Below are 72,089 nucleotides of genomic sequence, written 5' to 3'. Positions count from 1 at the left end.
AAGTGCTTTGAAAAACTTAAAGCAGTATAAAATACATTATTATTCTTAATATCCCACTTTGGAAACATATTAGATTCCTGGTTCATGGACAAGTTACTTAATCCTCAGTACTCCAAATGACTCTCTGAGATTCTAAATTATAAAGGAATAGCTATCTACATCAGTGGAGGGAATTTCCAAAGCAGGAGACCCCTTATACTAGTGAAATTAGGGGTCTAGTACAAAACAAAATCAGGTTTTTGAATTACTTTACTTACAACAACCCTAAGAGGCAGATTTCCGTTTTTGAAATGAAGAAATTGAGGCTCAGAAAGGTCACATGACTTTCCCAGAGTTTCATACCCAGATACAAAGATCCACATTCAGAATTCAACAAGGTACCTATTACTTTCTTATCAATGCCTACAAAATTCTGCACAGCTCCACACTAGAGTGAGACGAATCTACCCACAATCAAAGTGTGGTTTGATAAGATAAGGGAGGTTATGATATAAAGCTAACTGTCATCTCAGATTAAAACATCTCTGGCTGTCCCCTCTCCCTGGCCCCTGCAAACTCACCACGGCTGACTTGAGTATAGTAGCAGTTTTTTTGAATGTTGAATACGGTTTTAAAATTGCATTGACAAGAAGTTAAAACAAAAACTATCAGAGATAGAAACTATGACCTCCATATTTCCCCCTCAAGCACACTATATCACTATATCTGAGCTAAAGGAACATAGCTGCTGTTTCCCATATATGAGATCTCATCTCCTACCTTTGTACCTTTGCATAGGCTGGAATGCTCTCCCTCTTCACTTTTGCCTCTGAGAATCCCTATCTCCCTACAAGGCTAAGCTCAGGTGCCTTTGTCTATTTCCTCCAGATCCTCTAAGTTGTTAGGACTATATGCCCCCACCCCCTCAATTGCATCCTGGTTTATCTCCAGTTGTTCCACTGGATCCAGATGGCTCTGGAGGAGAAAGTGAGGCTGGTAACCTTGCATAGCCCTCCCTCCCTCAAATCAAAGTCAACTATAAGTCCTGTCATCGTCTCCCTGATGCCATGGTTCTCTTTGAGAATGAAGGACAAACACAATTACACACACACACACACACACACACACACACACACACACACACACACAGAGTATTGATTTGCATGAATACATGATTCCCCCCCGCCCTTCTACTTTCCTATTCTACCCATTCCCATTTTACCTAGAACCTAAGCTTCCTGAGGGTGGGGATGGTGTCATTTTTGTCTTTGTATCCCCAGTACCTACTGCAATACCTGGAACACTTTAGATACTTAATGAGTGCTTGCTGATTGATTGGTTGATTGGTATTTGCAGTCTTATAAGAGACGTTGTGGTTTAGTGGAGAAAGTCTAGTGCCAAGAGACACTTGGGCTTGAATCTGAACTCTAACGTCTGAGTCTACCAGCTACGTGGCATTAGGTGAGTGGCTTAACTTTTGAGCTTTAGTTTCCTCATGTATAAGATATTTTGTGCCTTCTCTGCCTCCAAGGGTAGCCGTGAGAAAAGTGCTATGATGTCATCAAGGTGCTGTAGAAGGTATTTTCTCTGAGAAACGCTCTATTAACCAAAATAATATTGCAAGCAGGATACAGGGGAGACGTTTAGCCAACCATTTTCAAGGACGTTTACAAAGACCTTACATTCATTTTCGTACAAACAATGCATGTACTTATTAGAAATATTCAAATTAGAAATGCATGCAAATCATAGTCTGCAAAGTATGAACTTTTGCAACCATATCATAGATACATTTTTAATTTTTCACTTATATATGTTTTTGTTTTTACACCTCTTTACATTTCGCCAATGTCCTTCCCTGCCTTTCTCCACAGAGCCATCCAGGAATGAACTAGAGCTCACCAGATGGAAAGAGTCGATTATTATGATTATTTTTTTGGAAAGACAATCAGGATGAAGTCATTTGTCCAGCGTCACACAGCCAGTAAGTGTCAAGTTTCTGAGACCAGATTTGAACTCCTGACTCCAGGGCCAGTGCTCTATCTGCTATGCCACCTCATTGCCCCCAATTGTTAAGTTTCCACCATGAGCCTTTACATCTCAGAAATTGGCAAACGCTACAAATCAGGGCTTGATATTTTGTTTTTTCAGTTGTCTAGATTTTAAAAAGTTATGGAGAAAATGTTAATGAGGCAAATTAAATTTAAAAGAGTGGTTGAACTCTTTGGAGAGTCAGATATTAAACATCCACAGTTCATCCCTTATAACAATTTTTTCTTCAAAGAAAAACAAATTCAGCCAAACCAAGGAACATATCCAAAAAGCTGGGGATTATATGCAATGACCCACACCCATGGAGCTCTATGTCTGCAAAGGAGTTAGGGTAGGAGGTCTCTGTCTTTTCAAAATTCCTCTTTGGGGCCAAGCTTATTCTCTATATAATGCTACAACTTTTTTTTTCCTTTTAAATATCTTATTTCTTTTTTTTAATTTTATTTTTCATTTTTAACACAGTTTATAACAGATAAAACAATTCAAACTTTTGGTCAGGTGGTACTTCTTTATAAAGCATTTACAATGTGGACCACAAAAGAATTTTTTTAAAAATATTAACCAAGATACAAATAATATTTATAATAAATATTATTGTGCTAACTTCACAGTCTCTTCATCTAACTGTTTACACAGTATTACTAAGAATTGAAGGACCCTAACTTATTGTTGTTGGTCTAAAGTCCTATGCCTAATAGCTTAATTTTAGACTTAACCTCGGATGTTCCTCTACCGATAATCCATAATTGAATAGATCTGGTATTAAGCTTACAAACCTTTTGACTATAGGAAATTGCCACCAGAGTAGGGACATTGCAGGGAAACAATATCTCCCCAACTTCATGTCAACTCCAGGCAGGATTAGATTGTCCACTTGCATTCAGTCAGGCTTAAAGTCTGCCAGGTGTCCATGGGGAAATTGAGTCAGGAGAATCCTACCTCAACCCAGGCTGAACAACTGCTCTCCCACCCTTCCCATGAGATCACCTTTTGCAGTTCATACCAGCATCTCACCAGCTTACTGGCATCATGGATTGGAAGCTCAGATCACCTTTCTTGCTGCCCATACCTGGAGTTAGACTCAGAAGAACAGTCACTTAATAGTCCCGTAGCATCTAAAAATGGCAAGTTCCAATAACCAGGTTTCAAATATGATTATAATTTCACTTTGGCTAAGGAACATCTTTTGAGGCAAGTCTTAAGTGGCTTACAGGCCTCTCTATACATGTTCTAGTTCCTGATTAAATGGCAATCATAAGATCAAATTTATCATTAAAACCTTGACTTTTCCATCAATGCCAAATTTTACCCAAGGTTACCTTCCTCTGGGAAATTTAGACTGAAATTCTTTCCCCCAAACTAAAGATGTCATTGATTTATTCTCAGTAATTAATTCAGTCAATTGTTTTAATACTAATTGCTTTTACCTCACTTTGTAACATGTCCAATTTTTCTCCCTATCTCTCCCCTCCCCCGCTTCCTAATACCTTGCATTCTGATTACTCCTTCCCTCAATGTACCCTCCCTTCTGTCATACCCCACCCTTCCCTTAACCCCATCTTCTCTCTTTTCTTGTAGGGCAAGATAAATTTCCATACCCCATTCCCTGTAGTTCTTATTTCCCGATTATATGCAATAAAAATTCTCAACATTCGTTGCTAATACTTTGAATTCCGACTTCTCTCCCTCCCCTGCTACAACTTTTGATTTAGGTTGTTTTGAGGTTGTTGCTTTTTCCATTTATATTGCTACTATCCTTGTGTATATTATTTTCCTGATTCTTCTCACTTCACTTTCCATCAGTCCATAGAAATCTTTCTGTGCTTCTCTGCGTTCATCATGTTCATTGTGTCTTATAGCATAGTCAATATTCTCTTACATTCATATAGTACAATTTGGTTAGCTGTTTCCTATCATTGGGCATGGGCTTTGTTTCTAGTTCTTTGCTACTAGAAAAGAAATGCTGCCCTAAATAGTTCGGTGTATCTGGATCTTTCTTTTTGTCAATAACCTCCTTGGCTTGTAATAGTGGAGTCTCTTGGTCAAAGGGTATGGACATTTTTGTCACTTTATTTGTAATTCAATTTACAGATTTCTTTCCAGATGGCCTGCTCATAAATCAGTAGTGTATCTGCCTTTTTACAATCACTCCAACATGGACTATTCCCATTTTTAGACATGTGAGTTATTAACATTGTTGTAATTCAATTCAGTAAACGTTTATTAAATCTCTACTATGTGTTAGTCATTATACTGCTAGGGATATGAAAAGAGATCAAAAACACTCCCTGCCCTCAAGGGGTTTATAAGCTAATGGGGAAGACAACATACAAAGAAATATATACAAAGCAAGGTATAGACAAAATAAATAGGAAATGATTAAAAGAGGGAAAGCATAGAGTTAAGATGTGTTGGGAAAGGCTTCCTGTAGTGGGAACAGTGGGCAGGACTTAAAGTACAATGGGAGTGAGACCACAGTATAGGGAACACACATGGCCGTGGTGACTCATAGCTCCAGAACTGCCAGTGTTGGATGCCCTTACTCTTTTCAGTGGGTTGCCATGACATTGACTGGGGGGTGTGGCATTGGTAACAGTCAAGTTGGTCCACTGTTCAGCTGGGTAGGCCCCTCACAGGATAAAAGATCTCTACTAGAAGGATAGCTTAGCCCGAGTAGATCCTCCCATGATGTGGTGTCTTGGCTGGATGAGTCAATCCATTGCTGAGATGGGTCAATTAGGTTGCTCCTCTGGTTTGATTCTACTGGATTCTGCTACTGTAGTAACTGGCAGACTCTGCTAAAATCTCCAGGTGCTGGATCCCTGGTGGTTCTTCTCACCTTTTGAAGCACACAAGGTCATAACTTAGTCTCTTCATTCACCTAAGAACAAGAGAGACTATATACAACAGAGACAGAAATAGAGGTGTTATCATGTGTTCACAACCACATGGTGGCCAGATGGGAGTGAGAAGGCAGCTGGTAGAAGGGAACAGACTGCTACCACTTTTGCCTCTACTGTCTTCTCACCTCCACTGAACTGCTCTCCCACTTCTCGCTTAAAATTGCCAGAGAAGAGAGAGAAATTTCATCTGCTTAAGCCTTTTGTATGCACACTCATCAGTTAAAAAGTCTTTTTGTCACAATGTAGTAAACTAACAGGAAACACTTTAAGATACCTGCGAATTCAGAGCAGCAGGGAAAGTACCCTTTCATCAAGAATTTCCATAAACAGGCTCACCAAGCCTCCAAAGGGGGAGGTACCACCTACAGCACAGTGTACCTGCTCTGAGGTCTGGACCTTCATTGGCCATACCCCCTCCCCTTTATTATAGCATCAGAGATTGGTTTATGTTCTGGATTTGTATCTTTAGCCCCCAGCACAGTGCCTAGCATATCATAGACACTAAATAAATACTTGTTAATTCTCTACTTAGAGAGTACTTCAAAATGATTGCAGTGCTCTAAATCCCACTAACTAAGCAGTCTCCTGTGGTGGATAGAACTCTGGATCTGGAGAGAAAAAGATGAGCTTGAACCCTTTAATGTTTATTAGCTTTGTGCTGGAAAATGATAGGACAGCATGATCCAGTGAAAAGTGCATTCTGCTGGAGTCAGAGGCCCTGTTTTCTTTCTTTTTGAGAGGCAATTGGGATTAAGTAATTTGCCCAGGGTCATACAGTTAGTATCTGAGGTGGGATTTGAACTTAGGTTCACTACTCCAGGGTGGTGATCTCTCCACTGTACCATGTAGCTGCCCCCTGAAGGATTTGTTTCCAAATCTCACCTTTCACGGTTATTGCATGTTTGTCCTTGGGAAAATCACCTTCCCAGGATCTCAGTTGTGAGCAAGCCATCAAATGTGTGTGTTCATCCTTCATTGTCAAAGAGGACCATGCCATCAGAGAAATGATGACATGACTTGCACTTGACTTTGTTTTGAGTGAGAGAGGGCTGTGCAGGTCACCAGCCTCACTTCTCCCAGAGCCATCTGAATCCAGTGACCAGATATTCATCAGGATGACTGGAGATGACCCAGGATGAGGCAATTGGGGATAAGTGACTTGCCCAAGGTCACACAGCTAGTGTCAAGGGTCTGAGGTGAGATTTGAACTCAGGTCTTCCTGACTCCTGCACTGGTGCTCTATTCACTGTACCACCTAGCTGCCCCTAAACCATCAAATACTGTAAAAGTGGAAGAGATAATTCCTATAAAATATTTTGGAATTCAGATTTTTACCAACTCAAATCACCTTCTCTAGCACAGTGGTCTCCAAATTTTTAAAAATTGTTCACCCCTCTCATTAAAATAATTCCAAGCATACCCCCAATATATGCCTATTTGCTTATTGAGAAATGATATACAGATAAGAATGTACATTATAGAACTTATACAAAATAAAAATGAAAAAAGAATGAGATAAAGATGAATTAACATTTGACCCTAGAGTCACCAGTGGACCACTGGAGTTTATTGTGTCGGGGCAGGAGGTAACATGGTTAGATTTGCTTTTTCTTTTTTTTTTTTTCATTTTAAGTTTCATTTATTTTATTTTTCCAATTACATGGAAAGACAATTTTTTACCACTCAAATGTCGCCTTCCTTAGAACATCTCATTTGTTACTTGGCCATACAACTTTGGGACATCTCTGACTTCCCCAGCATGCCCCAGGAAGCTTATTATTGGGATAATCTCATCATGCAACAAGATCCAATCAGCCTTGTTAATCTACCACTATCCCTACTCCCTGCCCTTTGATAGAGTCATGAACTCCAAGTCCTCCATTTAAGGGGGGAGCTCAGGCCAGAACATCTTGTTTCTCTCCTGGCTACACTACTGTGGGGCATCTCAGATGTTTTCATCATGCTTCTGGTACTTTCCTTCCCCCTCTTCCCACTTTTCTTCTTCTTTTTGTGAGTTGTCTTTCCCTACTAGTTTGTAAGGTCCTTGAGGGCAAAGACTATCTTTGTTTTTTGGGTGTTTGTATCCCGAACACTTAGCACAGTGCTTGGCACATAGTAGGCACTTTGTTGTCGCTGTTCAGTCATTTTTCAGTCATGTCTGACTCTTCATGTCCCCATTTGGGATTTTCTTGGCAAAGTTACTGAAATGTTTTGACATTTCTTACTCCGGTTCATTTTACAGATGAGGAAACTGAAGTAAACAGGGTTAAGTGCCCAGGATCACACAGCTAGCAAGTGTCTGAGGCCAGATTTGAACTCACAAAGACGTGAGTGCCTAATAAATGTTTATTAACTGAACTATACTTAGCTATAGCTAAGTATGATATATCATGCGAGCTTCTTTCCGTGGAAATCCCTTCTTCTCTGAATGTGTTGATGCTCCTGACACTCTGAACATGCCCCTGAATCAAAGGGGAACAGACACACCACAGAATGATCTGAAACAAATGGGAGAATCCGGAGAGGGGGGAGGAGCAAATGTGAACAAAGCTGACATTCCTCTTGTCCGATGACAACATTCCTGGGGCTGAGTCAGGCCTGCAGGCTTGCCCCCAGCCTCCCATGCCTTTCAGATGAGATGACTAGACAATTAGGCAACTACATCTCAACTACCCACCCGAGAGTAGAAACTGGGTTAAAGGGGCAGTTGGGGGTAGCCCTGGTATCTATCAGAATAGGCTTTCTTTAACCATACCCATGAGTTAGCAGAATATGCTCTCTTAAAGACTGGATAATGACTTACCAGAGGTGCTAATGGGTCATAAATTTATAGCTGAAAATAAGCACAAAGGCCAGTGTCCAGCTGCCTCATTCAACACTGAAAGTGTTTGCCACCCATGTAGGTTACCTATGTCCCCATGACTTATCTAAATGTGGCCCCTGAGAGACATAGAGATATCTCTGGAATCTCGCTCATGCATCTCTGAGGGAGACTGTGATTCCTGTCTTGGAGAGGAACAAAAGGTACAGCTCTGTTCACCAGTCTTTGAGGGAATCGCTTACCAAAATGCTACCTGATGTTCTAGGAACACCATTAGTTAAGAACAAAGTTTCTCTCTTAGCTATTATCTTTTAAAGGTAGGAGGGTAGACCTCAGTCCATACTCTCCTTCCTACCAAATGCTTTTTGCATTTCAGTTGTTTTTCAACTGTCTCTGACTCTTCTGTGATCTCATTTGGAGTTTTCTTGGCAGAGATAGTGAAGCAGTTGGCCATTTCCTTCTGCAGCTCATTTGACAAATGAGGAAATTGAGGCAAACAGTGTTAAGTAACTTGCTCAGGGTCATATAGCTAGTAAGTGTCCTAGACCAAATTTGAACTCAGGAAGATCAGTCTTTCTGACTCCAGGCCTGGCACTCTATCCACTATACCACCTAGCTGCCTAAAGCCAAATGCTCCTTACACACAAACCACACAAAAAATCATCACAGATATTGACCATCTATAGACCACTTTATCTGAGCAGATAGCAATCCTAAGTTAGAGGAGTTCTACGGGTTAGACTATGCCAGAGAATACCCAATGATGAATGAGCTCCTAAAGTGGGAATGAGATGAGATCTCTGCTCAAGAGAGAGACTCCAATCTCACCAAAGGGGAAATTCCCCCAGATTTCTAAGGAGACAAACTGGAAACCAGGGGCATGTCAAGGATCCAACTTCTCCTATGTATGTCTGCAAGAGATGTTCTCCCCTCCTCATCCTAGGAGGCAATCCAGACAAGAGTCTTATTACCATAAATTTCTTTCTCATAAGAAGAATGAAGAATTTCTCTCCTTTCCAAAATTCTCATACCACTGTGCCCCTCTCGCAGGTGCACATCAGCATTCTTTCCACCAATCAGAAGAGTCTCACAAAAAATTGTTCCAGGCTTGGCTGAAAATTAGGTTACATACAGATGAAGAAACTGAGGCCAGAGAGGGGAGGTAACAGCTAATGAAATTCTAAGTGAGGATTTGACCTTAGATCTCCTTGACTCCAAACATTCAGGTATTGGTCAGACTAGCTGACATCTTAGATCCTCTCTACGTAGGAGGTTTTGTTATTCTAGGATCGCCTTCCATTCTAAATCTACCATTTCTCCAAAATTTCCCATTTCCATTTAACTGAACTGAAAGAGAGATGAATTGGTAGGCAGGGAAAGCTTGAATGGATTTTATTTGTATAATGTAATCTCCTTGAGGGCAGGGAGTATTTAATTTTTGTCTTGGTATCTTTAGTACCTAGAACATTGCAGGCAGTTACTAAATACTTCTTGAATGATTGACCTGGATTTAAATCCCAGCTCTGCCAACTACTACAGGTATGGCACTGGGGAAAGTTATTTAACCCTTTTGGGGCCTCAGTTTCCTAAGTTGTAAAATGAGGGGCTTGCACTCGTGGGTCCCTTCTAGCTCTGAGTGTAGGATCTGATGAGTGCTTGAACTGAAAATGCACCTGTGTTGTTTCCATTTTCCTTTCCTTTCTTTGTAGAAGGCATGGCTTGTCCATTAGCAGACGGGGAGGATTATATTCAGAAATGAAGGTCATGTCAAAACAAAAGATATTAATAAAAAAATTGTAACTGACAAAATAAAAAAATAAATCACAGTTGTAAATAACAAGGGTAAATGATTTCCATTCCCAATAAAGTAGAGAAGTACGCATTTGAGAGACAGCCAGACCTACTCAATAAAATTCTGCATTCTTCCCTGTGCTCCTTTGGCATTGGCTCTCTATTATTTTTGGAGGCATAAAGGGAGCATGGCACTGACCACCAGAAAAATGTGAATTGAACTTAGTTGCAGGAGAAAGTTGGGTTGACATCCAGCTCTAATACATACTAGTTTGTGTGACATTGGATGAATTAATCTGTCTGAGCACCAATTTCTTTATTTGTAAAACTGGAATAAGAATAAAGAATATTCACCCTGCTTGCCTCCCAAGGTAGAATGAGAAGAATGCTTGGCAAACCTTAAAACACTATATGGATGTGAGTTGTTATTACTTTGGATCATAGGATCATACGATTCAGAGGGGGAAAGCAAATTACGTGTCATTTAGTCTAATTCTTTCATTTCGTATAAGCCAAGTGAGGCTAAGTGACTTGTTTGCCAGGATCTGGATCCAGCATGGTAAAGACAAGAGGCAAAGGCCATGGAGAATCAGAGGACCTGAGTTTGAATCTTACCTCTCTAACATTCACTACCTGTACCACTTTGGTTAAATCACTTACCATCCCTTAGCCTTGGTCTCCTCATTGCATGACCTCTAAGTCTAGGATTCAAAAAATTGAAAGCTAGTTCTCTTTTTACTGTTGATAAAATTTTAAGTTACCCTAAACTAAAGATCTTATAAACCCTGCTTTGTAGAGGACCTGGGTTCAAATCCCACCTCTGAGGCCTCCCACACATGTCTTTGGGCCAATCACTTGACCCCTTTGACCTCAGTTTCCACATTTGTAAAGTGAAGGGATTGGACAAGATGCTGTCTAAGATGGCTTGCAATTGCATATCCATGGCCTTATGATCTTTTATTTCCCTCTGCTCAAGGGTAAGCTATTGCCTCCCTATGTAGCTTCCATGTCTTTGTCTCACTGCTTGATAGCTTGGATTAGATGGCCCAGAACCCCTATGTTCTATGATTCCAGGAAACTGAAACCTGAGATGACAGGTGCCTAAGTAGACCAAATGATGAAACATAGGAAGCCTGGGTTTTTTTCTACCTTATGATTGTGTTAGATCCTGGACCTTTCTTCACAAGACACCTGGCTAGTTATAAAAAGAAGGAATTTCTGAGCAACTGGAGTTGGCCCAGCACCGGATGACTGTTGGTCATAGGCTATAAAGTGGTGACTTCTTATTGGGGTGTATGTTACACTGAATGGCCTCTGGGGTCCCTTTTGAGATTCTGGGATTCTGGGAATGGGTTTCTCCCTCTTTCCTTATCCACATTCATTACTTTCCACCAGACCCAACTCAAAATTTGCTGCTAATTGGAAGTCTTCCTTGGTCACTCCTACTCCCTAACCCTCCCCAATCACCCATCCATTTAGCATTTCCATCAGGAAGAATGGAGAATGTGATCTTGGCTTAGCATGGGCTTGAGCCAACTGAGTTAGCCAGGTACAGTCTCCAACAGAATAGCTTCTGGGTATGGAGATAAAAACAGAAAGTTATCATCAGAAGATGCTTATTAATGGGAACCATATGTTGGCCTTGGTAAATGAAGAAAGCCACACTGACTCGATATAATGATACCTTTTGTTCATCTACTGCTTTGTACTTCTTCAAAGTGGATTTTCATCTATTATCTCCTTTGATCCTCGTGACAAACCTGTGAGTTAGACAGGGCAGGTGTTCATATCCCATCTGACAAATGAGGAAACTGAGGCAAGGGAAAGTTAAGTAAAACTTTGTATGTTCACCAGGCTAATGAGTGTCAAAAGCAGGGCTAGAATCTAATTATTGTGCATGATTTATTTCACTCATTCAATCAACATTTATTAAGCACCTATTGTGTGCTAGGCACATATAGGTGAAAGTGAAATAGTCCCTGAAGAAGCTTACATTCTACTAGAAAGAGGGACATATATTTCAATTCAATTAAGTGCTGTGCCGGGCATTCTGGATACAAATAATATCCAATATAGAAACAGATTAGATAAATACACGATTATTTGAGAAGAGGTAGAAAACAAACTGAGCAGATAATGCAAAGTTTCTTACAGGAGTTGGCCCCTGAGCTGAGCTTTGAAGGAAGCTAAGCATTCTAATAGGTGGAAGTAAGGAGGGGGAGCATTGCAAATAAACCAAAGGTATGGAATTGGGAGATACCATGCCAGGTTCAGGGAAGAGCAAATAGGTCAGTTTTGCCCAAACACAAACTTATGAATGGAAACAATGTGCAATGTGTCTGGAAAGGCATCCAGGAGCCAGAACGTGAAGGGTTTACCAAGCCAATATATGAAGCAAGAATTTTATCCTTGAGACAACAGGAGAACAACCAAAGATCCTTGAGTAAGAGGGTAATGTGAATCAACCCTGTGTTTTAGGATGATTATATGGGCAACTAAATATACTTCTCTTTCTACCGCTCATATCTCTAGGAGGTAGCAGTGTGATATAGTAGTGTATATGTTATTTTGCCTTCTAGAAAGTAAGCTTCTCGAAGGCAGGAACGGCTTCATTTTTGTTTTCGTACATTTGCCCTTGTCCATAGGTGGTTAATAAATGTTTGTTGATGGACCACAAGGGTTGAGAGAGATGAGAGATACCTTTGATCTGTGTCCCTCAAAATATAGCCTTGTGTGTGTGGGGTTGGGAATCTGCATCTGAGGCTGGAGTCTAGGTTTTCTTGGTTTGCTAATTTATTTATTCAGTCAGCAAAAACAGATTGAGCTCCTGCTGCGGATTCACTCTGGAGATAGAGACTATGTATGACAGAGTTCCTTCCTTTTAGGAACTTAAAGTCTAGGGAGGGAAAGACACATACACTCATGTAATACTATGAGAAGGAAGCAATCACATCATTGTGACAATTCACTGAATGACCTTGGACCTCACTTCCCCTCTCTTGGTCAAAGTTTCTTTCTCTATCAAATGAGAAGAGTGAACTAAATGATCTTCTGTCCCTGACATTCTATGATTCTATCTACACATACAAGGTTACAAATTGAGTCCTTACAACCCCATTACAACACATCCCTGGGAAAGAGATACAAATGAGCCATTATTTAGACCAAATCTGGACTTAGAATATTCAATCCTCAATGCTACATTTTAGGTGGGATATTGATAAGATGTAGAATGTCCAGAGAAGGGGGACCATGAGAGTTGAAGGTCTTGTATCATGCCATATGGGAATCAGTTGAAAGAAACAGGGATATTTAGCCTGAGTAGGCACCAGGCTAACATCTTGCTTGGCCCCTCAGGGTAGAATCAGGAAGTGAGTAGAAGTTACAAAGAAATAAATTTAGCTGTAACAAGGAAAGGCTTCCTAATGAAGAAAACTGTCCACAAATGGAATGGAGTAGCTTGAAAGATCTTTGTGGAATCAGCTTTCTGCATAGTTAGTCCATCAACTTGTCAGATAAAAGGTAAAAATCAACACCAAATAAAAAAAAAAAAGAATGGAAATGAGAAGATATGGCATGTATTTAAAACAGTTACTATCAAGCGAATCTATTTTTTAAAACTACTGACACTGAAAAATCAAAAATATGTAAAAGAACAGACATTGACATAGACTGTCACCATTTAAACAGAAGTTTTAACCAACGTTATTGTCATTGTCAGTAAATATCTATTAAGCATCTGCTATGAGTCAGGCACTATGCTAAATGCTGGGGGCTACAAATAGGAAAAAGAAGAAAAAATAGTCCCTGCCCTCAAGGAGCTTATACTCTAATAGAAGACAACCTACAAAAGGAAGCTGAAAAGAATGATCCCAATATAGGTGCAAATGTCCCAGAGTAATGCATCCAGGTAAGAAATGAAGCGATAGTCTGAGCTGAGCTCTCTCCTTAAATGGAAGTTTTGTAGTTCATGGCTCCACCCTCCAGTCATCCTGGATCAGTCATATAATTGCCACTGGACTCAGATGGCTCCGGAGGAGAAAGTGAGGCTAGTGATTGCACAGCGCTGCCTCACTTAAAACCGATTCACTGGCAAGTCATGGCATCACCTCCCTGATGTCATAATCCTCTTCAAGAATGAAGAACGAACAACAGCCACCGTCCAATCAGAGAGGCAGAGGGTAATCATGAAGTGAAGGATCCAGGCTGATGGAATCTTGCAGGATGATGAGATTATTCCAAGAATGAATTTCCTGGCACCTTCTCTAGAAACCTAGATAGGGAAGATATAGGGGGCCTCACTCCGTGAGAGTGATGCCTGAGCATACTTGCTACATAAGCAAAACCTTCATACAAATTAGAGCTATTCAAAAACAGAATGGATTGCTTTAGGAGGTGATGGCTCCCTTGAATTAGGAATCTTTAAACAAAGGTGAGATGAACCAACCAATGTCCACAATACCGTAGAGTAATTTTTGTTTAGGCGTACATTGGACCAGATGGCCTCTGAGGTCCTGTCGAAAATCTAAAACTCTTTGTCCTGAGTCTGCCACTAACAAGTGGCATGATCTTGGGCAAGTCATTTCTCTTAGCCTCAGTTTTTTCATCAGGAAAATGGGAATAATATAGTACTTCCCTCTTAAGATTGTTTCGAAGTACATGAAAATGTCAAATGCTTTGTAAACTCTAAAGCCCTGTGTAAATGCCAGCTGCTACCATGATCACTATCGTTCTGTCCCTGCCCTGCCTGCTGCTGTGGTGTGGTCCTTTGTGTCTCTGGGAGCTCTGAGGGCCCACAAGTGGCTGTATTTCCACACCAGTTGGAGTAGCAATCTCTCTGCCTTTCTTACCTAGCTGACATATGGGTTGTCAAGCTTAATTAATTAGCGCTTATAACATGTTTGCTGGTGCTCTGGTGAAACATAGAATACAATTCCACAGAGTATCATGTAAGTAAATGGGAGAGATAAAGAGGCTGGGGTGTGTGTATATGTATGTGTGTGTGTGTGTGTGTGTGTGTGTGTGTGTGTGTGTGTGTGTGTGTGTGTGTACAGTTCCCAGTTGCAAGCTAATCCCTGGTGAGAGCTTGTTCGATATTAGGATTATGACAGTGAAAATGTCATGCTTATTAAGCTTAATGAGATATTTGCTGGTAAATCCTATACTTAATTTTGTCAACAGGAGCCCTGATGGGTAAGGGCCATCATGTCATTATCAGGAGAAGGAGGGCCCATGAAACATCCCAGGAAGACCCTTGTTGAAGGATGTACCCATTGTAATGACAGAGAGGATTCTTGGATTGCACTAGATGTCCTCTGGGGGCTCATAGATCCAAAGGTGGAAGAGACCTTAACTCCCTCTCATTTTACAGATGGGGAAATTGAGACCCAGGGAGTTTAGGGGGCTTGTGCAAAGTCACACAAGTAGTAAGCGTCAGAGGTGGAATCTGAACTCAGGTCCTTTGATTTCATAGCTAACAACCTTTCCGGTGAACCACACCTCCTCTGTCCCTTCCAGCTCTGAGATTTGGGGAGAAGGGATCACAAACTGGCCATGTCAGTGACCTTTGAAAAAGAGCAGCCAGGTTTGAGATAGGAGAGAGGGACAGGGAAGGAAGAGGAGGCAGTGGCTTTTGAAATTATATGTCAGAATATCATAGACTTAGGACCTTGGAGACTATCCAATACAAACCCCTTCACTTTACAGATAAGGAACGGGAGATGTTAAGTGTTTTACCCAAGTTAACAGAGTTGGTGATAAGATCAGAAATTTAGAGCCAAAGGGCCCTTATAGGTCATCCAGCCCAACCCCTTTGATTGATAATGGAGGAAACTGAGGCTGAGAGACAGAAAGTCGTTAGACTGTCACCTAGAGGTAGCCAGGAATTTGAATTCTGAGCCCTTTCTAGTAGGAGACTACAAGGGGTTTTTGAAAGTAAATTGGGTCTTGGAGTCTGAGAGTGATTGGGCAAATTTCTTAATAGAGAGGACTTAATTTCCTCATCTGTAAGTTGAAGATAATAATCTCTACCCATTCCGTCTAAGGGCTGCCTTAACTCATTCCCTTTCCTCTCTTTCTTCGGAGAGAGAATTCCCTTGAGCTCTAGTGACAATATGAGACATATAGGGGAGGAGGAGGGGGCAGGAATGCCTTTCTTCCCCGATCTCTGCAGCTTCCAGTGCCTTGGTTGGGGGTCCAGGAACACCTTCCCACATATTCTGGGGCCCTCGCAGACCCCACCCAGCACCCACCCCCCAGCTGTGCTAGGGAGCTGGAGCCCAGCTTTATGTCCGGGCCTCAGGAAGAGACACTCAGACTGCATTCCCCAGCGCTGCCTGAACTTTCGACCCCATTGTATACTCTAATTACTGGAACCAGCGGGATTAATTCCACGACCTACTTTCCATGACTTTTTGCTGCCACAGAGCGATAAGGCTGCTGCAGGCCCTCGGCTGTCATAGCAATGCAGTCCTCCAGCTGAAGAGCTGGGGGCAAAGAGGGTGAGGCGTGCAGGGGGCACCCACTCTCGGTGTGCCCGGGGCCGGGTTGCAGGGCCCCCCTGATGGCTTTTCAGTTGAGCGATTACTAGGTTTTCTGGCCAAATAACCTTATGGGGGAGGTTGCCAAACTTTAAAAAATCAGTCATTCAGTCAGTCAATCCAAAATGGGTAAACATGGCCATGGGGCTTCAGCCATACCACTCCGCTTGCTGTTCCTCACCCACTGTTTCTCTATTTCCCATCTCCGTGCCTTTGCCCTAGTTGATTCTCACCCCTAGCATACTCTCCCCATCTAACTTTCACTTCCTGGTGTTTCTAGCTTCCTTCAAGGACTGCTTTTATCCAAAAGCCCATTCTCAGTTTTCCCTACTGCCAGTGCCTTCCTCTCTAAAGGCCACCCTCCTTTTTATCTATTTTAAATAGTACTTTGTCTCCCCTCCTTAAGGAGTGGGGAGGGAGAGGGCTCCTCCAGGGCAGGGAATTTCCTTCTTTCTTTGTATTTCCAGTTCTTAGTACTTAGGTGGTGCAGTGGACAGAACACTGGGGACGGGAGTCTGGAAGACCTGAGTTCTAATACAACTGTACTAACTAGTGACCTTGGGCATGTCACTTAATCTTATTTCCTTCAGTTTCCTCATACATGAAATGAGCTGGAGAAGGACATTGTAAACCACTCCAGTATCTCTGCTTAGAAAGCCCCCAAAAAGGGTCACAAAGAGTCTGAAATAGCTGAACCAAAGTGCCTCCCTTTCTTTAATTTTTTTTCATCTTTCCTCCCTCTCTTTCTCAGTTCCTTCCTTTTTCCTCCCTTCCTTCCCACGCGCAAGCATTAAAGACATAGCAGGCATTTAATAAATGTTAATCAATAGCTAAGCACCTACTGTATACCAGGCATTGGGCAAGGCTCGGATTAGAAAAACAGAAACGAGACAATTTCTGTTTTCAAGGAGCTTGTGACAGTAAGGGTGCAGTAAATATTAAGTAATTTGCCAGGGAACACTTTGTTACCATTAAGCCTTATGAAGATGGAAACTCCCATCATGATCTGCTGCTGCTTTGAACTTCAGAGGCAGCCTCTTTTCTGAGTAGCTCATTCAGCTTGCAGACTTGGCCTTCCCTCCATCCCCTCCCATGTGGAGCCTGTCTCTGACCTGAGCCAGTTTTCTCACCACACAGCAGTTTGTACCCTGAATCATGGCTAGCCTTCTTCCAGAGGGGAGCCAAGGGTCATGAAGAAGACCAGGTGAGAGTGCATAGTTCAATAAAGTCAGTCCCTACCAAGGAAAAGCAAACAAGCATTCTGAGTGGAGTCTTTAGTTTCACACTTACCCAGGCACTCAATCATCCGTAGCATCATAGACTCAGAATTCTAGAGCAGCTTGGATCCTTGGAGACCATCTTCTTTTACTGATGAGGAAACTGAGGCCCCCTCAAGCTGAAATGACTTACCCGGTCACAGAACTAGAGCTGGAAGAAACATCAGTGGTTGCTTAGTCTCACCCCCTCCTTTTACACATGAGGAAACCGAGGTCAGCGACTTTGTGACTTGCCCAAGGTCACGGTTGTAATAAGTCATCCATTCATCCTCATCATCTTTATTAGGACTTTCTAACACAGTCCTGGGTGCTGTGGGGTATACAAAGGACAAGGCATGTTCCTTGTCCAGGAGGTGATAAGAAATGTAAACACAGAAATATAATAACGAGCAGAGAGGGATAAGTGCCCAAAAGAGGGGCAAACAAAAGCATGGCCATGACCAGAAGGAACAATCATCTCTGACTTCTGTAGTTCTGAGGAAGTAGGGGGCGGGGAAGCAGAGAGGGGGAAATTGAGGGGAAAAAAAATCGAGGGAAATCAAGGGAAAATTGATGGACAATCCTTACCTAAATTATTATAATAGGTCCTACTAAAATAGCCTGTTGTGGGGTGCAGACACATTAAACTCACCAGTCTCACAAGGTAGGTAGGGCAGGGATTGAGACAGCTGGGTGGCATAGTGGATAGAGCCCTGGGTTTGGAATCAGGAAGGCTCATCAGCCTCAGATACTTCCTAGCTGTGTTACCCTGGGCAAGTCACTTAACCCTGTTTGCCTCAGTTTCCTCATCTGTAAAATGAGATGGAGAAGGAAATGGCAAATTGCTCCAGTATCTTTGCCAAGAAAACCCCAAATAGGGTCACAAAGAGTTGAACATGACTGAACAACAACAAGTGGCAGGTATCATTCTGTCCTTTTTGCAGATGAGGAGACTGAGGCCAGAGATGGTAGGTAACTTGCCCTGGAATCACACAGTTAGCATTTGTAAGGCAAGCACTGAGTCCACCTCCGATTTCTTGACTTCTCATCAGGTTCATTCCTCTTCACATTTTGCTAAACTACCTTGCCCCTAACCCGACAGAGATCCTACATGCATCCTCCCTTCTTAAACCCTCTTTTTTCATCCCTCTTTTGCTCTTTTGGCATCCCATGCATCCTTTAAACCTTCTCTTACTGCCACCTCCTCCCCAGTGCCTTTTCAGGTCTCCCTGAAGAGGTTTTTCCCTCATCGGATCTCAAAGCCCTTTGTAGTTCCCCAAGACCCCAGGATTTGGGACTGGAAGAGAATTTAGAGGTCACCTAACCCACCACCTTCATTTTTTCAATTGAAGAAACTGGTCCAGAGAAGACAGTGATTTATTTACTCGAAGTTATAGCAGGTAATAAGTAGGAGAGGCATGATTTGAACCCAGGTTCCCTGATTCGAAACGCTATGCATGTCTCCACATTATGGCCATTATGCATTTAGCCTGGGCTAATCTGCATCTTATTTATGAGTGCATGGGTTTTATCTCCTCCTCCTGCAAATACGAGGAGATAGATGGTTTAGTACAGTGGAAAGAGGACTAGATTGGGGAGTGAGGGTGGGCAGAAGATCTGGACTCTAAATCTGCCTGTGGAACTTTGACCTAATTGTTTAACCTACCTGTGCCTCAGTGTCCTCAGGTGTTGGGGTTGAAGGGGTTGGCCCAGATGAGCAACTCTAAATCCACGATCATCTGGGATGCCTGCTATGTTTGCTGCTTGTAGGTAGGGACAATGCTTTATTTATCTCTGTGCTCGCTTTCCTTTCTCCTTCCTCTTGTTTAGAGAATGATAAAGAGTAGTTTTGCTCTCCGGCAGAAAAACCGGACTCTTCCACCCCCTCTAGGCCGAGAGAATCGGGGTTCAAGAACTGGTCACTGAGTCCAACTTCCAAAGTTTACAAAGAAGGAAATGGAGGCCCAGAGACATTTAACAACTTCCCCAAGTTCACACGCGTGACAAATATCAGAGTGAGGATTTGTGGGATCAAAGGTTTAAAGCCGGGAGAGACCTTAGCAGCAGACTAGTTCAACCTCTTCATTTAACAGATGAAGAAACCAAGGCCCAGAGAAGGGTTACCTAAGGTCTCATAGGCAGGAGCCCAGATTCAAGCCCAGCTCCTCTTACTCCAGCTCCAGTCTGTTTCCTGCTGAGCCACAGACATGCCCACTAACAGTATACACAGACCACCCTGGGCTTCTGTTTGTGGATAAATGGCAGCCTTGCTCTTCCTCTTCCTTTGAGGGCTGGCCCCTGTCCTCCACCTGCTACAAGGAAAAGAGATGTCCCAGGGGCACATGGGGCATGGGGGAGGGTGTGCCCTTCTAGGTACACCTGCCATAGATACTGAATAAATGCTATTCTCCCTGCACCAACATCTCTCTTCTCCATCCCCTTTGTTCAACTGCCAAGGCCACCACCCTGGTTCAGGCCCCCATCACTGCCCATCTGGGTTATTTCATTAACGTCCTAATTAGTCAGCAGCCTAGAGGTAGCTAAGCGGCTCACTGGAGAGAGCACTGGGCCTAGGGACAAAGAGATCTGAGTTCAAATATGGCCTCAGATGCTTGCTAGCTATGTGACCCTAGATAAGGCACTCTGCCTCAATCTCCTTATTTGTAAAACGCAGGTAATAATATCATCCACCTTCCAGTGTTGTTGTATGTAAAGTACTTAGCACAGTACCTGACAGTGGGCACTTAGAAAATACTTATTTCCTTCTTCCCTCCCTCCCTTCCTTCCTTTCCTCTCTCCTTCTTTTCCTTCCTTTCCTCCCTTCCTCCCTTCCTTCCATATCCCCACCTCAGATCTCTCCTCTCCCTAATCCATCCCCCTCCTAGCAGCCAGGGTGATTTCCCTAAGCCCCATATCTGAAGGCTCCACGGCTCCAATGGCTCCCTGTTACCATTTGGATGGAACAGAGAATCCTTCCTTTGGCATTTCTAGTCCTTCATAGTTGGGCTCCAGCCAACCTTGTGGACTTAAGTCACTGCTTGCTGTTTCCCATTCCATGCTTCTGCCCCAGGCCTGCATGTACCTTACCTCCCTATCTCAGAAACTTCTGTCACCTCCAGGGAAGACTCCAGGTTTGGCTTGCCAGCGCTCCCCATCACCACTTTGAAATGACTTTGCATACATACATAGGTCTCAAGTAGTGAGAATAAATAGTTCCCTAAAGTGGTCACATTATTTGAATTTGCCCTGCATATTTCTGCTGGGCTGGAATCAGTGACCGTATTTTACATAATTACAATTTAGAACATGTGAATTTGAATTCATATGATTGCTTCAAGCAGATTTGGGTTAGGGTTAATCTGCACTAATCTGGACCTAGCTGTGCTGTACATGTTCATCTCTGGGGACATGTTATATTTTCTAGTAGCAGGCACGAAAGCTTCTTGAGGGGAGGACTATTATGTTTTCCCCTTTTTAGGCACAGAACCTGGCACCTGATACACAGCCTACATGATCTAAGCCAGGCGTGAGTAACTTTCGAACTTAAAGCCATGTGGCCTTAAGGTGGCGGTTACCCACCCCTGACCTAAACATTTAACAGAATTAAATTGAATGAATGAATCGCCTCTGTTCCCTTCTTGTAGGATCATAGATTTAGGGTTGGTGACAGGAGTTTTTGCCCTTATTTTGTATCATGGACCCCTTGACCAGTCTGGGGAAGCCTCTGGACCCCTTAATGCTTTTAAATATATATAATGTTTTAAAATATACATATAAAATATATCTTTTAAAATATATATAAATATATAATAATATGTAACTATATATAATCCTTTATATTGAAATGCAATTTTCAAAATCTTTTTAAAAATCAATTTTGCTGACCTCAGGTTAAGAGCCCCTGGTTGGAAGGAACCTTCGAAGTCCCCTCAGTCTCAGAATATCATCTAGGCAGGGTTTGCTAAAAGCCCCTGAACCTCTCCATCTGAAAGGGGAGCCTGGGAATTCCCAGAAACCTCTCTGCCTTAGCCATGGAAAGAAAGATGACGTTGGGTTCAAATTCTAGTTCCACAGCTTTGAGCAAACCCCAATACCTCTTGGGCCTCAGTTTCCTTGTGCCTCAAATAAAGGGGCTCCGGGCTGTGATATGTAAGGTGCCTTCTAGAACTATTCACGTGATCCCATGCTGATTGAATGGAGCCCTCCTGGGGCCTGGACACTTCAGGGCTGCAAAGACCTCCTCCACCCTTTCAATTATTCATCAGGTTTCTATTTGACATCCATATTTTTTACTTCTTGCTCCTATTTCTCAGCAGAGTTCTTAATTACCTCCCAAGCTGCCGCCACCCAGCCGCTTATCTGCGTTATGACTGCTTGACAGGGCTGTAAAACTGGAGATAAACCAAGGCAGGAGGGCCTGCCTCCTTATCAGGTCCTGGCTTCAATAATTAACTGGGGAGGGGACACAGAAACAGATAGGGTTGGAGGCTGGCCTGCGGAGAGAGCTGGAAATTCTCTGACTCCAAGCAAGCCCCTTGGACCTTGGGCCTTATCACAATTCACTTTCTTATTCATGGCATGTTTCCTTCTCTTGGCTACCTTTCTTATTTCATGGAGCTGTCTCCCCTGAGGAGTTTCTCTCTGTGACTTTCTCCCCCTTGTCTTCAATCATCTGAAGGCCTCATAGCCCCCTCCCCACAGTTTATTCCCATTACAATGTAAGCCAACAATTTAATTCTCTGAGCTTTATGCTAAACTTGGGTCAGGGTGGCCAAAGGTAGAATAAAGAGACTTGGGAAAACTCACTCACCTTGGAGCCTGGAGCTGCACAGATAGATAGGGAAGAAAAGTTGATTAGGGCCTGGGTTCCTTGGCCTTGCCTGCTTGTTGATTCTTTCTGACCCCATTGGGGGTTTTCTTGGCAGAGATACTGCAGTGGTTTGCCATTTCCTTGTTCAGTTCATTTTACAGATGAAACTGAGGCAAACAGGGTGAAGTGACTTGCCCAGGGTCACACAACCAGTAAGTGCCTGAACTCAAGTCTTCCTGGAGTCAGGAAACCAATAGCGCTACTTGTTAAGAGAACCTTCAGAAGTTGTTGCAATGCCTTATGACATTCTGGAAATTTCTTCCAGTTTTTTTTCTCTTTTCAGTGATATATTTTAAAATAAACCGAAATCAAAACAGATAGGTGCAAAAAAAGAAAAACCTTTTGTCTCCCAGGGAGTTACTATTTATTTAATTTTGATTTATTTATTTTTCAGCAGTCCATTAGCATTTAGTAAGCACCCACTATGCGTTAGTAGCTGTGCCAGGTGCTTGAGTTGTGAGGAAGGTACTTTTACAAACACTGCTTGTTGAGGCAACTAACATTTATGAAGCACCTACTACGTGCCCAGCACTGTGCTAAAACTAATCCTACAGGAAACCTTCCCCAACTCTTCTTAATTCCAGTGCCTTCCCTAATTATTTCCTTGATGGCAATGTAGATAAAGTGTTTGGCCTGGAGTCAGAAAGATTCTTCTTCCTGAGTTCAAATCCAGCATCAAACACTTACTAGCTGGGTAACCCTGAGCAAGTCACTTAACCCTATTTGCCTCAGTTTCCTCCTCTGTAAAAATGAGCTGGAGAAGGAAATAGCAAACTACTCCAGTATCTCTGCCAAGAAAATCTCAAATAGGGTTACAAAGGGTTGGACACTGTTAAGGTAGGCTCAGTTCTCACGTGAACAGTCTTAGGCAGGTAAAGGTGAGGGCTTCTTGAAACCACTGAGCTCTCATGAGGCCCCCCCAGAGAACAGCTGGGAACTGAGGAGTGAGACATGAGCTATCTCATTTTCCACCTCTTCTCAGTGGAAACTTGCTGGGGAGAGCATCCCACCCTTGAGATTGGTCCGTGGTCTGAGCACACCTTTTTGTTAATTAGCTAAGGGGCTGAGAGCATACATGGTGTCCACGAGCGAACTATGCAGCTGGGAGAGCTTAAATGGGGACAGGAAAGCCTGAGGAGTTGGGTTCCTCTCTCTTCTGGAAGGAGAAGGGGGCTCCACAGGGAGAAATCGCCCTGCCTGCTGACATGTAGCTAAAATCCAGAATGAAGCCTACATCTCTGTTTGACTCTGGAGGTCTCTTCTCTCATTCGTTTATCTGGCTGGCCACCAAACCTGGAGATAGGTAAGATGACCTGGGCAGCCCATGGCAATTAGGCCGGACAGGACACAACTGGACAACCACAAGTTTTTCCCATATATAGCTTATTTTGTATATGTTTCTTGCCTCCCCCCTGCCCCCAATAGATTGTAAACTCCTTGAAGGAAGAGACTTTTTGTATCCTTGGCACATAGTAGGCGCTTCATAAATGTTTATTAAATTAAATTGATGACTTCAAAGGCAGAAAGACTTGAATTCCAATCCACTCTCTTAGAGATACAGGCTTTGTGACCACAGACAAGTCACTTAGGCTTTCAGTGTTCTAGGCTTCTCTCTAAGTTGAAGAGAAGGTGAGGGCTTGAGTTGGTTGAGGGAATTCTGTGTATTAATGAACTCACAGAACTCATGCCTGTCCCTAAAAATGTGCCCTGTTATTATTGGTGCTTATTTTATCTGACCCTAGGGGATCATGGGATCCTGGAGCTCAAGAAAGAAGGAATACCAGAGCCCATCTAGTTCTACCTCCTCATTTTACAGATGGGTAAACTGAGATTGAGATGTAAGGACGCTTGCCCCAGGTCATACGGGCGGAAGTAGCAGAGCTAGAATCTAAACCTGGGCTAAGGGAGAGGGGGGTGACATTGTCCTGCTTGATAGTAATGACTAGAAATGTCCCAGCACTTTATACCTGAGATCCCTTTGGATCCTTGCAGCAACCTAGTGAGATAGGTAATATTATAATTAAATTAAATATGCCCATTTCACCCATAAGGAAAATAGAAGTTCAGGGAAATTCAGTGACTGGAACAACACTAGTCACCCAACTAGAAAGCTTCAGTTTTTTGGATTCTACAGCTATCCCTCTGTCTGCTGTGATTCTCCACAGGATCCTGATATCCAGTTTTATCAGCTTTTTGTTCATTCATTTATTCATCCACTCATTTTATTCACTCATTTCAATGAATATTTTTCAAGCATTTATTGTGTTGGGAAGATACAAAGATACCTAGGATTGTGGTCCCTGCCCTGAAAAGAGCTGACAGTGTTGATAGAGAGACATACACACTGTCATAAAATACATGAAAACAGCCAATACTTCATTGTGTGACATTGACCAAGTCCTGTAGCCTCTGTGTGCCTCAGTTTCTTCATCTCTAAAAATATAGAGGGTAGACTGGACGATCTTACAATTCTGCAAAAATGTATCAGATGCCAAGGGAAAAAGAAAGACCCTTGAAGTTGGTGCTGGAACCAGAGTCCTCCTTTCTTTGGGAAGAGGCAGGAATAATAACCTCTTTCTGCCCAAGTTTCCTCATCTGTAAAATGGAGATAATAAGAGCACCTGCCTCCCAGAATCACTGCTGTCATCGCCATCATCTTTATCATCATCTCCTCCTCCTGCTCCTCCTCCTTCTCTTTCTCCTCCTCCTCCATCTCCTCCTTCATAGCAAATATTTATGAAGCCTTCTCAGATTTGGAAAGCATTGTAGATACTTGATCTTCATTATGCCTCATGATGATTCTGTGAGGTAGGTAGGTCAGTTATTCATATGCATTTTACAGATGAGGAAACTGAGGCTCAGGAAAGGGTAAGTGACTCATCTAGGGTCACTCAGCTAGGATTAGAAGCACCGATGATATAACAGCAACAGCCCTGTCTCCAGAGTCACAGAAGTGAATTGAAAGGCATACCTCCAATGCTTACTACCTCTTCAAAGTTACTTAACTTCCCTGTGCCTCAGTTTCCCAGTCTCTAATATCAGGGAATCGAACTATATGACATCTGTAGTCTCTTCTAGGCTGATATCTGAGGTCCTACAATGCAGCTAAGATTTCCTGACCCTAGTTCCTGCACTTTCCATGATACTATCCTGTCTCTTCCTCAGAGGATTTCCCCACTTCTCACAGCCAAAAAATCCACATTAGCTGACTAGATTGCTATGGCAGCCAGGGCCTTCCTGGCAACTGTTGAGGCATTCTGAGCAGAGTCTGACTTTAATGAGCTTTCAGCAAGGAAGCTGCTTCCCCCAAAGTCCATGTGGTCATTTTATCCAAAGGGAAACAGTCAGGGGGCTGTAGAGAAGAAGGTGACTGCAAATTCTGTGGAAGTAAAATGGGAATGGGTCATGAGATAACCCACCACAGGAGCCCTTTCTGAGGCTATCAGGAAAGATACTGCGTCCTTGTGTCTATGAGAAAAATAATTGATTCAAACAAAAGCAGAATTTAATTTAATTCAACAAGCAGAGGTTAGCACCCTTTGTGCCAGGCCCTGGGCTAAGTGCTCCCAACACAAAGAGAAAAATGAAAGTTTTCAAGATCATAGATTCAGAGCTGGAAGGTTTTACCAATCACCTCATTTTGCAGATGAGGAAACTGAGGCACAAGGAGGTGAAGAGATTTGTCCAAAATCACACAGGACCAAGGCTTGAACTCAAGTCTTGTGACCCTAATTTTTTCCCACTGTACTATGATGTCTCCCATTCCCTGATGAAGTATATATTCTAAATCAGGAGCAAGCCTGGACTAATTCAGAATCTCAGGTTGAGATCTGACAGAATTTGGAAGAATAAGAATGGTTTTTTTCTTCTGTTTCATGGAAGGGCAAGAGATGAAGGGCTTTAGAATCTTTAGAATTTAAAATCCTAGGCCTTTAAAATCCCTAATTTCTTTCAAAGCTCAACCCATTTTGCCATCTCTCCTCTAGGAGACATTTTCTGACTCACTACTTTAGTGTTTCCCCACTAAAATGACCTTGTATATACACATGCTACCCTCCTCGAGGTCAGGGATTGTTTCATTTTGCCTAGCACTGTTTAAATAATCAATATTTAACAAAGTTTGTCAGTTGCTTAGACCTGTAGTAATTGGTGTTGGGGAGTGGGGGGAAATGCCAGTGTGGAAATTCTCTCCAACCAATGTGGACCAGAAACTCGGCACAAGTCAGTCTTATAGAGTTGCCTAGGATCACTTAAAAGTTAAATGATTTCCCCAGAGTTACACAGCTCATGTGTGTCAGAAGTACATCTGGAACTTACATTTTTCCACCTACCAAAGTCACCCCTCTATCCACAAGGTCTTTCTCCTTCTTTCTTATTCCTAGCAAATCTTCAGTTTTCCACCAGAAATTGTACAGTGAGTGAGTGACAGTCCAAGAGACCATTTCCTATGTCTGGCATCCTCTATCTCTGCATCTCTGCATTCAGACCTCTTCTCTTCCTTCAAGGCTCAGTTGGGGTTCCTGGTATTGTTCTTCCTTTATTTTTGAAGAGGATTAATGTCCTCGTGGGATGATGTCTTGACTCATGTATGAATTGAAGTGAGGCAGAGTTGTATGAAGTCATCAGCCTCATCAAAGTCTGGTAGCAGGATCAAAGTCGGGATGACTGGTGATCGCGTGGGATGCAGTGGATGACCTTGGTGTCTTTGGTGTCTGGCCAAGATCTAAGCACTCCATAGTGCTACCCACTCTGTGACACCTTCCTTGGTTCCTCCCAGTTACTACCATTCCAACCCACCTCAAACTTTTCTAGAGCACATTGTCTGGCTCTCTCTTTGACTCCCTCACTCTCTACCCTGAATTACACATATCTGTATCCATTATCTCCCCAGTAGAACATAAGCTTCTTGAGGGCAGGGACATTTTGAGGGGGAGGTGGGGACTAGCTTAGTGTAGAGCAAGGTCCTTGGCACGGAGTAGGAGATTTGAAAGATGTTTGTTTAAAACTGAATGCCATTAGAAATTATGAATATGAAGAAAAAAGGGAAATGTGAGATGTGAAATGAGGCAAAGTACAGTGAACAAAGCAATATATTCAATGAGTATGACAGTGTAAATGAAAGTAAAGCAACAACAACAAAATAAACCCTGGAAATTGAATTCTGTGCAATTTTAACGATCAAGCTTAAAACAAAAAAAGAGAAGAGAAAACTCTTTTCAGAAGATGTGGAATATAGTATATTTCTGCCAGACTGGTGATGAGGGGTCACGTGGAAAGAGAAATGGTCCTGGGGTCAGAGTTCAGGTAGATGACACTTACGTCTGTGATGTTGGGCAAGACATTTAACCTCTCTGGGTCTCAGTTTCCTCATCTGTAAAATGAGAGGATTGGACCCAAAGGCCTCTGAGATCCCACCTAGGTTTTAATGTATGATCCTAAGATATGTTGACTAGTTTGCTAAATTTCCCTTTAAATTCTTTGTTCCAAGAGTTAGTTCATCTAAGGAGGGAAAGAAGGGGGGGGGGGGGGAAGATTTTTGAAAATGAAAGCGATATTAATGTGTTTTTTAACAGTCATTACATAAATTAAAAAAAAATAAAGCATTTTACCTTAAAAATGGTTGGATTTGGACCAGCTGAAGAGAAAGTCATTCTGATTAGTGAATACTCTAAATTATAGGAAATTTTAAAAGAAGTCCAATTTAATTGATTTTGAGTATCTATTGTTTGCCAAGAAAACCCCAAATGGGGTCTTAAAGGGTGGGACGTGACTGAAAAGATTGAACAGCAACTACAATCTATTGTTAGTACAGTAGGCTAAGGAAATGTCTTTCTACCAGGACTTAACTGAACTTCTGGAATTTTAAGAGAACTTCACCAAAGAATCACAGACCAAGGATCATAAAGTGATACAACTCAGTCTTGATTAGTGTGAAGAAGGAATCTTGCGAAATGGTAACCTTATTTGGATTCAAGCACTGCCTATTTCCATTGAACTGGAACCAATGACCATGTTTTACATAACTATAACTTAGAGTAGTGTGAATTCAAATACATTTGACCACTTCAGGAGATTTATTATTCACACTAATTGGGACCTAGTTGTAGGTCTTCATTTTAACATGGGAGGCCTCAATGAAGCCTCCTAGGGGCAGAGACATGAAGGAGGAGGGACATGACCAGCTTAGTCTCCTGAATCCTGAACCCACTGGTCTTTGGACCATGATGGGAAAAAGAGAAAAGGAGGGGCTGAGAAAAGAGAGGCATCTCTCATCCCAGAGTCTGCACACCCAGCTTCTCTGTGTTACCCATCACTGTTCCTGGTCCTTGCGTGGGTGGCTGGGTCAGAATCACCATCACAACAGAGTAGCTCATGATGGAAAGTCAAGGTCATAGCTTTCATAGGCAGAGGCTAAGTTCTCACTCAAGTGAAATTTCTTTTCCAGCTCTTATGCCACCAGTAGGGACAGTAGGTCAGAACCAATGGGAGGGAACTGAGAAGACTGGTTGAAACATAGATAGGATGTAGAATTTACCCAGCAAAGAAGAGAAAGAATGTATCATGCCCAAATCCAGAGCACAGGCACCTTGCTGCAGGAAAAGGCTATGGATCTCAGTGCGGCACATAAACTCTAGGTGTTTGGGACAATTATAATTTCCAATAAATTCTAGAGGTGTACTTTCATAAATTCTATTGTTGTTTAGTCATTTCAATTGTGTCTGACTCTTCATGACCCCGTTTGGGGTTTTCTTGGCAAAGATACTCAGTGGTTTGCCATTTCCTTCTCCTGCCCATTTTACGGATGAGGAAACTGAGGCAAACAGGGTTAGGTGACTTGCCCAGGGACACTCAGTTAGTAAGTGTCTAAGGTTGGATTTGAACTCATGAAGATGAATCTTCCTTACTCCAGGTCCAGCATTTTATTCACTGCACCACCTATTTGCCTACTTTAATGGATAGAATGATAAATTTAGAGTTGAAAGAGACCATTGAGTTCAACCTTCTTATTTTAAAGATGAAGAAACTGAGGCCCAGGGGGTTAAGAGTCCTCTGAGTCCAGTGTTGTTTTCCACTGTTCATTATTCATTAATTCACAGGATTTAGAGCTAAGAAGAGCTCTTAGCCAGATAGTGGCATGTGTCAACCAGGTCACTGAAGAGTCAGGAGATCTGGGTTCTAATCTCAGCTTTGATACTTAGTTGCCTGGTAACCTTGGGCAACTCCTTTCAATCTGCTGAGCAGCAATTTTCACCTTTGTAATGGAGACGATACTTGGGCTCTCTATGTCTATAGGCAATAATGAGTTAAAAGTTTTGTAAGCCTTGACGTACACTATAATTTCGGTTAATATTAGAGATCCTCTAGTCTGACCCTTGCAAATCTACAGATAAAGAAACTGAGGCATAAAGATTTGAAGTGGTTTGTTCACAATCGATCAATTTTTTTAAAAAAAGCATAGAGCCCACTATGTGCCAGGCATTGGTTAGACATTAAGAAAGGGCAGGGATAAAAACAAAAACAAACAAAAAATCCAAAAGGGCAGGGACTTGAATCCAGCTCATTTGCCTTCGAATTTAGGGTTTTCCCCATTGCCTTCAGTGTGTGATATTTGGAATTGCTGAAGTGGAGGCTGAAGTTGGATGCCTCCCCAGTAGGACCACCTTTAATATTTGTAAATAACAAAATGGTCCCTCGGGGAAATAGTACAGAAACCCCTGCCATTCGCTTTCCAAAGGTGACTGGCTTAGTAAGGGAGGCTGATTGAAACTGGGCTGCCTTAAGAGGGAGTTTCCCTAAAAATGGGTTTAATTCCAGCCCATGAGAATGTAATTAGAGATTGTCTGGTGAAATCAGAAACTTTTGGTAGCCCCAAACAGCTAACTGGACAGGAGAAATCTAGACTTCCTAACGCACCTCTTAACCAGTAAGAGCCCAGTATGCAAAGGAGGGCATCTAATGTTTCCTGTTAATTGGACAAAAGATTGCTGACATCACAACACCATTACCCACTGGTCTCAGAACTGCTTTCCAGGCCTTCAAGAAAGCTTTTGTCAAAGTTTCAAAGTTTCGTGTGTGTGTGTGTGTATGTATGTGTGTGTGTGTGTGTGTGTGTGTGTGTTTTAATTTTTATCAGCTGGTCCTGGTTTCCTGTGTTTCCTGTCTTAGTTTAAAAAAAAAAAGTTATTCGCGAACAGCATGTGCCCAGGGGCTTGGGGAATGAGAGCATTTTGTACCTTGTGTGATTTTGTTTTCTCAGTTTCAAAACTCTAGATTCCAAAGTCCTGAACATCAATTACCCAGAAAAGCTGTGAATACCAAGCAAGGGTTAGACTGATGTCACAAACCACAGGACTGGAGTAGTTTCCATGAAGATGTTGTTGCTCATCAAAAGTCAGTAACTCAGCTGCTGTACTGGGCTAAAAATGAGTGACGGATTTAAAAGTCCCAGGTTCTGGGTTCAAAGCCTGCCTCTGAGGCTTGCTGGCTGTGTTTGTATGTGCTTTTGACAAGTCATTTTCTCAGTCTCACCCTTGACTTCAAATGAGTAGGGGCTGACCCTGAGAATATATAAAGGAAAGAACGTTGGACATGGACATAATACTCACTGTATTAGTTACTTACTTCCTATCCGGTGACCTTGTGTAAGTCACTTCCTTTTCACTCCTTTAGGTCTTAGTTCATAGGAAAAGATGAGAAAATTACACTAACTGGTTACAAAAACTCTTTCAGTTCAGAAAGCCATGTAGTCACCCTGCGATTTATTGACTGTATAATTCTACCCAGCCTGAGAGAAACGAAAGAACCGAGCTTCTTTATTCTGCGAAAGGGAAAAAGCATGGGTGTGAGGAGAAAGAAACATGGTCATAATTCTTCAACTGTCATGTAAAAAGAGGAAGGAGGTTTCTGATTCATCCCAGTGGGTAGAATGAAGGTGGAGGGGGTGGATATCAGTTATTGACAGGCAGATTCTAGCTCAAAATGAGGGACAACTGTATTTGGGCTGCCCTGGAGACAAGAGGGAGTTTCAGGCCACTGAAGGCCATTCGAGCAGATATAGCTTGCTGACTTGTTAAAGTAGTTACAGGACAGATTCTTGCAGCAAGAATAGTCTCTGCGATCTTTTTTACCTTAAAGAGTTTGTGGATTTGTGAAATATAGGTTTCCAGTTTAGAATTCGCCTCTCCCTTTGTTCATGCCAAATATACTATTTTCATTTCTTAAAAAAAAGTTGATCGCTTTTTTGGGGGAGTATTTACATCACATATTCCAATATCTCTCTTCCCTCCCCCACCAGAAGAACCATTACTTTTAACAAAGAATTCAAAACAAAAACAGTCCAGTAAAGTTAACAATCAGTAAAGTCCAGTAGCATACAAAGTGTTGGACAATGTAATCTCCCAACCCTGAAAAGAAGAGTAGGAGGTGTATTCTTATATTTTTCCTTCCAGCACAGGCTTGGTCTTTATATAATTACGTATGTGTGTGAGTGCATATATTATGTATGTATGTATATGACTATATATATAATTACAGAATTAAACAGCATTCAATTTCAAGGTATTTTTGATCGTTGGTGTCCTTTCCATTTTCATTACTGTACTCATTGGACATATTGTTTTCCTAGTTCTGCTTAACACTAGTTTACATAAATCTTCCCATAATACTGTCTTCTTTTTATTCATCCTGCCTTAAGACCTTAATTCTGTTCTATTAATGGAGCACACTTTGTCTGTTTCCAAAGGAGATAGGCATCTCTTTTGTTTCCAGTTCCACAGCAAACAGTGCTACTGTAATTATTTTACAGTATATGGGGTCTTCCTGTCTTTGACCTCTTTGAGATTTATGTCTATTGGTGGGATCTCTGGGTCAAAGGTATGAATATTTTACTCACTTTCTTTGCACAATTCCAAATTGTTTTCCACAACAGCTGGTCCAGTTCGCAACTCCACTGATCGTGCATTTATATGCATATGTGTAGGTTTCATTAAAAATAATAATGACATCTGACATTTGTATAATTTTTGTCCACAATTATATTTGATCTTCACAACAACCTTTTAAAGTAGGTATTTTGCAGAAGAGGAAACTGAGGTTGAAAGGTTAAATGATTTCCTTAGAGCCGCACAGTTACTAAGCAACTCCCTTGGGATTTGAACTTAGTGCTTCCTGATTAAGGCTGCCTCCTAGGGAAAGATATAAACCAAGCTTCCCTATTAAACTTAACAAACTAGCAATCACCTCCACCCCCAAATCTGAATTTCATGGTTCTGACATCAATACAGAGCTGGAGTTCACCGGCTAAAGGAAAATACATCCAGAAATATGAGAACCGTCAGTAATTTGCTTCTTTCTGGAGGAAGTAAATTCTACTACAGTTACTTTTTTCAGGAAACAGATATTGTCTTGTACCCACCCTTAATAGGGCTCTGGGGGCACTCACTATCCATGAGAAAACCTTTTAAACCTCTTCAAAAATCTCCCCACATCTCATCCCAAATGAAAACCCTCACCATCACCCCCCACCATCCCACAGCAGAAGTAGGGTTGAAGGGATGCCAGGAGGCTTTGAGTTAATCAAACAGCTAACATTTGTAGCCTATAGAACATGAAGGAAATGGGTTCTTAGTAACAATGAAAATTATTTATAACTGGCTTTTTAATGATCCCAATCTTTCTGAATCAAAGCTTCATCTCTTTTTCCTTCTTTCTTTCATTTTTTCCTTCCTTTCATTTTGCTTTCTTCCTTTTTCTTCCTTTTTCTCTTTTCTTCATTCTTTCAGTCTTTCTGTTATTTTTCTTTCTTTCACATTTTCTTTTTTCTTCTTTTTTCTCCCTTGCCTTTTTCTTTCTCATTTTCTTTCTTTCCTTCCTTTCTTTTACTCCCACCCTTTCCCTCCCTCCCTCCCTTCCTTCTTTACTGTCTTCCTTCCTCAACAATATTCTGCTGGTGAGAGTGTGAATCCCAGAGTCTCCAAAGAATCAGAGCTGAGCACCATCCAAATAGCACTGGACAGGCCCACAGTCAATGGGAATAGTTAAGAATTGATGGAGAGAAGTGGCCTAAGGGAAGCCAATAGAGAAAGGTATACAGGAGGGGAAAGTCAGGCAAGTCATGTGGTGAGAGTGACGGTTAGAAGAAGCAGAGTACACACAAGAGTTCCTTGAAGGCAGGGGTTATTTCACTTTTGTCTTTGTATCTCTTAGCACATAATAGGTGCTTAATTAACTTGTTGATGGATGAATGAATGGACAGCCTGCATTGTCCATCAGAATCCACAAAATGTCAGGAGATAAGGAGGATGCGCCCCTTCCTTGGGATGGTGGATGGACATTTGTGAGAAGGTTGGTGGCCTCATGACCTGCATTGTTGAAAAGAGTGGCCACAACCATGCAGTTAGAGAGTGACATCTAGTATTTCATACAATCCCAAACTTGGAGCTAGAGGGGAACTTAGAGGCCATTAGATTCAACTCCTTATTTGAGGAAAACTGTGGCTGATAGGCTTAGGGTGACTTGCTTAGGTTCGCCCAGCTAGTCAGTTTCTGACACAGGATTTGAACTTGGATCTTCCAGATTCTAAGCCTAGAACTCTCCACTGTGCCTGCTGTTGTATACACCCCACGTCACTCCTGCCAGATAGGCACGGATGTCTTCTACTTCTATACAAGCCTTCTTTAACTAATAGGGACTCTTTGAAAGTTGCTTCAGCTCTCTGGGGCAGGGATGTGCTGCGTCGTGTTTAACGACTGACTTTCCTGAAGGAAAAAAAAAAGACAAGACACACTTTTAAGTTTCATCTGCATTATGAATTTTTTCCATCACTTTCTTAAGTGTACACAATCCACAGAACCTTGATTTGTAGTATTTGCCGGTTTCTGAGGTACAAATGCTTACACTGAAAATTTAACAATCAACCTTCAATCTGGCAAGAAGATGGGTTAGTCTATAAGTCATAGGCACAGTTCATCACTGGTGGACTGGAAAGACCATGGCTTTGCTTGATATTGGGCTTTGAGGGAGGGGAAGTGAGAGAGAGAGAGAGAGAGAGAGAGAGAGAGAGAGAGAGAGAGAGAGAGAGACAGACAGACAGACAGACAGACAGAGACAGAGACAGAGACAGATGTTGTTTGTCTTTAATTTTTGGAGAGGACCACAGGGTGATGTCTTGATTTGTAGGTAAATTAGATTTAAGTGAGGCAGAGCTACACAAAGTCCTCTGCCTCACTCTTTCTTCCAGTCACTGAAGTCCAATGGCAAGATATAAGTCAGGATGACCGTCGATGACAGGGGTATAATGGATGACCTTGGTGTCTTTGACGTCTGACTAAACTCCAAGCACTCCACAGAACCTGCTTCAGTTGCCTCCATGGCCTTGGAACAAATTGTTCTCATCAGCCCATTCCTCCGGGGGAAAGTCTTCACAATCGTGGGATAAACATCTTCCTGCCTCACCTATGGGTTTGAGGCCCATTGGCTCCCCTTGACCTGGTTTAGCTTGTCTGCGGAGACAGTGTTACCTGGGTGCGGCCACTGCACAGGCTACAACTTCTTGGAGCTGCAGGTGAGAACTGGGTGAATCAGGTGAGTGCCAAGGTGAATGAGTAGTCCTGAAAGGAGCTTGGCAAACTCTCACACCAGAGGTGCCACCTTCTGAGCACCCTATAGACCCTGAGAAAGAGATAGAAGGCAGACCAAAGAAGACAAAAAGGAAGGAAGGAGACACACACACACACACACACACACAGAGAGAGAGAGAGAGAGGGAGAGAGAGAGAGAGAGAGGAGAGACACACAGAGAAAGAAGAGGGAGGGAAGAAGGAAGGAGAAAGAAAGAAAGGGAGGAAGGGGAAGAAGGGAAGAAAAAGGAACAGGCAAACAAGGAAGGAAGGAGAGAAAGAAAACAAAGTCAGGAATAGTAGAAATTTCAAAAGATCTGGAATGAGGACAGAAAATAAAAACTTTTCCTTCTTTATTATTGAATCATTTGGTTCTCCCTCAATAAACATTAAAGGTTGTAAAATTTTCTCTCTTACTTTATCTACGTATTTGTTTATTTTCACTGACAGCCTTTAAGACGACAACTGAAAACACTAAAAACAACTCAAACTCATGGTCATTGCCAAATCATGACGAGGCAGCAGAAGACATTAGTGGAGGAGGGCAGATAATATCACCATCCTCAATTTGCAGATAAGGAAACTGAGGCCTCTTGCCCAGGAACACACAAGTAGGCAGCGGCTGCCATGGGACTTGCACCTGGCTCCTCTGAAGGGAAGGCAGCGATCTTTCAATGACACCCCAGCGGCCCTTTGGGGAGGGGGGGGGTAACTTCCGGAGCCCACACAGTGAATTCATCAGAAGCCTGAGGCCCCAAGGCTCCGCCTGAGCAGAGATCAGCAGCCACAGGCACCTGCAGAGCCTTGGGGCTCAGCGGTTGGTGGTGTCACAATATTATGATCTGGGCAAGTGCTGACATCCTCACTTTCTAGGTCTGTATCACCAGGGAAAGTAAAGTGTCTTTGGAGATGAGCCTAGCTCGGCACCAAGTACAGAGGACTCTCAGTCAGTGATGTGGAGAGCCTCAAGTGCTCTTGTCTGTAAACGAGGGGGTGGGACACATGGTCTCTGACGTCCGTTAGAGCTCAAACGTTCCATTCTGGAAGACTCTTTTCAGCTCTGTCATACCCTGTTCTAAGACCCTTCCCATTTCTGACATTCTGTTTGAAGCCCCCTCCTAGCTCTGACATCTCCTCTTCTAAGACCCCTTCCAACTCTGACATTCCATGTTCCAAGGGCCCTCCTGGCCCTGACATTCCCTGACATTCCTTGCTCTAAGGTCCTTCCTAGCTCTGCTGGATGCACAGCCAACTTGTGCTGACTAAGCCCTGGCTTCATGGGCTGTTCCCTCTTTTCCTTGGAGAGTTGCCTCCTGCCTCAAGAGGCAGAGCGGGCTGCTTAGGGATCCTGTTCTAGATCGCACATTTCCTGATTCCAAGCCCGGAGGGCTGTCACCCAGACAGCGGGGGCTCCTGCCTGTGACTGTCAGACTGTTTATTTTAGAATCTCTTCCCTTTTGAGTCATCAACCACAAGCAGACTGTACTGGGAGCCTTGGCAGCAGGCGGTAGATCAGCGAGGGGGGCCCCAGGCGATGCAGAGGCAGGAGCTTGGGGCCCCAGAACCTTTCACTTCTGTGAAAAAGACAAAGGAGAAGGAAGACAGAGTTCTGGGGGTGGCCTCAGGCGGCTGGGACCGGAGCTTCCCCTCCTCTGCCCTAAACTGAGGCAGCCCCCATAGAGGCAGGGTAGAATCCAAGCCATGGCCAGACTGTTGCGTGCCTCCTGCACAAACCTGCAGCTCTAAATAATTTGCTGATTTTAAAATTCTTCTTTGGAAATCCATGTTGTTATACCCCAAGATTCAGACACTTTGGAATTATTCTTATATATTTATCATCTGTTATTTCATTGGTCTGGGAAATTCTAGTGGGAGCTCCCTCAGGGAAAGTATCTCTATAATTCAACCGACCAATCAGTCAGTAAGCATTTATGACACACATCCTATGTTCCAGGCATTGTACTAGGCTACAGTCAGAGAACCTGGCTTCAAATTCCACCCCTGATACTTGCTCTCTGTGTGACCTTAGGTAAGTCACATTCTCTTTTGAGATCTCAGTCTCCTTATCTGGAAAATGAAGCTAGATCTCTTTCAGCTCTAAATCTCTAGATCTAGAGCAAGAGTGGGAAACCTGCTCTAGATCTATGACCCTCAAGGATCTATTCTAGTGGGGGAAGGGGGACATGTGTATAAATACATAAAACAGTTGGCAACAAGGGGATCAGGAAAAATCTCCCAGGAGCAGGTGATGTTTGAATTGAACTCTGAAGGAAGAAGGGAGGAGACATGGAATGGTGGGGATAAGGGACAGTCAGAAGGTCAGTTTTGCTGGAGGGAAGAATGGGCAGAGGGAAACAATTGGTGGAAAGATGACCAGTGAGCAGAGTCTTTTAGGAGTTACCCACTTCACTGAGAGGGGGTCACTTGTACATGCTTATTTGCTGGTTTGTATTAGAGACAGGTCTTGTACCCAGGCATCCTTGACTCAAAGACTGACCCTTTATTGACCAGACTATACTGGACTCTAATTCTTGAATTATATATGGACATTGACCTTGGAGCCCAGAGGACTCGAGCTCAAATCACGACTTTGTCCCATGCTGACCTTGGGCAAGTCATTGAGGGACCTCAGAGGCCATACCTCCAACTCTCATTTTCCAGAGGAGGAAACTGAGGCCCACTGAGGTTAGGTGACTGGGGACTCAGTTTCTAATACAACTTTCTCGAGAGTATTGTCCTAGATGACCTCTAAGCTCCAGCTCTTAAGATTGGGAGTGCCACTTTCCTTCTCTATGCCTCGGTTTCCTCCTTTGCAAAATGACCTCTAAGGTCCTTGCTGTCTCTAGAGTCAAGCTCTCAATACAGAACACAGGCTTGTAGCTCTGCACTCCACACCCATCCCCCACTTGTGAAAAACTCAACACCTTGAATGTTGCATTTTAAACTATGGGTGGAAAGTATCTTCTTGTGAAAGTATCTTCTTGTGAAAGTATCTTCATCCTGCTGGAAACACTGCTGGAAGTACTGCCCTTTGCCTTGTTCACCTCTTTCTCCAGTCCAGTCTCTAACTGGGCTGACAGCAAGTGGGGGAGACTTCAGGCTCTGGTAGGTAGCTGGAAGGTCCTGGCCATGGACTGGGGGCTGTGGCCTGTCCATGGCCTTGTCTGCCGGGAACACGGGCCCCCACCAGAATTCCATTCTCCTCCCTCTCCTCCTCCTGAGCTCCTCGTGTTTCTAGAGGCAAGCTAGGCAGCTGTTAAGTAGGGCAGAGCATCATTATATTGCATTTTCAGGCTATGAAAACGAAGGGGAAAAGTACTGTATCCAACCCAGACGGCAGGGGGAATTCAGAGAGGCAGAAAGTAATTACCTGAATTGGACCCGGGCCAGGATGCGGGCTGGGTGGAACAACCCAACTCCCATGAAAAGTGCTCTGGGATCCACCGTGAACACAAGCGGTCAGAATCGCCACCGTGGGCCCCCATTGGCAATATGGCATCTCCAGTTGTATCATTTCCCCCCAGAAAGCATGCTGGGGTCCCCGTGGGGAGAATGTCACTTTTGGCATGGATCTCCGAGTATCCTGCAGCTCCTGTAATGTGAAAATCTGCTTCTAGCACTCTGGAAGAAGTCTAGAAATGATACACATCTGTCAGGTTTCTCTGAAGTGCCATTTCCTTGCTGTGCTCCTCTCTCTCTCTCTCTCTGTCTCTGTCTGTTTCTATCTGTCTGAATCTCTCTATGTCTTTCTCGTCTGTGTCTCTCTCTGTCTTTGCAGTTAGGAGAGGTAGCATAGTAGAGGAGAGAGAGTGCTGGGCTTAGACCTTAGATCTAGCCCTGACTAGCACGGGGCCCTTATGTCCCTGGGTAAATCAGTTAGCCTCTCTAGACCTCAGTTTCCTTACTTGTAAAATGAGGTCCCTTAGTAATCATCTAACTTGAGAGCCAATGTATGGCTCTCCTTGTGTGGTGTCTTTTTGGGATGGGAGGCAGGGTCAGTATCAATGGGGTATTCCAGTTAGAGGCATCATTGAGAAAAACAGAACTGAAACCAGAGTGAATTGTCAACATGGGATTCTTGGTTTGTTTCTTGCCCTTCCTTTGCCAACGGTCAGGAGAAAAAACATTTTCCCCATTTGGTACAAGCAGGGCAGACACTTCATTATGTCGATTCCAACACTATTCATTAGGCAGGAGATAGAGAGCACTTAGAAAGAAAAAAAATGAAATATGAGTGTAAGGTTTTATTATAACTAATGAAAATGATTCTGTGATAATGAGGAGGTGCTTCATCACGGGAGGATTATGTGGCAAAATGATCGGAGCGTGAGCAGCGGAGACCTGGTGGAAATCTCAAAGATTTAGACCTGAGAGGAATCTTGGAAGCCATTGGGTCCAATAGCCTCATTTTACACTTGACAGAACTGACACCTAGTGACTTGTCCAAAGTCACATGACTAGCAAGTAGCAGTTCTAGGATCAAATTCAATAAACATTTATTTTATGCCTGAAGTGGGAAGAGATCTAGAATGCCGGTTCCAGAAAAGGAACAGGGAAAGAACCTGTGATTTTATTGGTATAGAAAAGTTTAAGGTCAGGAAATTGTCTCTACCAAGGTGAGTTGGCACCTTCTCCCAATCCCCTTTTATGCCAGTGGCATCCCTCTGGACTTTCTCTAATCTCCCCTGTCCATAGCTTGTTTGTACAGGGTTGCTTGTGTTTCATCTTCCCCATTAGACTATAAGCTCGTTGAAGGGAGGGACTGTCTTTTACATTTCTTTGTATCCCCAGCGCTTAGCATGGCATCTGGCACACAGTAGGTGCTTAATAAATGCTTGTTAACTATCTGAAGTTACTGCAGTTTATAGCCCTAGACTAGAGAGTTGTCTGGGGACAATGAGGGATTCAGTGACCCGTCTGGGTGATACCACAAATATATGTCAGAAGATAGATCTAGAAACCTGAATTTACAGCCAGCTCTAGCAGAAATTTGAGTCTCCTTACATTTCCCTGAAGTTCCTCATGTTCCTAGAGAGAAACATGGAGGCTGTGAAATGGAATGCAGCCTATGACCTCGGGCAACTCACTTTCTGTCTCCGGACTTCAGGTTTTCTTGTGCATAGAATCCGTTTTCAAGGTCCCTCCTGGGTCTCCATGTTTGAAACCATTCAGTTGGCTGCTGCCTCTGCTCCCAGGCTGCTCCTTGTGGGACCTCCACCTGGGCTGGTCACCAACTCTTCGAGTCTCAGTTTCCTCATCTATTGAATGGCTGTAATAAAAACACTTGTTCTACCTGCTCCACAAAGTGGCCGGGAAAGGACTTCAAGGATGTGAGCTATGTTTGGGGATTTCTCACGAAGCTTCTCTTTCTAACCCTGTTGGACTTTGTAAGAGTTCTTAGCACAGGGGAAAAGGTGGTAGTGGTGGTGGTGGTGGTGGTGGTGGTGGTGTGTGTGTGTGTGTGTGTGTGTGTGTGTGTGTGTGAGACAGACAGACAGATGGAGACAGATAGAGATAAAGTGAGACACAGAAAGAGACAGAGATGCAGAGAGAAAGAGAGACAGGAGGGGGAGAATAGAGAAGGGGGGGAAGAGAGAATGCAGATTAGTTTTTAGAAAAACAGTAACCATAAACAACATACATTTTAATGTAATTGGTTTGGTTTGGTTGTTGTCTTTCCTTCTCAAAGAGGACCAAAATGACATCACCCTGATAAAGTGAAGTTTCAGTGTGTCTGACTGTGGCTGATCAGACCAATATGAGCTCAGAATGCTCTACAACAGGTTGGGCACAGATAGTCCGTGTGAATATTTGGGTTGGATATCCCAAATTTGGGCATCCTATGTTTACTTTGTGCTGTCTCAATTCTGCTTTGCTCAAAGAGCACAGCACCCTTTCTGATGTGGGCATGCCATACTGAGCAATCCTGTGCCAGTGTCTCCCATGTTGCACAGTCAAATCCAAAGTTCTTGAGAAAGACCTTGAGAGTGTCCTTGTATTGTTTGTTCTGGTCACCATGTGATCTCCTGCCCCATGTGAGTTCTCCATGAAATAGTCTTTTTGGCAAGCATACATTTTGCATTCAAACAACGTGGCCAGCCCATCCAAGTTGTGCTCTCTGAAGCATAGTTTGAATGCTTGGCTGTTTAGTTTGAGCAAGGACTTCAGTGTCTGGTACCTTATCCTCCCAGGTGATCCTCAGAATCTTCCTAAGACAGTTCAAATGGAAGTGATTGAGTTTCCTGCCATGGTGCTGATAGACTGTCCATGTTTCACAGGCATACAACAATGAAGTCAGCACAATGTGTCTGTAGACCTTCAGTGTGGTAGTCAGTCTAATACCTCTTCTCTCCCAAACTTTTCTTCAGAGCCTCCAGAACACTGAGCTAGCTCTGGCAATGCATGGGTCAACCTCATTGTCAATGTGTACATCCCTGGAAAGTTCATCACCAAGGTAAGTGAACTTATCCACATCATTCAAAACTTCTCCATTTGTTGTAATTGATGGTTCCACATATGGATGGTGTGGTGGTGGCTTGTGGAGCACCTGTGTTTTCTTGGTGTTAATTATTAGGCCAAAATTAGCACAGGCAGCAGAGAATTGATCCATACTTTGTTGCATCTCAGCTTCGGAGGCTGCATTGAGTGCACGGTCATCTTCAAGCAGAAAATCATGCACCAACACTCCCTTCACTTTGGTCTTGGCTTGTAACCTTTTCAAACTGAAGAACTTACCATCAGTACAGTAGCTGACTTTGATGCCTTGTTCATCCTCACTGAAAGCACTTGACAACATGGCTGAAAACATCATGCTAAAAAGCATGGGAGCAAGCACACAGCCCTGTTTCACTCCATTGGTGACTGGGAAGGCACGAGAGCATTGTCCACCCTTCAGAATCCGGGGAAACATGCCATCATGAAATTGATGTACAATGTTGATGAACTTCTCTGGTCAATGAAATTTTGACATAATTTTCCATAAGCCCTCACGACAAACAGTGTCAAAGGCCTTGGGCAGATCTACAAACATTGTGTACAGACCTCTGTTCTGCTCCTGGCATTTCTCCTGGAGTTGTCGGGCAGCAAACACCGTATCGACTGTTCCTTGGTCCTTTCTGAAGCCACACTGGCTCTCAGGTAGATGACCATCTTCCAGGTGAAGGATCAGCCTATTAAGGAGAACTCTAGCAAAAATCTTCCCAGCAATGACTAAGAGAGAGACCCCTTGTGATTGTTGCAGGACAATGTGATGAAGTAATAATGATAATGTAATAAAAGCTTGTGGAACTGGACAGAGACAACTGACCCTGAAACCAGGAAGAACATCTTGGCTGTGTGACCCTGGGCAGGTCACTTCATACTCAATACCCCAGGGATTAAAATTGTAAGGTGTGGAGTAAGGGCTGATTTGCATCTGCATAGATTCAGCTTCCTCATGCGGGAGTTGTCTGTACAGCTCAGTGTTTGGTACAGAGTAAGCACTTGATACATATATGCTCTCTCTCTCCCTCTCTCTTTTTTCTTTCTCTCCATCTACCTCTGTCTCTGTCTTTCCCTTCTCTCTCCTCCCACATTCTCTTCTCTTCTCTTCCCTCCTCTCATCTTCTCTCTCCTTTCCCTTATCATCTCTCTATCTTTACCATCCGTATCTCTTGCTATCTATCTCCATCTATCTCTGAATATTTGTATGTACCTACCTATGTATGAATATGTGTATGAAGTTATCTTTTATCGTCTCTCATCCATATCTTTTGCTGTCACTATCTGTCTCTGTGTATCTACCTACATTGTATATATTTGTCTGTTCATCTATCTCTTCTATCTATGAATCCATCCATCTGTTCATCTGTCCATCCATCCATCCATCCATCCATCCATCCATCCATCCATCCATCCATCCATCCATCTCAATGAAACCACAAGTTTAGTACCTATCCCTAACAGTTCCTAATAAAGACAGAGGCCATCAGTTTAATAAAGCAGCTCCAATGATTGGCAACAGGAGCAGCCTCAGAGGCACTTAGGTCATTTGTTGGTCCCTGACAGACACTACTAATTGGATGGTGACCTTAAGTGGGTGATCCCTAATCAGTCAGTAGTACTGTATCCATCTTTATTGTTGGGTCACTAGCAGGTGAGGGATGCTCCCATTATTTTTTCCTCTCCCTCCAGCTCTTGGCTGTTTTGAATACTCAGGTGTTTCTCCTCCAAAGTCTGGCAAACGGAAAGCCCTGTGGCCCACCTACTTTCTGAGGAATCCCAGGCTAACTTGGGTTTGGCTAGGGGTGGCTTAATTGGCCTTGTCTGTCCTTAACTTTAATGATTTCTGTGAGAGGAGCTGAGAGGTATTTGAGTTGTGTGGCTACCCAGGGCCATCAGCAGAGCTGGCTGCAGCATCCCATCTGGCTCAGGGCTGTCAATTTGTTTCCCTCTGCCACAAGTGAGATGCTTCGCCTCCGAGTCTGGATGGGGAGAGGGGGAGAAGTTTGCCTGCAGCTTTCCTTTACGACACCCTACCTTCCCCATATGGCCAAACAGACTGCAAACTCATTAGCACAAGGAATGTGCCATCACGTGGGCCCGAGTGGGAGCCACACAAGCTGAGGTAAAGGTCCAGGAGATCAGTGGAGACCACAGAGTGGATGACGAATGTGCTGGGGACAGAGATCAGAGCTGGCCAGACTTCTTTTAACGTTCCCTGCCGGATCTGGGAGAGAATCCTGGCAAGAAAACACAGACAGCAGGAGAAAAAAAGTGTGGTCATCTGTGCACCTCACGATGGAGAAGTGAAGGTTATGTGGGCATCCAGATAGGATGTCTGTGCTGGGATCTCTGGGTTATCATATGTACATATTTGTGTATGTGTATGCATGTATGTGTGTATGTATATGCATATTGTATGTGTATGTATGTGTATATGTAAGTTGTAGGTATATTTATGTGTGTGTATATGCACATGCATATGTACATGTGCAGGTATATGCATATGTATGTGTGTGGATATGCATGGAGATGTATCCGTAAACATGTGTATGGACTCCCCCATTAGACTGTGGGCACCTTGAGAACGGGGACTAGTCTTTGTCTTTCTTTGTATCCCTAGCACTTAGCATAGTGCCTGGCATACAGTAGGTACTTAATAAATGTTTATCGACATGTATATTCACAATATACATATGCATCCACACACATGCCATGGTAGGTAAATCTTTCTACACCAGGGGTCCTTAACCCTTTTTGTTGGTTAAGAAACATGCTAGCAGTCTGGTGAGGTCTGAAGATGCTTCTTAGAATCATATTCTTAAATGTATCAAATAAAATGCTTTAGGATTACAAAGGAAACCAACCATAGTGAAATAAAGTTATAAAATTTTTTTTTAAAGTTCAGAGAGGGGAGGATGGGCAGGGGAAGAGATACAGAGAGACAGACAGAGACAGAGAAAGATAGACACAGACAGACAGAGACAAAGAGAGACAGAGACCGAGAGAAAGAGACCGAGAATCCTGCCTCTGATGCTTCAGTGTGTGACCGCACATGGGCAAACCATTTAACATCTTCAGGACTTTACTCCCTGACCTCTGAGACCCAACTCCAGACTCAAGATCTCAGGACCCTGGGACTCCTGGTATAGTGTGTTCAGGCTGTGGCAGGGTATTCTCTCTGGCCACCGTCCATCCCCTGTGGTTTCATTGATGACTCAGGGTCTTGGGCACTGAGGTGTCCCCTGACCAAACCCCAGCTACGGTTGATGTCTGTGTCATACACCTCCACAGAACATGGGTCATCTCACATGTTTGGACTGGTGTCTCCTTTCCTTTTGCTGCTTTTCGTGCCTATACACATAATATGTATGTACACATATATACATGCATATAAGCATGCATGCATGCATACATACATAGAATGTTAGATATTGGGAGCAGGTTCAGAACTGGTTGAAAGGGCCCTTAGAACAGAGAATGTCAGAGCAAAGAAAGGTTTTAGACATCATCAAGGCTGAGGTTTTTAACCTTTTTTGGGAGGTTAGGCCCCTTTGACAGGCAGGTGTTTATGGACCCCTTCTAAAAGTAATATTTTTAATGCATAAGATAAAATAAATGGTATTAAAGGTTAGCAAAAACAAGGATGTAATGTTTCTTTCTCCAGGGATGCCCTAGGGAATTTGTGGACCACAGATTATTAACTCCTGCTCTACCCCAACCCTTTCATTTTACAGACCCACAGAGGTTAAGAGACTTACCCAAGGTCACCCAGCCTGCAGCAACTAGCTGAATCAGGATCTAAGTCTTCTGACAAAAATCCAGCCTCTTTTTGGACATGTCCCCCAGCTATCCCTCATCTTGGAATCTCTTTCCATAATGTAAACTCTAATTTTTTAAGCTGAATTTATCTGGATGGTTCCTTGTACCATTTCAGCTTAGCTGTTTCCATAAATTTTGCCATTTCATGTTTTGTGTATTTTTAAGGATTGCTCTAACATCGACTCTCCCCCTCATCCCCCTGGTGCTTTCTCAGAGGCTCCTATGAAACATGTTCACAGTTCTCCACTCATTGCCATGAATGACTTTCTGCAGGAATTGGAGAAAGAACCCTGGGCTGGCAGCTGAGAGACTTGGATTCAAGTCCTGCTTTTGCCACTAACCGAAGATGAGACCTTGGTTCTCAAACATTTAGTAGCTGTGTGACCCTGGGCAAGTCGCTTTATTTTGTTTGCCTTAGTTTCCTTAACTGTAAAATGGGGTTATGATAGCACCTATCTCATAGGCTGTTGTGAGGACCAAAGCAGAAATACTTGTAAGGTTCTTAACACAGGGCCTGGAACTAGAAGGGGCTTAAAAAATGCTGATTCTTTTTGTGGGCAGCTAGATGGTGCAGTGAATAGAGGGCTGGGTCCGCACTCAGGAAGACCTGAATTCAAATCCAGACTCAAATACTTACCAGCTGTGTGACCCAGGCAAGTCACTTTACCTTCTTTGCCTTGGTTTCCCCATCTGTAAAATGAGTTGGAGAAGGAAATGGCAAACCACTCCAGTGTCTCTGCCAAGAAAACCCCAAATGAGGTCATGGAGAGTCAGACACAAATGAACAACAATAATTTTTTCCATATTCCTCTGTGCCCCAGGGTCTCTACTTGTAGAATCATAGATTCTGAGCTGCCTCCAACTTAGAGGGCTTTGAGTTCACCTCTCTCATTTGACAGATGAGGAAACTGAAGCAAACAGGGTGAAGTGACTTGACCAGGGTCACATAGTTAGTGTCTGAAGTTAGATTTGAACCCAGATCTTTCTGACTCCCGGCCTGGTTCTGTATTCACTGCAACATGGAGCTGCCCTAGACATGGGCAGAGAGAAGACTAATCCATCCCCAGTTCCATGTATGCCACTCATGGTCATATTTTCCCTTGTCTCCCTGGCCTATTCCCCTCAAGGGAAGCCCCAGTTGTTTTCTCCATTTGGCCTGTTACCGTTTTGAGCCAGAATGTGGTTGGGGGTGCAGTTGGTCAGAGAGCCAACCTGCTCGGAGAGAAAATGGCTCGATCTGAGCGGCTCCGAGAAAGGCTAGGCTAGCATGTGTTTTTCTTTTAAAATGTGCGAAAATTCATTTGCTAAAGGCTCTTGTGGAACAGTTTCATTTCCAAGCACTCACAGATTCTGAGCCAATTATATTCTAGAACTGCCTGGCTGAAATCACTTACCGGCTGAGGACATGGTGATGATGTTTTCCTTTGAGAATCGGTAGCAGTTGTGTGGAGAACCACCCTAGGGCCAAGACTTGTCAGTCTCAGGCTGGGGGCTGAGTGGCAGCTTGCTCTTGGAGCACTGGGGGCCTTAGTCCCATTCCTGTCCCTCTCTCCCCCAGTCACCCTTTCCTTGTTCCCATCTCCTCAGTCCTGGCAACTCTTGTCATTCAGTCATTTCAATCATGTCCCACTTTTTGTGACCCCATTTGGGGTTTTTTTGGCAGAGATACTGGAGTGGTTTGCCGTTTCCTTTTCCAGCTCATCTTACAGATAAAGAAACTGAGGCAAACAGGGTAAAGTGAGTTACCCAGAGTGGCAGATTGTTGAGCTGCTTTTCAGTTATGTCCAGTTCTTCATGGTCCCATTTGGGGTTTTCTTGGCAGAGATACTGGAGTGGTTTGCCATTTCCTTCTCCAGCTCATTTAACAGATGAGGAAAGTGAGGAAAACAGGTGACTTGTCCAGGGTCACACAGCTAGCTGGATTTGAACTCATCTTCCTGACTCTAGGTCCAGGACTTTACCTACTATGCCACTTACCCACCCATATTATACTCCCCATGTTAAGACAACACTAATAATGGAGATTAACACTCAAAAACACTTGAAGGTTTACAAAGAGCTTTTAAACTGGGTGCCTCATGTGAACCTCACTGTGAGCCCCAGGAGGTGGATGTTTCAATCAAGTGAGATCCTGTAAGTAAGCTTTACGAATCTTAGCTCTGCTTTTCTCCCATATGACAGTGGAGGCTTGGAGAGATGTGAAACAGGGCAAAGAGCACAGAATCTGGCCTTTCCTTCAGATGCTGCTTCTGATGCTTCCTTGTGTGATCTTGGACAAATCCCGCCATATCCTTGGGCCACAGTTTCCTCATCTGTACAATAAGGGGATAGGGTGAGACGACCCCTAAGGTCACTTCCAGCATAGATCTAGGATCCTTTGATTTGAGCAGGGTCACTTAAATAGGAAGTGTCAGAGGTAAGCTCTTCTGACCTCCTCCAAGTGCCCGTTACCAGCCATCCCATGGGATCTGCCGTCCCCGACTTCATTGGGTCACCCAATGGGTGCTTCATTTTGAGTGAAGAAGAAGTCAGAGACAATCTACTTTCAGTCATGTGGGGTTTGGGTCCCTCTCACTCCTGTTTCTTTACATTCCTTCCATCTTAGTCTCTCTCTCTCCCCCTCCCCTTTTAGGAAATGTCTTCGATGTTCTCACTGGGACATAATGGTTAAATTACTAACAGCTGATTAAATAGCACAATTCTAAGCCATAATCCTGAGCCTTCAGGAACTAAGGAAGACAGAGAAATGTGCCCTGACCTGCTTAACCCTGTCTGCCCTCCCTGCTATCTAACCTGACCCACCCTTACTCCTTTATGTTCCTCCCACCTCCCATCCCCAGCCTTCTTTAATAAAGTCTACTAGAGAAGAGAGGTTCATAGAGCCAGGAGGCTGGCAGGGGAGGAGGCCGAGGGGAGGGCAGCATCCCCCCAACATGTGCCCCGAACGTTTCTTTTTCAAGGCAGCATTTCCTGGGTTGAACCTCCTCCACGGTGGATTTCCAACTTTCAAACATCACTGGAATGTTCCCTCCCCACACACCATTGCTTCAGCTCATTCTCTACATTCCGGACACTGTGAGCAGACTTGGGAGCCTTCCCCCCTCCCAACCTGGGGAGCAAAGAGCAGATAGGGCAGATAACAAATTCCATTGCTCTCCCCCGACAGCTCCCTCCTCTCTTGTCTTCCCCTCCCCAAGGCACTACATTCTGGAGATCACAGAGCCTGGGAAAAATTCCCGGGGCCCACATATGGTCCTCTCTTTAAGCAAAGGAAGATGGGAATGCAAAAGGCAAGAAAGAGGTGGAGTCTGGTGCTTTCTAACTGATGGAGGTTCTGGAACCAAAATGGTGGCCACTATCAGGAATCAGGCAGTTTCCTTGTGAGGAAGAGGGATGGTATCCCAGAATTCCACAATTTCAGACCTAGAAGGGACTGACCTCAAGGCCTCTTGGTTCATCCTGTACCTGTATAAAAATCCCTCACTATACCATCCCCTACAACTAGTCATTTGATTGTTTTCAGTAGTTTTTCAGTTGTGTCTGATTCTCCATGACCTCTTTTGGGGTTTTCTTGGCAAAGATACTGGAGTGGTTTGCCATTACTTTCTCCAACTCATTTTACAGATGAGGAAACTGAGGCAAACAGGGTGGAGTGATTTGTCTAGGGTCACATAGCTAGTAAGTGTCTGAAGCTGGATTTGAATTCAGGTCTTCTTAATTCCAGGCCCCTCACTCTACCCACCATGCCTTCTAGCTGCCTCTGCAACTGGTCATCCAGCCTCAATTCAAGAAGTATAAGATAAGGACCCACCATGTGCTAGCTGTTGGAAAATACAAAGACATGAAGAAGTCTTTAGCCATTTATTGAGGACCTTGAATAAGAAGCAGCCTCCTTTCTCCTCAGACAGCCCACTAGTCCTTGTGACAGCTCTCCCCATTAAGCATTATCTTCCTGCAGTCACACCCCAATTTGCTTTTCTACCAAATCCACTCATCATTTTTATGTCTGTTCTCTAGGGCCAACCAAAAGAAGTCTATCCCTTTGAAAACTTCAACAGAGTAGATGTTCTCTGAGTCTTCCCTTCTTCAAATTAGCATTCCTGGTTCCTTCAGCTGAACCTTCTATGTCATGAACTGGAAGGTCTTCATCATCCTGGTTGACCTTCTCTGACATTATCTGGTTTATCAGTATCATTCTTAAAATGTGACATCCAGGACCAAGTAATACTCCAGACTAGGGTGAAGTCATCACAATAATGATAACTCATATTTTCAAATTACCCTCTTTGAGATTTGCAGAATTCAGTATAGACATTATCTTATTCGAGTACATGAGAGGTAACATAGTGTAGTGGCTAGAAGACCTGGGTTCCAGTCCCATCTCTGATCTATGCTGTGTGAACCTGGGCATGTTTCTTATTCTCTCAGTGAGAGACTCTAGTCAGGTCATTTAAGACTGTAAGTTGCAGAGGAGATGACAGCTTGCACTGGTGGAGGGTGTTTTCGCACTTGGAAGTTTGTGAGAGCAGTGTAATTGAAGGTCCAATCCTTATCTCTATTTGAGTACAGCAGGACTACCATTTTGCTAGACTTGGCCTTTCTCCCTCTCCTAATACAACTCAAGATGGTGTTAATTCATTTGGCTGCCAGCAGTGGTGAATCCTGGCAATGGGAGCCCTCATAGATTGTAGAGAAAAAACCCTTCCAACTGACTTATTTTAATGGCAGAGAATTCCTCTTGAATGAAGGGGGCATTGGCATTAGCCACAAGACAAAGTTACTGCCCACATCCAATTAGACTTCTCTTTGAAATATCTCCTTCCTCATCTATTTAAAACAAAATGGTTTATAGGGGGATGTCGATCTTGGTGGGGAAGATTATTAGGGGATATTTGGTGGGAAGGAGAGAATTAACAGAGATGTTTGCTTTCTGCACAGGGGAACTGAGTTGTCAAAGACAAAAGTGAAGACTAGTGAGGTTGGTTGACTTGACTTGGTGATGTAGGCTTCAGTGTTCTACAAACCCAGTATGAATTGGCAGAATGGGGTAACCCCTGAAACTACCATGATATTGTTATTGTGGTGGTTGTGTTTGTCCTTGGTTCTTGAAGAGGACCAAGACATCAGGGAAATGATGACATGACTTGCAGTTGACTTGGATTTGAGTGAGGGAAGATTGCGCAAGGTCATCAGCCTCATTTTCTCCTCCTGAGCCACCTGGGTCCAGTGGCCAGATATTCATCAGGATGACTGGAGATGGCCCAGGATGCAATGGCAGACCTGTGATATTGTACTGCATTTGGAGATGCAGAGTGTCCAGGAATACCAGGAGGTAATAGTTGCATTGCATTCTCCCCTGGCCAGACTACTCTTGGGCTACTGTGTTCATTTCGGGGCCCCATTGAACTGGAGAGGACCCAGAGAGGGCCAACCAAGATGGCAAAGGACTTTGAGTTCATGCCTCAAGGAAGGGTAAAAGAACTGAGCTGGGAGTAGAGAAGACTGGGGAGATCAAGAGAGAGATCCATTGTTAAACTTTTGAAGGGTTGGCACATGGAAGAAGGATTAGCTTTGTTCTGCGTGGCCCCAGAAGGCAGACCTAGGAGCAAAAGGAAGCTCAGTGCCAGAAAAAACCTAACCAATGGAGAATTCTGCAAATGGAGAAGCCACCCAGGAAGTGGTGGGTTCTCCAGTACTGGAAGGTCCTCCTCCTCCCCAAACCCCACTCCATCTCAGACATTTTATATTCTGAGTCCTTAAGTTTTAACTTTTTATATTCTAACTGACATTCTATGTTCTAAGGCCCCTTTCAGCTCTGGTATTCTGTGTTCTAGGGCCCCTCTCAGCTCTGACAGTCCCTGTTCTAGGGCCATTCTCAGTTCTAACATTCTCTGTTCCAATGAACTTTTCAGAAATTTGAAGATATTCTGAATTTTCTGGCAGATGGAGAGCAATATGACCTGGATACCTTCTTACTGGTGTCTCACTTGTGTTGGTGTTCTCTTTGTGGGTGGTGGGTGAGTCAAACCAGCCCCCAAACCTTGAACCCTGGAAAGCAGTGTCATTTATTCTGGGGCCACAATGGCAGGGGAAACTTGGTCAGCCAGGTGGAGAGCCAGATGGAGCTGCCACTGTGTGGCTCCAAGCACAGGGCTCAGAGAGAGGTGAGTTGGGTCCTGCTGAACATATGGATCCAGTAAGTTTCTGAGGAAAGGAGCAGCCTATCAAAGGCTGCCACGCCCCCTCACAGGACTAAGCGGACAAGCCGGTTCTGTTCATCTTAGTGCTTGAGGACAACTGGGAATTTCTTGCTCAAGAGAAAGTCAGGCCCCAGAACTGGAAGAGCAGGGTCAGGACGTCTGGCTGGCTGTATATTCCCAAAGCTGCTTAGAAGGAGATTTTGAGCACTTGTCTGGGACCCACGTTCTCAGTTGTTTTTCCCATACTGAGAAAAGATTCACTCAAGAAAAGCTTGTATGTGTATGATGTTGCTTCCCAGGAAATAATCCCTGCTCCCTTTTCCACTGTTTTAAGGTTTACCAGGTGCAGTCTGATAAAGCCTATGGACTCCTCAGAATCATGCTTATCAATGTACAAAGGAAAACAATTCTATTGAAATAGTTATCTAAGTAATAATTTTAAAAAAATTAGTTCAGACCCCAGGTTAAGAACCCTTGGATTAGATGGACCCTGTAGTCCTTTCCACCTCTACTTCTGAGAGCCTAGGAACTTATCTTCAGTCACATAGCTAGGAAAGGTCTGTGCTGGGACACCAACCTAGCATTCCAAATGCCATGTTTGACACCCTTTCTACAATGCCTTGATACCCATCTAGATGAAGCCCCCAGCCCAAGTTGTGTATCAGCATGGCAAAGAACAACTGTTCCCCCTTTCCCTCCTTGCAGCTTTCTCTTTATAGACACAGACACACACAGACACAGACACAGACACAGACACAGACACAGACACACACACACACACACACACACACACACACACACGCACATGCACACATGCCCCCTAGATTTGAGATATGGACTTCACTTCTCAAATGAGTGGCTGTTGAGTTGGGCCTTGGGTGATAAGAGCAGGTTGCGTTGAACAACTGAACCTGTCTCTTATCTATGCTTCAGATCTTGGGTTAACACTCAGTGGTGGCTCAAGCCCTAGCCACAATGACGTGTCATATTCATGCCTCCTCTCTTTCCAAGGTCTATGATCAGCTAGATGGCCAGGCTGTGGTCCATGGCCTACTGGAAAAGACAAGAAATCAGCCAATGAATTGGCTACAGGGTTACTGAAGATCAGAGGAGGTAACATGAATGAAATGTTTTGTAAACCTCTAAGTACCATATGTGTCTGTTATCCTTATCACTGCAGTCCTGGCGCTGGTCGCTAACACCCTGGAGGTACTGATGACAAATCTGGGCCTTCACGTGGCTGCCATTTTTTCATGTAAAATGAGACCTTTAAGGTCTCAGATCTCTGTTCTAAGTCTTTCCTCCCCAGCTCTGACATCCTCTGTTCTAGGTTTCCTCTAGACTCTTCCCAGCCCTGACATTCCCTGTTCTAAGGCCCCTCCTAGCTCTGACCTTCTATGATTTTATATTTCTCTTGCCAGGATGTGATTGACAAACACTTTATATCCTTTGACCACCAATGTTTGATTCTCACCTTCTCAGTGTTTTAGCAGCTCTGTTGTCAGGATTCAATTGACTACATGTGTTTCTACCACTTATTCATTTTTGTTATCAGGTCACATACAGGATTCTATGAGCATATTAAAACCTGATATAAACACACACATGTGTATACATACTTATACATACATGTATATTATATATTCTATACGTGTCTTTATATAGGCACATATGCATGTGTATATATGTTATATATGTTCATATATATATATATTTTTTTTCTATATGTGGCACAACCCCATTGCCCTGTGAACGAAAGAAGCCTTGGGCTACAAAAGGTCTGAGATGCATCCCAACCTGATCTGTACAAATCCTCCACTTCTCTTGACTCTCCAACTCTCCTATTCCTCATCCCTTAAACGAAGCTTCACTTGCTGTGTATGACCTGGGCTCTGCTCTGTCTCCTAACCTCTAATCCATTCCTGGTGTCCAGAATGATCTGCCATGGGAGCTGGAAGAGCTTTTGTCATTCAGAAATCCCAACATCACAGAATCCCCAAAGTGATAGCCGGAGGGGACCTCAGCCACAATCTAGCCCTGTGTGGAGCTTACCAGACATCTCCTGGGATAGAACACTCAACAACACTTATCTAACCTTTGCTTGAAGTGATGTCTGTATGGCCCCAGAGAGCAGAACTGGAAGTAGTAGATGGAAGTGTCTAAGAAGCCAATCTAGGACATCGGGGAAAAAATATCCCACCAGTGAGAGTTGTCCCAAAGTGGACCAGACTACCATGCTGTGTAAATTAATCTCTCAAGAAATGGAGAGGACCTTGAAGGTCATTTATTCCAAACCCCTCATTTTACAGATGGGGGCATTGAGGCTCATGGAGATGAAATGACTGAACATCAGAGATCTAGAGCCAAGAGGGACCTTGGTTCATCTAGTCCAAACGCCTCCTTTTACAGATGGGGAAACTGAGGCTCAGAGAGGTTAGTTGATTTACCATGCTCACACTTTTATCTCTTTTCCTCTGGAAGATACAAAGATATTTTCTGTACTGGACTAACCAAATTAGACAAGTGTCCTCAAATGGTTTAGAAAGATTTCAATAGGAACAGTCGAAACCCAAAGGGTTTGTGGGTATGTTTGTGTACTTAACTCAATTCTCCAGAAAGTTGAAGGTATTTCCATTCCTGAAGCATTCTTGTTAGTCTTGGCTTTATTGTAAATGCTGGGCCTCTGCCACTGGGATTCACCTAAGACACACTTGCCCTGATTGGCAGCTCCGATTAAAATTGTTGGAGAGGTGAAGAGAAGGGGCCAGGGGAAAACAGAGCTAAAGAGTCTCTTCTTTCACAGCCATGCAGGGAGGAGATAACCTCAAAGGAAGGGGCCTGCAGGAAGGGACTTCCCTGTCACATCCTCCCCTTAGCACCACAGATTCACTGACTTTATGTAGCTGGCCCTGGTATCTCTCCAGGGAGGGGTAACATTATTGGATAGAAGCCAAGCCGCCATCTCCCTGAGTTCGTTTCCTCCTTTATAAAACAAGGGTGGTGGGTTAAATGGCTGCTGAGGTCCCTTCCCATTCTATATCTAGGATGCTATGAACTCTCTGCTCAGTATCTCCAGATGACTCACTGGTGCCTCAAAACCAATTTGTTCCAAACTAGGGACATTATTGACCCCCCTTCTCCTAACTGAACCTGCCCATCCTTCCAATGTGGCTATTTCTACTGACAGCATCATCCTCCCTCCAAGTCGTCTGGATTAAGAATCTCAGAACAATATTTAATTCCCCATCACCAATAGTCAAACAGTCCACATCAGCTCCAACGTCTACGTCCTTCTCTCTACTCTGGTGTATAGAACTACTCATAGGCCTATTGCCCTAAGGCAGACCCTTATCATCCCTCACCTGGATTATTTTCATAGCCCCTAACTAGTTTCCTTGCTTCAAATCTCATACAGTCTCAGAATGTCAGAGTCAAAAGGGTCCTAGACCCAGCCCCGGTATCTCCCCTGAGAGGCAGTGTGGTTTAGTGAGTAAAGGACTGGCCCTGAAGCCCCGAAGGCCTGGGTTCAATTTATGCCTCTGATTTTTACATTGTATGACCTTAGGCAAATCTCTCAGTTCCCTAGAAAGGCTTTAAGATTATAGATTGCAGAGACTGGTTGGTTAGTTGTCATCCTTCCTTCTCAAAGAAGACCAAAATGACATCACGATGTCATGGTCAAAGTACAGTCTGGGCCATTCTGTGCCATGGGGGTCTCCCATGTTCTTTAGTGTCTCTCATGTCTCCCAATTCATTCCAAAGTTCTTCAGAGAGATCTTGGGAGTGTCCTTGTACTTTTTCTGACCTCCATGTGAGTACTTGCCTTGTGTGAGTTCTCAGTAAAATAATCTTTTGGGCAAAGGTATGTTTGGCATTTGAACAACGTGGCCAGCCTGTCAGAGTTGCGCTCTCTGCAGTAGAGTTTGAACACCTGGCAGTTCAGCTTCAGAAAGGATTTCAGTGCCTGGTACCTTATTCTGCCAGGTGATCCTCAGAATCTTCCTAAGACAGTTCAAATGGAAGTGATTCAGTTTCCTGGCATGATGCTGGTAGACCATCCAGGTTTCACAGGCATACAACACTGAGGTCAGCACCATGCTGCTGTAGACCTTCAGTGTGGTAGGCAGACTAATACCTCTTCTCTCCCACACTTTTCTTCAGAGCCTCCTAAACACTGAGCTAGTTTCGGCAGTGAATAAGTCAACCTCATTTATCTATGTGTACATCCCTGGAAAGGATACTGCCAAGGTAAGTGAACTTAACCATAGCATTCAAAATTTCTCCATTTGCTGTAACTGATGGTTCCCTGTATGGATGTTGTGGTGCTGGCTGGTGGAGACTCTGTGTTTTCTTGGTGTTAATTGTTAGGCCAAAAGTAGTGTAAGCATCAGAGAATTGATCCATACTTTGGAGGCTTCATTGAAAGCACAATCATCTATAAACAAAAAGTCATACACCAATTCTCCCTCCAATTTAGTCTTGGCTTGTAGCCTTTCAAGTTAAATAATTTATCATCAGTCTGGTAACTGACCTTAATGCAGTATTCATCCTTATTGAAAGACTCTGACAACATCACAGAAAAGTATGCTAAAAGGCATGGGAGCAAGCGCATAGCCCTGCTTTACTCCATTGGTGACTGGGAAAGTACAGGAACATCCAGATCCCAGGCAGGCATGCTGTCCTAGAACTGGCATACAATACTGATGAACTTCTCTGGGCAGCAAAAGTTTGACATAACTTTCCATAAGTCCTCATGACTGACAGTGTCAGAAACCTTTGTTGGGTCTGTGGTGTTATGTATAGACTGTACTGCTCCTGGCATTTCTCTTGGAGTTGTCCAGCAGCAAATACCATATTGACTACTCCTTGGCCCTTTCGGGAGCCACACTGACTCCTGGGTAGAAGACCATCTTTTGGGTGAAGGATTGGCCTGTTAAGGAGTTCTCTGGCAAGAATCTTAGCATCAATGAATGAGAGAACCTTGCCCCACCTCCATGATTGTCACAGGACAATCTATTTCCTTTTCTTTTGTAGAGATGGACAATAGAGGCATCCTTGAATTCCTGGGGATAACTTCTTGCCATGTGACGTAGAAAATTTCAGTCAGCTTTATAGGAGCTGTGGACCCTCCATCTTGTAAATCTCAGCTGGAATAGAATCCGCACCAGGTGCTTTGCCAGACGAGAGGAACCTAATGGCAAGTTGCAGAAACAGTGATGAGCACAAGGAGTTTTCTTTCTTTCAGATCTATAATAGGTACCAAGCATTTATCAAGTCTGTACTATGTGCTAGTCAATATGCTAAACACTAGGGACACAAATAAAAGTAGAAGAAAAGACAGTTCCTGCCCTGTAGAAGCTTATATTCTAAGGGAAGACTTTAAGAGATTGAGTGATGGGAACCCTCTACCTCAATGTAGCCCAGATCATCTTTGCAAAGTTCTAATTATTGGGAGGTTTGTGCTTTCATCAAGACTAAATTTACATCTTTGTAACTTCTATCCATGGCTCCTAGTTTTGTCCCCAGGGGCCAAACAGAAAGTCTACTTGAAGATGTAACACCCTTTCTGGTTGGAGTCCTTCAACATACACTTATGCTGGTATGTTGGGCCACACTGGCAGCAAAAAGCAGAAGTAGGAGCTGAATCTAGGTCCTCTAATTCCATGGTCAACAGTCCTTTCTGCTGCATTATGCAATGTTAGTTTGTTGTTGTTCAGTCATTTCAGTCATGTCTGATTCTTTATGACCCTATTTAGGGTTTCCTTGGCAAAGATTCTAGAGTGTCATTTCCTTCTTCAGCTCATTTTACAGATGAAGGAACTGAGGCAGACAGGGTTAAGTGACTTGTCCAGGGTCACAGCTAAGTCTCTGAGACTGAATTTGAACTCAGGTCTTCCTGACTCCAGACCTGGTGTTCTGTGCACTATAGAGTCATAAGAGTTGTTGTGCCTGAAAACTCTGTGTACTCCTGCCACAATCTCTGGGACCAACCTGATGATGAGACCCTAGCTAGTTAGGTTCTTGGACACAATCCTTCAGCAGATTCTTACTGAAAGTCTTCTTTCTAAGAGTTCCACTGGCTCTGATATCCCCTGTTCTAAGGCCCCTCCCATCTCTGATATTCTCCGGTCTAAGAATCCTTCTAGCTCTCATATTCTGTAGACACCTTATTCTTTCTAAGACACCATTGTCCTGGCCATCCAGAATATTCACACCACAATTCAATTTAATTTCCTAGGTATTTGTTAAATGCCTGCTGTGCCCTGGGCACCATGTTGGGGCAGTGAGAGCACAAACATATAAATAGAAACAGACCCTGTCCTCAAGGGGCTCCAATTCTTCTCAGCCACTGCAGAGACAATTTAGTGGTAGTGTTTCAGTAGGGAAGTAAAAAAAAAAAAATCCTATCAGATGCTGACTACTGAGAGAATAAGAAATTCCCCAGGAAACAGGCTTCCTTCTGCCTAATGAGCAGCAGTCAGCTCTGGAGGCCAATTTGGGTCTCTGGCCGAGCAGAAGGCCTCAGGTCACAGGGTGAGAGCCGGACCTCAGAAGGAGAAAGGAAGGGGAAACAAGACGCTCTGTGGTGACAAACAGGCCCAAATCTCATTACGCTTACTCGGGCATTCACTGGCTAGTGCTAAGTTGGCCAATTAAAAGTAATTTCTTCTGCAAGCTTCTCTTTGAGAGTTATTTAAATAAGACTTAAAAATTAATCTTTCATTTGTACCAAGAATAAAGCAGCCCCATTTTCCCCCCAAGCTGGGCCTCTCTTTTCGAAATGATGATGTACTGCGGGAAATTAGCCTGATTAATCACTGGCTGGCAGCTGCAGGGGCCTCCTGAATTCTGCAGGCCTAGCACAACCTAGCTCACAACAGCCTCTTTGGGCTTCCCGATCTGATTCTCTCTCAGAGCCCATGTTAGGAACTCGGCAAACAGAAGAAGTAATGCTGCCTAGGAGGTCAATAAATGCCGTTGATGAACGGTGGATCCTAGAGGTGGAATCAGAGCGGGAAAGGTCCTTAAAACAGGAGATGTCAGGGCTGAGAGGGGCCTTAGAACAGGGAAAGTCAGAGCTGGGAGGAGGCTTAGAACAGGGAATGCCAGAGCTGAGAGGGGCCTTAGAACAGGGAATGTCAGGGCTGAGAGGGGCCTTAGAACAGAGAAAGTCAGAGCTGGGAGGAGGCTTAGAACAGGGAATGCCAGAGCTGAGAGGGGACTTAGAACAGGGAATGTCAGAGCTGGCAGGGGCCTGAGAACAGGGAATGTCAGGGCTGAGAGGGGCCTGAGAACAGGGAATGTCAATGCCAAGAGAAAATTTAGGTATGTTATTATGGAATGTTAAAGTCACATAGAACCCTAATTAGAGATCATCCAGTTGAATGAATAGACCTCTTATTTTACCTATAATACTGTAAAAATGACAGTTATCTTACCCAGACTCCCACCACCATGTCTCTCTCTGGCCATTCCTCTGCTCTACCATGCTCACCACTTCCTAGCTCCCCAACATGTGTGACTTCCCCTTTTACAGAAGTTTATAATCTAGGGCCCAAGACTTTTTATTTATTTATTTTTAATTATGAAGATCAGTGTATTTCATTTGAATTGGTTTATGTTGTAATCCAATGGGTTTTATTTTGTGCATTTAAAACTGATTCTGAACAAGGATCCTTGGAGTCTAATAAGACTGTCAAAGGTTTATAGGACACAAAAAAGATTAAGAACTGCTACCATTAGAAGGACAGAGGACAGGATTAGAGGACAGAGACTATCTCTCTTCCTTGTATTTGGACAGGTGGCACTTGGCACAGTGATGGGCATATAGTGTTTAATGAAGGCTTTTTCATTCATCATTACCATGACAATAAGTATCACCATCACCATCACCATCACCATCACCACCACTATCACCATTACCATCACCATCATCATCACCATCATCATCACCATCATCATCACCACCACAACCATCACCATCACCATCACCATCACCACCACCATCACCATCACCATCACCATCATCACCATCACCATCACCATCACCATCACCATCACCATCACCATCACCACCATCACCATCACCATCACCATCACCATCACCACCATCACCACCATCACCACCATCACCATCATCATCACCATCACCATCACCATCACCATCATCACCATCACCATCACCATCACCATCACCATCATCATCACCATCACCTCCACCATCACCATCACCATCACCATCACCATCACCATCACCACAACCATCACCATCACCATCACCACCACCTCCACCATCACCATCACCATCACCATCACCTCCACCATCACTATCACCATCACCATCATCACCATCACCATCACCATCACCACAACCATCACCATCACCACAACCATCACCATCACCATCACCATCACCATCACCATCACCATCACCATCATCACCATCAGCATCACCATCACCACAACCATCACCATCACCACAACCATCACCATCACCATCACCATCACCATCACCATCACCATCACCATCATCACCATCACCATCACCATCACCACAACCATCACCATCACCACAACCATCACCATCACCATCACCATCACCATCACCATCACCATCATCACCATCACCATCACCATCACCATCACCATCACCATCACCTCCACCATCACCATCACCATCACCATCACCACAACCATCACCATCACCATCACCATCACCATCACCATCACCATCACCATCACCACAACCATCACCATCACCATCACCACAACCATCACCATCACCATCACCATCACCATCACCATCACCATCACCATCACCATCACCATCACCTCCACCATCACCATCACCATCACCATCACCTCCACCTCCACCATCACCATCACCATCACCATCATCACCATCACCATCACCATCACCATCACCATCAGTATCATCACCATCATCATCACCATCACCATCACCATCACCAGATCTGTCATACATTTGCATTGTAGTGTAATACAGAAACTATTGGAGTTGGCACCAAGACATTAGACTACAGGCTATCACTTTCTGTCTGTATGACTTTGAACATGTCTCTTCCCTTCTCTGGAACTCAGTTTCCTCATTTGTAAAATAAGGAGGTTTCTCTAGATGGCCTGTGAGGTCCCTTCCAGCTCTGTCTATGATTCTATGACCTGCCTTTTTTCACCTTGGCCCCTTTGCTCATTTCTTTCCCCTCCCCAGAATTCTTTTCTTCCCACCACTTCACTTGCTCAGGTCCTACACATCCTTCAAGGCCTACCTTCTCTATGATGTCTTCCCAGATTTCCTCAGGCTATCCTGATCTCCCTCTCCTCTGAATTCTTAGAGCATAATAAGTCTCTACCGTTCATATAGCCCTTAGCAGAAGAACAGCTGACATTTACTCAGAACTTGTAAAGCCCTTTTCAAACCTTATGTCTTTTGATCCATTTAACAGCTCCATGAAGAAGGTATTATAGGTATTATTGTGCCCATTTTTATGATGAAGAACCTGAGGCTCACAGGAGTTAAGTGATTTGCTCAATGACAGTATCAGAGGCAGAGTTCAAACCTAGAGCTCACCACTCCATATTCTAATTGTCTCTCCCCTATGAAACGCTAGCCATCATGGCATGCTGACCCACTAGAGTAAAATATGCTACCTTATGCCTTGTTTATCTTTGTGTCTATGACCTCAATGAGTTCGTAACTTTCTTGATGGTAGGGACTTCCTACCATGATTTCTACGATCTTGTGTGAAGTCTGATCTAGGGATAATAGACTTAGGCTTGGAAGGTTGCCTAGTCCAAAGCTTTCATCTTACAGAAAAGGAAACTGAGGCCCAGTAAAGTTCAGGGACTGGAAAATTTCAAGCAGTAAGGGACTTGGTTGGTCACCCAGTTCAACACTTTTATCTTATAAGAGAATAAGGGAGCAGTGGATAGAACACTGACCCTAGAGTCAGGAGGACTAAGTTCAAATCCAGCATCAGACACTTACTAGCTGTGTGATCCTGAGCAAGTCACTTAACCCTGTTTGCCTGTCAGAGAGAGCTAGAGAGATTGAATAAACTATCCAAGGTTCTATAACTATTAAGTGGCCAAAATTTGAACCCAGGTTTTTTTGGTATGAAATCCTACACTCTGTCCACTGAATAAGTTAAATGTCTTTGAAGAAAGAAGACAAGCTTTTATTAAGCACCTAATATGTTCAAGATATTATTCAAAGCTCTTTATAAATATTATCTTATTTTCTTCTTCATGTAACCCTGGGAAGGTAGGTACTATTATGATCCCCAATTTTATAGATAAGGGAAACTGAGGCAGACAAAAGTGAAGTGATCTGGCAGGGTCATGTGGCTAGTGAATGTCTGAGGTCAAATTTGAACTCAGGTCTTCCTAGTTCCAGGCTCAGTTTGCTATCCACTGAACTACCCAGCTGCATCAAGATCACATAAGTTACAGGTGGCAGGATCATTGTCTGAACCTGGGGTATAGGATCACAGATTTGAATTTGGAAGGACCTTAGAGACCACCTAGTCCAACCCCTCATTTGAAAAATGAGGAAACTCACCAACAGAGAGTGAAGTTTCTTGGCTTAGGTCACATAGTAGTAGAAGTCACATTCGAATAGATGAGGAAACTGAGGCATTTTGACTCCAAAGTCAGTTTTGATTTTTTGTTTGTTTGTTTTTGTTTTTGCAGCACAGTTTGAGGGCAGTCTGTGAAGCCTTGATAAGAATGAGATTTTAGATCTGAGTATCCTCAGGAAAAGAGTTCCCTTTACTTCCCAGAGGCTGAACTGAGTGACTCCCTTGAGGGTGATTCAGTGGGAAATTTCTTCAGCTGTGATTCAGGGGGAAGCACCCACCCATGCCCTGGAATTTTCCCCAAAATTCCCTTTCCCATCCATGTCCCCTTTCTTATACCAGCTTCCTCTACTCCTTCCTTCTACTACCCCTCAGCACCTAGGTCAACACTGAGACCATTCTAACTTTGGCTCTGAGAGCTCATGTACCAAGCAGGATGGACCAGGCTAACCAAGATACACTCACAAAGGACGGTAGAATCAGGAGAGAGCCAAACAGTTGGCTTCAGTTGCCCCTGTGGTACATTAGGCTGTCTAGAGAAAAACTGGTATATAAGGATTTGCTCAAAATTGCAATTTCTTTTTAGCCAAAGCTCAGAATCTCTCTTAAACCCTAAGCAAACAAATCCCAGAGGCAGCATTTTGTTGGTGACAAAACCCTGGAAGCTCTCAAGATTTGCTTGTTTTCAGAGGAGGTGGATGGATTTTTCTTCCTGGGGCTGCCACCTGCCCTTCATCCATAGCAGGGTCAGTGGTCACTATCCAGACTCCCTGAGTCAGCCTCCTCAGGGATTTTATGTATGGACGGGATTGGAATAGTGGCGAGAGTGATGCACAGACCAGCAAGTCTTGGCTTCAAATCCTACCTCCAAGACTTCCAGTCTAGGCATAGGGTCCTTTAGCTTCAGTTTCCTCATCTATAAAATGATAATGATGACATCTGCCACCTAGGATTGTTGTGAGGATGAAGTCAAGGCAGCAAGTTTTTATTAAGCACCTGCCATACGTTAGCCACTGTACTAAGTGCTGGATTAAATGAGATAATTTATGGAATGTATTTTGCAAATGTCAGATCATTATATGACTGTGTAAGCTGTGTGTGTGTGTGTGTGTGTGTGTGTGCTCGCACCTATTTACCTGTCTTCTTACCTTAGAATATCCCTACACTCCACTAGCCTCCTTCTCCCACTGGGGTGTCCATCCCAGGGTTTCCATTTTGATGAGTGAGCCAGGCCAGCCAACTTTTATTCTCTTCCTGTATCTTTGACTTTCTGGATGTTGATGCCATGCCTTACCCCATAACTGGTCCTCCCTTACCCCCAACTTTTCAACTTCTTATCTGCTGTCTGTTGAATTAGATTAGGAGCTCCTTAAAGGCAGGGACAGCTTTTGCCTTTCTTTGTACCCCAGTGTTTGGTACATAATGGTGCTTAATAAATGCTCATTGCTTTGTAGTAAGATGTTGCCTTTCTGTCATTTCAGTCCTATCCAACTCTTCATGACTCCATTGGAGATTTTCTTGGCAAAGAGACTGGAGTGATTTGTCATTTCCTTCTTCGGCTCACAATAAGATACAGAAACAAACATAAAACCTTCCAAATCTTAGAATCATGGGATGTTATGAGTTGGGAAGGCCCTCAGAGGTCATATTGTCCAACCCATATCCGAGCGAGGATCCCTTTTGCAAAACGCTTGCCACGAGATCATAATAATGGCTAGCATTTATATGACACTTTAAAGATATTATCTCATTCTGTTCCATGACAACCCTGAAAAATGGGTTGCTACTCTTATTTGCATTTTATAGATGAAGAAACTGAGACAGATAGAAGTAAAGTGATGTATCTGTGCTCTCACAGCTAGTACGTTTCTGAGGTGGAATTTGAACTCAGGTCTTCCTGACTCCAGGTATAATGCTCTGTTCTCTGCTCTACGTAGCTGGAGAAGAGGGTGAATCTGATGACTCGGTGCCTCACTTAAATCCATTTCACTTTCAAGTCAAGGCATCATGATCTCATTGGTCCTCTTTCAGGAGGAAGGACCCAACAACAACATCCAGCTTGAAGTGAACTCACTGCCTTTTCGGACTGCTGGCATTTAGGAACTTTTCCTCTTCAATCTAGTTTAAACTTATCTCATGGTAACTTTTACCTATTCATCGCTTCTAGTCCTGCCTTGGCCTCAGATACCAAAAGAACAAATGAATTCCTCTTCCACATCTCAGCCCTTGAAATACTTGAAGACAAGGACCTGGGTCTCCTCCCTCCTTCACTTGCAGTCTTCTCTCTTCTCAGGCTAAGCATGTCACTCAGTCAATCAATAAACATTTATGAAACAACTTGCTCTGTGTCAAGCACTATGCAAAAAAGGGAGACAAAGAGAGACAAAAGCCAGTCTCTGCTCTCAAGGAACTCATCATCTTCATGGGGAAGACAACATGCAAACAAGTATGTATAAGCAAGATACAGACAAGATAAATGGGAAGTGATTACTACAGGGAAAGCATCAGAATTAAGTGGGGGAGGAGGGATCCGGAAGGGTTTCCTGTAGAGTCAGATTTTGGCTGAGACTTGAAGGAAGCTAAGAAAGCTGGGAAGCAGAGATGAGGATGCAGAGCACTTCAAGTTTGAGAGACAGCCAGGGAAAATGCCCAGAGTCAGGAGTCTTGTTCAAGGAATAGCCAGGAAGCCAATATTCCTTCATCTGATCCTTATGGGAAATGATCATTAAGTTCCTGGATGATCCTGGATACTCTCCAGTTTATCAACTTCCTTCCCAAACTATTATGCCCAGAACCAAACCTATGTGATCTGACCAGGGCAGAGGACAGTGGCATTGTCACCTCCCTTGGCCTGCAGACCACACATCTCTTAATAAAGCTGAGAGAGCTTCTATCCTAGAAAATCTCTGTCCCCAGCAGCGAATCGCTCAGCCATGCAAAAGCGAGCTCCAGAAAAGAAATTTAATTTTTTTTTTGAAGAAGTAATTTAGTAATTAGCTTTTTCCTCCTGATTACTAATCACTCATCCCTGGTTGGGTTCCAGTCCTATCACTTACTAGCTGTGCGGCCATTGGCAAGACACTTAATCTCTCCGACCCTCAGTTTCCTTATCTGTTAATGAAAGCTAATAACCTTTGCTTAGCTTAGCTCCCAGGGTTGATTAAAGAAGATAATAGATTTCAGAGGGCTTTGTAAACTACGAAGCATAGAAAAATGATTATTACTATCTCTCATCGACTTGTATCTCTAGCTGTTTCTCTAGGGGCAGGGGGATCTTAGAGATCAGCTAATTTAAGCTATTTTTTCTTTTTCTTTCTTTCAACCTTCCTTCCTTCCTTCCTTCCTTCCTTCCTTCCTTCCTTCCTTCCTTCCTTCCTTCCTTCCTTCCTTCCTTCCTTCCTTCCTTCCTTCCTTCCTTCCTTCCTTCCTTCCTTCCTTCCTCCCTGCCTCTCTCTCTCTCTCTCTCTCTCTCTCTCTCTCTCTCTCTCTCTCTCTCTCTCTCTCTCTCTCTCTTTCTCTGCCTTGGGTAGCTTCTCTTAATGTACCCTCACCCCTCTGCAATGCTCAGTGAGCCTGCCTTTATAACACCAATTAAAATGGGGCGGGGGGCGGGGAGAGGAGGAGAACTGATTCAGAATCAACCAGCATATGGGTCATGTCATACAATATATGCAATGTTACACACCCATAGTCCCTCACCTCTGAAAATCCCAATGGGTATGGAGGCTTGGGGAGAGCTTGTGCTCAAGGGGGTAATATCAACTTTTTCTGCATCACAACCCACACTGGCCCCACCCAGCCCAAAGGTGATTCATTGAATCCACCTACGGATTGGGGAATCTGAGCCCAAGCAAAACTTGGGTTTGCCTCTGGATGACTTCATTTTGTCTCTGCTCATGCAAGTCATCATTGAAGGCAGCCACCATGGTGCGCTGGAAAGAACATGAGAGATCTGAACTTGAATTCTGGTTTGGGTTAACAGACATTGACTCTGGGCTAGTCAATTTCCCCATTGACTAAGGAGAGCCTCACTCTTCTTATCTGATGGGAGTAGTGGTGGTTTTATGACCTGCTTTGGAGCGTAATGGATATAGAACCTGCTCTGGAGTCAGAAAGACTTGTGTTCAAGTCTTACCTTTGATGCTTTTTATCTGTGTATTGATATTGATCAAAACTCAGTTTTGATCACTATAAAAGGAGAGTGGGACTGAGTCAATTAACCAGAATTTGCCAAACTCCTAACATTGAGGTTAAATGACCTCTGAGGTCCTTTCCAGCACTGTATCCAGAAACCTCCATATTGGCTAGCTACTAACTGGCTAGCCATTTCAGTCAAAAGGTGGCACTTAAGGACCAAGAGGGCCACATGTGCCCTTAAGGCCCAAGGTTCCCCATACCTGTGGGCTAGCTAATTAATCTCTCAGCGCCCCAGGCAATTCTCTTAGGCTGGAAGCTGAACATAAATTATCCAGACTAGAACAACGACAAAATCTACAGTGCCCTACTCCACAAGACTTGGTATAAGGTAAATGCTTGGTAGCTTGGCCCCAAAGATACCACACCTGGGCCTTAACTTCTTTCCTGAGGTGGGATACTAAGGGTGTGTGATGCTGCATACAGTGTTATGCTTCTTTAATAAATTGGTTTTGCTGAACTGTTTTCCTCTTCTTTTTAATGCAAAAACTGCATTAAAAACCCTAATAATAATGCATTGTTGTGTCTGAATCTTTGTGATCTCATTTGGGGTTTTCTTGGCAGAAATATTGGAGGGTTTTACCATTTCCTCCTCCAGCTCATTTTACAGATGAGGAAACTGAGGCAAAAGAGTTAAGTGACTTTCTCAGGGTCACACAGCTAGTTAGTGTCTGAAGTCTGATTTGAACTCAGGAAGATGATTCTCCCTGACTCCAGGCCTGGCACTCTATCCACTGCACCACCTAGCTGTCCCTAAACCTTAATGCTAATGCACCGACTGTGTGACTCTGGGCATTTAACACCCTAACCCTAACTTTGAGGATGTTCCTTTGGAGAAAAGACAAAGAAAGGCAGGTGATATAAAAACATGCCAACAAGCAAAGATAGCAATTGAAATCTACTTTAAAACAAGGGAAGTGCTTTGTAAATGCAGGAGCCCTCTAGAAATGTGAATTATTATTCTTAGCTCTCTGTAGTCTGAGCGTGTGGGTGTTGGGGAGAGTGAGAGGGCTCAGGAGCTGGACTCCCGATTGGCACAATAGTGAGGACTGAGGTCGTTGGCCAAGCTAGAGTGGGTCAACCAATGGAATAAGGATGGAGAGGAGGACCTGGCACACAGAGGTGTTTGGGGAGCCCTCATTGTGAAACAGGGGCCCTGCATGTTGTATTGAGGTACCTTAAGAATGTGGCCCTGGGAAGCAAGAGCCGGAATAGCAGGTTTGGTTTTATTTTTAATGAGCACCAACAAGGGAGAACCAGAGAACTGTAAGGATCATTTACTGGCAAACAGTGCAAATGATAATGAGGTGCCTTTCCCTTAATTGGTCACCAGGGCTGTTTGATGGGTCCTGGAAGAGGCAGCGTCCACTGGGAAAGAGGTAGGGGCTCAGCAAGGAGCTCGTTTCAGAAGAGAAATGAATTAGAGACACTTTAGGATACAAGGCAGTGGAAACTTAGAGCATGGGGCATGATGGGAAAATCATTAGCTACCTGTGGACATTCAGTTTTCACTGAATTAAAGAACCAGGAAGGGACCTCCAAGATCATCTATCTTGACCCTGACTAGGACAAGAGTCCCTTCTCTCTACTGTCCTCAACAAGTGGTGGTACTGCCACCGCTTGAAAGTCTTCAGTGAAGGAGAAGGAGGGAAACAAGCATTTATTAAGCACCTACTATGTGCCAGATGGGGCAGCTAGGTAGTGCAGTGGATAGAGTACCAGGTTTGAACTCAGGAAGATTCTTCTCCTGAGTTCAAAACTGGCCTCAGACACTTACTAGCTGGGTGACCCTGGGCAAGTCACTTAGTCCTGTTTGCCTCAGTTTCCTCATCTGTCAAATGAGCTGGAGAAGGAAATGGCAAACCTCTCCAGCATTTCTGCCAAGAAAACCCCAAAGAGGGTCACAAAGAATTAGACAGAACTGACAATGATTGAATGATAACAATGTGCCAGGCAATGTGCTAAGCACATTAGAAATATAATTTCTGTTGATCCTTATAACAACCCTGGGAGATGGGTGCTATTATCATCCCATTTTACAGTTGGGGAGACTGAGGCAAATAAAAGTAAAGTGAGTTGCCCAAGGCCCTGTAGCTAGTGTCTGAGACCCTATTTTAATTCAGATCTTCTTACCTCAAGGACCAGCTCTATCCACTGGGTCGCCTAGTTGCGTTTAAGGAAAACCAGCCATTTTCCAAAGCAGCCCACTCCAGTCTGGGACAGCTCTTTTGTTAGAAAGTTTTTCTTGACACCCAGTTCCAACTTGCATCTTTGCAGCTTTACTATCGCTCCTACCTCTCCCCTATGGAGCCAAGAGAAGGAAACTATCTCTTCCTCCACTTGATTGCCCTTCACGTGGCTCTGGGAGAGACATTTAACTTCCCAAAGCTCTGGGCCGCTCTTTGAGACTAGAGCAAGGATTCTTAACATGTGAGTGTGTGTGTGTGTGTGTGTGTGTGTGTGTGTATGAGTGTATTGAGAGTGTATATGAATGTGTGTGAGTGTGTATGAAAGTATGCATGTGAGTATATTGAGAATGTATGAATGGGTGTGAATGAGAAAGAGTGTGTGTGTGTGAATGTGTGTATATGAGAGAGTGTGTGTGTGTATTGTGAGTGTGTGAATGTGTATGTATGTGTGTGTGTATGAAAGTGTGTATGTTGGTTGGTTAGTTGTTGTCCTTGGTTCTCAGAGGACCAAAATGACATCACCATGATAAGGTGAAGTTTCAGTGTGCCCGACTGTGGCTGATCAGACCAATACGAGCTCGGAATGCTCTACCACAGGTTGGGCACAGATAGTCTGTGTGAATATTTGGGGTGGATACTCCAAATTTGCACATCCTGTGTTTACTTTGTGCTGTCTCAATTCTGCTTTGCTCATAGAGCACAGCACCCTTTCTGATGTGGGCACGCCTTGCTAAGTGGTCCTGTACCAGGGTCTCCCATTGTAGTGCAATCAGATACAAAGTTCTTGAGAGAGTCCTTGAGAGTGCCCTTGTATTACTTCTTCTGACCACCATGTGATCGCCTGCCCCATGTAAGTTCTCCATAAAACAGTCTTTTTGGCAAGCATACATTTTGCATTTGAACAATGTGACCAGCCCATGCATAGTTTGAATGCTTGGCAGTTTAGTTTGAGCAAGGACCTCAATGTCTGGTACCTTATCCTGCCAGGTGATCCTCAGAATCTTCCTAAGACAATTCAAATGGAAGTGATTCAGTTTCCTGGCATGGCACTGGTAGACTGTCCATGTTTCACAGGCATACAACAATGAGGTCAGCACAACAGCTCTGTAGACCTTCATTTTGATAGTCTAATACCTCTTCTCTCCCAACCTTTTCTTCGGAGTTTCCTAAACACTGAGCTAGCTCTAGCAATGCATGCATCAACCTCATTGTCAATGTGAGTATCCCTGGAAAGTACACTATCAAGGTAAGTGAACTTATCCACAGCCTTCAAAACTTCTCCATTTGTTGTAACTGATAGTTCCATGTGTGGATGGTGTGATCGTAGCTGATGGAGCACCTGTGTTTTCTTGGTGTTGATTATTAAGCCAAAACTAGCACAAGCAGCAGAGAATTGATCCGTACTTTTTTGCATTTCAGTTTCAGAGGCTGCACTGAGTGCACAATCATCTGCAAACAGAAAATCATGCACCAATACTCCCTCCACTTTGGTCTTGGCTTGTAGCCTTTTCAAATTGAAGAACTAACCATCAGTACGGTAGTTGACTTTGATGCCTTGTTCATCCTCATTGAAAGCATTTGACAACATGGCTGAAAAAATCATTCTAAAAAGCATGGGAGCAAGCACACAGCCCTGTTTCACTCCATTGATGACTAGGAAGGCACGAGAGCTTTGTCCACTATCCAGAACCCAGGCAAACATGCCATCATGAAATTGACGTGCAATGCTAGTGAACTTCTCTGGGCAACCAAATTTTGACACAGTTTTATTGAGAATGTGTGAGAGTGTGTGTGAGTGTATTGAAAGTATGTGTGAGAGAGAGTTAATGTGTGTGTGTGTGTGTATGTGTGTGTGTGACCCCTTCGGCAGTCTCCTGTAAAACTCCTTTCTAGAATCATGTTAGTAAATGCAGAAAATAAAATGTACAGGATTATTAAGTAAACCAACTCTATGAAGACAGAATTTGGGTTCCATCTCAACCAAATTCACAAACTCCCTGAAATCCATCAATAGAACTTTCCAGGGTCCGTAGGCTGTAAGGTAACAACCCTCAGACTAGAAATTGGGCAGGAATTGTCCAGGCACGTGAGTGGAGGGAATCTCCATCCAAGCTCCCACCCAATGTTTCTTCTTTCCTAGGCTAAATATCTTTGGTTTCTTCCACTGATCCGGATAGTGTGTGAATCCCAGGTTCTTCCCCACTTTGGTGGTCCTCCTCTGGACACTCACCAGCTTATCAATGTCCTTTCTAACACATGATGCTCAGATCTGAACACCATGCTGCCAATGTGGTCTGAGGGCCATGACCTCTGATTCTAAATATTATGTGGCTTTTATTCTAGCCTTCTAGCTCATGAGTTTCTGTCTGCTATCTGACACAATCGACTTTTGCAAGTTGACATTGGCTTCCAGTAAGCTCTGTCCTTGTGCCAAAATGTCTGTCTTCCCAGGTGGGTTAGGGCATCTAATGCCTCATCCAGCTGGTATCCATCAGGGTAGTAAGTTGTTGTTAAGGGATGTACTTGGTGTAGGTCAATGAATGGTACTAAAGACACTCTTAGAAGCAGAGCCGTGTATGAAATGAGTTGAAGCAAACACAAAAAGCCTGTTTTTGGCACAGGCCAGCCACTGTCACTAAAATCCCCAGAAGAATCTCCCCATGCACATGGAAACACGCATGACATCATAGGTTTATGATTGAAAGGGACTTCAGAGATGTGGTTAAAAAAATTCACAGATCCCAGTTAAAGTATAGTCTAAGGTCCTATCCATCTTTAAATTCTATGAATTGTAAAACCCAAAATATTTTTAATAGCACATTTTTTAGTAGAAAAAACCACTGGAAACAAAGCTAATGATCCTGGATTGGAAAAGGTTGAATAAATCAATTTGGCAAGTATTTATTAAATGCCAAATGAGTGCCAGTCACTTTACTGGGCACTGGAAATGCAGAGATACAAATGAAATCCCTCATTGGCCTATATTTCTAACAAATTGTAGTCAATGCATCAAATGGACAATTAATGAGACATGAAGGGAAAAAACTGTAAAGGAGTTCAGAGAAATCAAGGGAAGACTTGTATGCATTGATGCAGAAGGGGATAAGCAGAACCAAGAGCATAAGATACATAGTGACTTGTTGTCCAGTGGTACCTGACTCTCCATGACCCCATGTGGGGTTTTCCTGGCTAAGATACTGGAGTGGTTTGCCACTTCCTTCTCTAGCTCATTTTACAGATGAGGAAACTGAGGCAAACAGGGTTCAGTGACTTGCCCAGGGTCACCAAGCTAGTCAGTGTCTGAGGCTGGATTTGAACTCAAGTCTTTGTGACTCCAGGCCTGGTGCTCTAATTATTGTACCCCCAGCTTGCCCAGCGACAATAATAAATGAATACTCTAAGACACTAAGCATTAGAATAAAAGTGTTGGCCAATCTCACACAGGAAAAAACAATGGGAAGGATGTCAGAGAGAAGGATGGTAGGGAAAGGAGACCTTGGGATCATAGATTAATAATAATGTCATAATAATTTGCATGTATATTGTGCTTGCAGGTTGCCAGGTGTTTTGCATATGTTAACTCACTTGATCTATGCAACAACCCTGGGAGGTAGGTGCTATTATTATCCATAGTTTACAGATAAGGAAACTGAGGCAGACAGAAGTGGAGTGACTTGCCCAAGGTCACACAGCTTGTAAGCATCTGAGGTTGGGTTTGAACCCAGATCTTCCTGTCTTCCATTCTAATCAGTGCTTACCTTCTCTCAGAGTCAATGTAAAGA

This window comes from Notamacropus eugenii, chromosome 4, assembly GCF_028372415.1.
Source record: "Notamacropus eugenii isolate mMacEug1 chromosome 4, mMacEug1.pri_v2, whole genome shotgun sequence".
In the NCBI taxonomy this organism is placed as follows: domain Eukaryota; kingdom Metazoa; phylum Chordata; class Mammalia; order Diprotodontia; family Macropodidae; genus Notamacropus; species Notamacropus eugenii.
This window is presented reverse-complemented; position numbering follows the sequence as displayed.